This window comes from Mus musculus, chromosome 11 (assembly GCF_000001635.26).
Source record: "Mus musculus strain C57BL/6J chromosome 11, GRCm38.p6 C57BL/6J".
In the NCBI taxonomy this organism is placed as follows: Eukaryota; Metazoa; Chordata; class Mammalia; order Rodentia; family Muridae; genus Mus; species Mus musculus.
The window spans coordinates 31,777,864-31,838,811 of record NC_000077.6 but is presented as its reverse complement, the minus strand read 5'-3'; the positions used below and the strand labels follow the sequence as shown (position 1 = coordinate 31,838,811).

The 60,948-nt window shown below is 46.8% G+C and overlaps 3 long non-coding RNA genes across 8 annotated transcripts; 2 read left to right on the top strand and 1 right to left on the bottom strand.

Moving 5' to 3' along the window:
- Positions 1-597: 597 nt before the first annotated feature.
- Gm12107 lies at positions 598-7,016 on the bottom strand. Of its 3 annotated transcripts, XR_003949654.1 has the most exons (4): positions 6,960-7,016; positions 5,810-6,439; positions 2,477-2,755; positions 598-864 (listed from the first exon to the last, which is right to left on the bottom strand). It is a non-coding gene; the product is annotated as a predicted gene 12107 (long non-coding RNA). The 3 variants fall into 3 exon arrangements; XR_872345.2 differs by lacking the exon at positions 6,960-7,016 and having other exon boundaries at positions 6,334-6,439; XR_003949655.1 differs by lacking the exon at positions 6,960-7,016 and having other exon boundaries at positions 5,981-6,318.
- Positions 1,392-8,347, top strand: Gm39675. Its single transcript, XR_872346.3, has 2 exons — positions 1,392-1,578; positions 5,828-8,347. It is a non-coding gene; the product is annotated as a predicted gene, 39675 (long non-coding RNA).
- A 5,917-nt stretch (positions 8,348-14,264) lies between these two features.
- Positions 14,265-38,124, top strand: D630024D03Rik (RIKEN cDNA D630024D03 gene). 4 transcript variants are annotated; one of them, NR_102312.1, is made up of 5 exons: positions 14,265-14,519; positions 35,831-35,982; positions 36,364-36,480; positions 37,775-37,862; positions 37,999-38,124. It is a non-coding gene; the product is annotated as an RIKEN cDNA D630024D03 gene (long non-coding RNA). The 4 variants fall into 4 exon arrangements; NR_102314.1 differs by lacking the exon at positions 35,831-35,982; NR_102311.1 differs by lacking the exons at positions 35,831-35,982; positions 36,364-36,480; positions 37,775-37,862; positions 37,999-38,124 and adding exons at positions 15,316-15,480; positions 20,210-20,300; positions 20,420-20,828.
- Positions 38,125-60,948: the final 22,824 nt, after the last annotated feature.

The following is a 60,948-nucleotide window of genomic DNA, read 5'->3' as shown; positions in this document are numbered from 1 at the left end:
CTGTTGGCAGAGTGGGGATGAGAACGCTAAGCTCAGAAGGAAGAATTCCTGGCTGCCCTGGAAATTCTCCATTTGGTTCCCTGGATCCTCTCCCTGCCCTTCGCCCTCTCTTTGTTGCAGCTACTGTGTCCTCTGGGCTCCCTGCCAGTTCAGCCAATGGGAGGCCCTGGCACGAGAAGACAGAGGTTGAAGGTTTTCCTCCCTCCTGCCCGGTTGGTGTCACGTGTCTGCCCCTCTCTGTGTCCCTCAGTGGAACAGTGTCTCATAGACTCACTGCCAACTTCACTTCCTTGATACATCCCTCACCCTGCTGCACTCCTTATGTGTTTTCTTTCTGTGAAACATCTGCCGTAAGACCTCTTCCTCTGGAGTCTTGTGAGAGACCATAGGGCTGATCATGTGCTGGGCCTAGGGCGCATGACGTGTCTGCTCACAGCCTATACCATTTCTCCACCCCCTACCCCCACCCCTTCATCCTTAGACTTCATTAGTACTAGTTCAGATCTAGATAAGAAAAAGATAACTTAGAAGAAATCAGACCTTTTCTAGACTCTTCCAAAAGTATGTATTTGCTTCTAATACTTTACTCAAACTTGCCCAGTTAAAATCAATTATTTAGTTTATTTGGTTCCATTTGAAAGACTTTAGTCTCTTGTAGATCCAAAGACAAAGCTGTGTCATATGGCTGTTACAAACACGGGTGCCTGAAAACAACAGAAACGTTCGCTCCCATTTCTGGAGGTCAGAAGCCTCAAGTCAAGGTATCAGCTGGGCCATATTCTTCTCTCAAACTCCAGCAAGTATCTCCTTGCCTCTTGCTGACTTCTGGTGGTGGCTGCCAATCTTTGTGGTTTCTGTGTGAGACTGTGGAGAGTGGTAGGGCTTGAGAAGGTTAGAAAGCCCATCTAAACCAAAGGAAGCTGCCACCACTTAGTACCCACTGACCAGCACAGGATGGCAACGTACTCTTATTTTTCTCCAAATGGACTTAGAAATTGGAATTTTAGGCATAATCTTTCATTATTAACTATGGAACATGAATACTTCTTAAGGTCCAGATCTGTGTCACCATGTTAAGACACAAAACTCCAAAGCATGCTATGTACCTAAAATTTTAAATTTTTTGATTCATTCAAGCATACATTTGGAAAATTTGTGTGGGAATGGATTTTAAGGGTGTGGGATAATTTTGGAAGGAACATAAAACTAAATCAGTACGAACTTGTTGATATAGCCCATTGAGCAGAGATTCCAGTTTGATATTGAAGCTTGTATAGTTAAAATGGTGCCAAGCATTTGATTGGTTGGCTGACAAATTTGTCAAAAGATGGCCTACTGAGAAGGAGCTGGAGATGCCAAATTTTCCTTGGCTTAGTGTTGATGAAGGGAAATTGCAATGCTGGAGTGGATTCACTGTGTAAAACTTAATCCTCCATAATGGGCATGCCCAGAAGACAAGCCCTTCACAAAATGGAAGGAGGAACACCTGCACAGAAGAGTAGTTCTGTGGCCGTTCTCCTCATGTCAGATCTTAGGGTGAGTGATACGGCTGCTTAATTGGGACCCTAATTGGAAGAGGTGAGATTTTTGTTGTTGTTGTTATTGTTTGTTTCTTCAATATAGGAATTCTCGGTGTGTGTGTGTGTATGTGTGTCTGTGTGTGTGTGTGTGTGTGTGTGTGTCTGTGTGTGTGTCTGTGTCTGTGTCTGTGTCTGTGTGTCTGTGTCTGTGTGTCTGTGTGTCTGTGTGTCTGTGTCTGTGTGTCCCTGGCTGTCCTGGAACTCACTCTGTAGACCAGGCTGGCCTTAAGCTCAGAGATCTGCCTGCCTCTACCTCCCTAGTTCTGGGATTAAAGGCATTTGCCACCATCACCAAGTGAGATATTTTTGACTGAACATGGCGTTGAGTTTGAAGACTTGGCAAAGGCTCTAATCTTGCCCTTGTCACTCCAATGCTTCTTCCTTTTGCCATGCTGCCTCTCACTGGCAGGTGTGTCCCCACTGCAAAGAGAAATGTGTCTCTTCTTTCATGAAGGGGATGTTGGCAAAGCTGGAAAGCTAGCTGGACGCTAAAAATAAGGCTAGGTTAAACATGAGCTGCAAGAAAGGGTCTGAGCTTGGGAGGGGCAGGGGAGGAACAGAGGCTCCTTGCCCATACTGCTGAGGCCTTGGGTCTGAAAAACTTCTGAGTTCATGACCAGCTTCTGGAACAAGAGTCAGGTGACAGAATAGGAAATCTTGCTTGTCTTTCCAACCTCATTGCCCACACCTCTACCCAGAGCCCTTACCACTTCAGGAAGAGTTAAGAGGCACCCTCCTCCAGAGCAGTCTTGTACATGAAGGCCATCCACAAGACCCTGCAGACTACCGCACCTTTACAGAGCTGCCCGCCACCTCTCTCTCCAGTGTGATGCCCCCATCTAGTCTGTACAACACTCAGCATGATCTAAAGCCACTTCATCCATTTCTGTGTTCACCTGTTTCTTGGCGTCCTGTCCCTACAGAATGTGAGTCTGAAGGCATGGGGCCCTGTGTCCGCCTTGTCACAGCTGTATCTCCGGAGCCTCCAATGTGTCTGACACCTGTTAGTCCTCAGACACAGTTGTTGGGCACAAATGGAGAAAGGAGGGGACCTCTCCTTCTGTTCTGGATGGCAACACTGCCTCACTCTGTCTCTGTCATTTGGTTTGCTCTTCTTTCCACATGGAGGGGTGTCACCAACTCAGGAAGTACCCTGGTGCACTCTGGGGGAAACCCTGAAAGGTAAAGGTAGTAGAGCCATGGGAGGGTTTTGCACTGAAAACAAAAGAAAACCACGTAAAAAATGGGACTCAAGAATCCAGGGAGTGCTCAGGAGGCCTGACAGATGCGCAGGCCAGAAGGAAGGAAATCATCTAGACTCTCAGAGACAGACAGCCATCAGCAGCTGTCTGTCTGTCTGTCTGTCTGTCTGTCTGTATCTGTTTCTTTCTGACATTGACATCCTTCCACTCTGCTATCATCTGCACTAGATTAGGCAGTTAGGACAATTTTTTAAAATTTAATATTTTGGTTAGTTACCCATGCAATATAAAATTAGCTCACATCCATGTGTCACTTGCAATAATCAATACAAAACTGCACTTATAGAACCAAATACACTGCAGAACTACAATAAGCCAGAGAACTTGTCAAGTAGGATTAGGAAAAAAGGTTGAATTTGCTGAGACAGGAGGGTCGATAGGGTGTAAACAAACTATCCGGTGAGTCTAGCTCTTATCAGAACCATACATGTAGTTTCCTAGCCTCGTAGGAGCCAGAACATGACAGTGCTTGAAATGTAGAGAGAATATGGGGCTGGAACATATACATGCATACATTATTTATATATACCACATAAAGAAGCACATACTAATCTTGCAGGAGAAATTGGAACAAAAAATAGCCCACATATTTAACATCAATAATGCTAGTTATTTTAAGGAAACAAATATACACGTACTCACATTTTGAAGGACTAGAGAGGCTGAAGCAGGAGGATAGTAAGAGTTTGAGATCAGCCTGGGCTACACAATGAGACTCTGTTTTGATATAATGGAAATAAACCAGGTCTTTGATCATAGTTCTCTGCATGGCGAAATGGCAAAAATAATGCTTGCTTTCCTAAGACTCCTAAGTTCTCCAGAACACATAAATACAAATTTATTAGAAAAATCAAATGCGATTTTTCAAAATATTTTATAGTAAAATATTTGTGTAAATTATCATCGTAATGATTCTTAAGAGACATGAAGCAAATTCTAGAATGCAGGATGAAGACCCAGTGCAGGGAACTGAGTGCACTTAAATACAGAAATGACATGAAAGAGCTGATGGATTTTTGTCATCAAAGCAGAAAAGGCTAAGAACCTCGTCACTCACAGTTTAACACTGAAAAACAGTGAGAGAAGAGACAAGATCTAGTGTTTCTATTCAGCTCCTCATGGGTCACAGGTGAAGGCCAAATTAAACCACGTGGCTTTTGATAGGTTCTTCCTATGTAGCTCCAGCTTAAATCCTCCTGCCTCAGCCTTCCAGGCCTTGGGATGGAAGGTGTGAGTCAGTACACCCAGTACAAAGACTTTTTTTTTTAAATAATGATATTTCTCAATGTTGCAAACTGTGTATTTTTCTTCATCACTGTGAGATTTTCTGTGATCCCTTGCTGGCATGTAAAGTTTTCTACACATTAGAGTTTTTATTTTATTTTCTATTCATTTACTGAAATCCAAATAGATTTAAGCAATTGGAAAATTCAAAGTCAGTATTGCCCAGTATGTATTTCAAGTGGCATTCAATATTTCTGACATTGCTGAAACATCACCAACATGTCTCCATGACTCATTTCATGAAACACATTGAAACTATATGTTCCAAAGTGTAGCTACCTCCCTGCCTCACCTTCTGCCTCACTCTGCCTATCATCTCTGTGATTCTGACTACTTCTAAGTACTTTGTTATGGACTTTTATGATATCATATAACGTATGCTTCATGTGTATGGTCAAGTTTTCAAAGAAACCAGCATCAGTTGCATGGCAACCATTTTATTAGAATAATACTGCTCCGTTGACAAAGGGAGTGTGTGGAGAAAGGCAGGCTATACTGTGGATGCAGCAACTGTGTGTGTTCATATTCAGAAGGCTAAATCTATCCAATAGTCCTGAGTGTTAACATCAACTCTTCTCAGTAGGAAAGTGAATTCATTGAGCTACAATTCACTGAGCACACAATCTAAAAGAGTTCAGGCCGATAGACCTGAGACCTGGCATTTCCTCCCAGCAGAGGAGCAGTAGACAGTCACTCTTGCCACACGATCTCAGTAGACACCACTGTGACGAGAGAAAGGGTAACACACTGATGTAATTATGAGTTTGGCAGGCACAGGGGTCGTCTAGGACTCTAAGCCCTCGAGAGAATTGTCCATTTTTATGCTCAGACACAATAAAGGAGAGACAGCAGAATGCCAACATGAATGGGGCTGAGTTAATGCTAACAGACCAAGTGGACAACCCAGCCAAGCCTGGGTTCAGAACCTTCTAAGCCCCTCCCTGTGGAATTTCCTCCTCTCTGGGATAGGGCAGGACTCTCTGGAATGAGGGTCTTGATTGGTTTGATAACCTGCTGTCATGTAGAAAGAAAGAAGGTTAGAATAGTATTTTTAGACTTTCTCAGTGACTTTGGGGAAGGATCTCTGACCCATGGAAGTAGTTCTGGCTCATAAGGCTCTCAGCAGGACAGAGTGACAGACCAAAGAGAGACAGAAGGCCAAAGAACAGCTTGGCTCTGAGGCTTCATTTGGGGTAGTAGTTTCTGAGCCCAGCAGTCCCATCAGGATGGGGTTAGCCAGGTCTCTGCCCTATAGAGATTATGCACCTCTTACCCTGACCCTTGTGACTCAGATCCCAGGGTACAATAGGCCCTTCCTCTCGAAGGTCAGCCCCTTATATGCATGAGTAATGATGAGACCCTTCATGATTCACCCTGAACCGAAAGGAATGGATCTCAAAGATCCCACACTATGATGAACACACACACACACACACACACACACACATTCACATCAGTTTCAGTTGGGAAAAATGATCAATGAATCAAGATGTATAATATGGTGATCATCTGTGGAAGAAAGAGAGAGAGGGATGGAGAGAGGGGGAGGGGAGGGGAATGGAGAGGGAGAGAGAGAGAGAGAGAGAGAGAGAGAGAGAGAGCATAAAGGGTATGCATGCTGCCCTGATGTTTGAGGAGAGCAGGAGATGAATTTCCCAAGTTCCGGATGGCCATCCGCCTTACAATTTCTTCTCTTTCCAGGTTGACCTCTGTCACACCATATTGCCAGCCTCATTGGAAGATACACACTTAAAATGGATAATCTCCTTGAAGAAAACACCCAGAGAACACTTGATGTCTACTCTCACACTTAAGTCTCTACTTGGAGTCCTGGAGTCGGGTTCAGACAGTGACCTTATCAGGTTCCTTCGACAGGTCATTTAGCCCCTCTAGCAAGAAGAGTGCTGACCCCACAAGGCTGCTTGGAGAGCCAATTGAAGTGCTGGATGTTACGTGTCTGGCACATAGTAAGTGCTTAATGGATGGAGTTATAATTATCTCCTAGCTTAGCTTCCAGCCCATCCCTGAACCAGTCACACTGGTCAGGTGATGTCACAGTCTGGCCAGCCAAGCTCGGGTCATAAAGTAACATTCTGAACTGACTGCAGCAAGGACTAAGCGTTGCAGAAAGGCCAGGGTGTGAGTGGGGAAGGCAGAGTTTCAGAGCCTATTTTTGTAGGCATCAAAGCAGGAGAAGATGATGGTACCTTAAAAGAAGGCGGTGATTGTGGTGTCAGGCTCGAGAATCCCATATTGTGCTTCCTGTGAGCTGAAGGAAGTAAAAAGTTCTCAACTGCTCCAACAGCTCCTTCTCTGTGTGGTGAGGAAGGAAGATCACAGGATGAGCAGCATCTATCAGCAGGCCCCCCCCTTTCCTTCACCACATGCTGCATGTTGCCGTGCACCTAGAGCAACTCAGCCTCTCAAAAAGCGCATACTGTTATGTGAGAAACAGGTTCGAGAGTCCCCTGCCAGGTGCACTTACTGCACACCACAGACAGTCCTTGGGGCCCACTAGAGACTCTCGCTACCTTTACACCCATCTTTGATTGCAAACAAGTCCTTAGGTTTCAAAACAGGAAGTAACCCAACTAGGGTTGCTGTTCTTCCTGGTAACCTCCCTTCCACAAAAGACAAGTCACCTGTTCTTCAGAGAGCAAAGAAACTACTCTGAGAAAGGAAGCATCGGCCAGAGGGGAAGGGATGGGACAGGTTTGTTAACTGGCCACGAGGACACTGGAGTAAGAAACCATGGCAATTGTTCCAGCGGTTTTGAGAAATGAGCATTTTGTTTCCCATTTTACACAATCTAAGTTACTACAAAAGCCCAGACTTTCTTGGTCGATCTCCCAGCTCACTCTTCCTTTGCAACAGCCCGTGACTCCAGCTGATTGCCTTTTCTCTGCACTGAGTTTTATGAACCAGTGGGAACGCAATCTGAGACCACCAGCATCCACTGGCAGGAGATAAGAATGGCCTTCTAACCATGTACACACAGGCACATCCACATGCACTTTGCATATTGTAGCTGGTAATGAAAATGTCAGGGCTTATCACTGTGAGCAGGCTCCCATTCATCACAGCCATTCCCCTCTTAAATTAGGACAGTCTAATTTCCTTGAAGTCAGAGGCAACTCTATCGGTTTCATCTTGCTCACCCAAAGCATGGTAAGACACTATTATCTCACACGTGGCAGGTGCTCCTGTAAGGTGCTTTAAATGAAAATGAGATGGGCTGTATGTTTTTATCTGCGCTCCACAGTTCTTTGAAATGTAAAGGACAGTCTCATCAATGTTAAAGAGCTGCAAAGTGGAACAATTCCTTGAAACTCCAAAGGGACAGAAACATTAGTTTGAAAGAGTATGAGGCGGTGGTATTCATGCTCATACACAAGGCATGCATGTGAGGGCTGCACACATGTACACACACACACACACACACACACACACACACACACACACACACACACACACACACACACCTCTGTTCCCACTTTGACTTTGATGAGCACCTGATCAATACCCGAAGGCCTCTCCAGCCTAAACTGAAGCTTCTCTTGCCAGAAAACCAAAGTTCCCATCCATTAATCATTGTCTAGTCCCTACCAGGCCAAAAATAGACCATGTGCCTGCAAAGATGTCTCAGGAAGCTGCCAGGGGCCTCCGGGAATAGCTAGTGTGAGCAGGAAAGACATAAATTATCCTGAGATGGAGAAGAGGCCTAGAAAGTGGGAAGCCACTGCCAGTGCCTTTATCTAAAACAGTCTGATTTGGGGATGGGGGGTGAGGGGACACATAGAAGTCATAGTGAGGACGGTGCCACTTCCTGGTTCACCCTGAGTTGGAATTAGAACAGTGGCTCCCTGTTTTTGTCTTCTCTGGGAGGCAGAGTGTGATCACAAGTGAAGCATGCTGACCAACCCAAAGTCACTGGCTCTCGGTTTGCTGGTGGGTCAGGAATTCTCTGGAACCCCGCTTTTGTTTTGCATTAGTCCTCTGAGAGCTTGGCACTAATCCTTCTGCAAGCATTCAAGCAGAGTGAACTGGAAAAATGTCAGGAAGAACACAGGGCATATAAAGAGCTTAATTAATTTAGTGAGAGCGCCGCCCCCCCTCCCATAACTCAAGCAGACTTTTATTGACCTGTTTCATGGTTGCTGTTTCGTTCTCATACTAACTGATCAGGACCTTATGGGTTATTAAAGAGGACAGTCAGCCTGACAAAGGTGGGTGTGTTCTCTGCTTGTTCAGTGGCATATTAAAGGACCAAATCCTGAATGTCAGCACAATGCTGGTATTGTTACCACAAGATGGTAACCCAGGCTACCACGGCTGCCCACAGTAACCTGGTGATAGAACTTTTAATTTGGTCACTCTTATTTTGTTTTCAGCATGGCACGGGGTCACGTGAACTGAGCTGTGCTCTCTATAAGTAGAAATCTCATCATCCCTCCTTCTTGGGACAATTCCTCAAAAGGACCAGAGGACCTCCTCATGCAAGGGGGAGGAGCAGTCAACATATGGGTGTGTCATGTTTAATTCCAGTCCCCAAGTCGCCTGGGCATCCTCTGTCTTGTGATATGCATCTTGTCATGAAAAGGAGGGCAGTGGTGATGCCCACTATGCTCATGTGGAACCCAGGCTGTGTCTGCACAGAGGTGTCCTACCCCATTCAAGAAACTCCCATGTCTCTTATGACCCATGGAGGAAACCTAGATGTTTTCTCTGATGTTCAGGCCTGTTCCCACTCTGGCCACAAAGCACTTCCCATTCCCTCCCCTTTGTTTACTCCACCCCACTAGACCCCAAGCCCCCTGAGTGGCTTTTGGTGGGTTTTTTAACAAACGCCTATCTCTTTACTTTAGAGCATCATTCCCTGTATGTATTCAAAAGAAAAAAAAAAGTCACTACTTTCCAGTCATTATGAAGTTGAAAATGAGGTAATATATGAAAATAATGCATATTTTCTCAATAGTAATTGACACAAATCATTTTCACTAGATTTTATTGTGTACTTTCTTATATGCTGGCCATTGTTCTAAACATCTTACACACTTTATATTGAACTCTTACAAAAAGCTGTATGAATAAGCCGGTTACTTAGCAAAACCTATTCATAAAGCAACAGTGATGAAATCTCAGGGATTTAAAATGCTCACTTCATGCTCAATGTCCTTTATGATCTGAAGGGGCCTCTAGGCACTGTAAGGCAAGCTGACCTCTAATGTCCAAGGCCTGTGCTGTGTCAGTTAACTTTCCTCTACTGTAACAAAATCCCTGAACCAATCAATTTACAAAGAGGAAAGTTAGCCAGGCAGTGGTGGCGCATGCCTTTAATCCCAGCACTTGGGAGGCAGAGGCAGGCAGATTTCTGAGTTCAAGGCCAGCCTAGTCTACAGAGTGAGTTCCAGAACAGCCAGAGCTACACAGAGAAACCCTGTCTCTTAAAAAACAGAAAACAAAACAAGACAAAAACAGAGGAAAGTTTGTTTTGCCTCAAGGTTTTGGAGGATTCGGGACACTTGCTTTGGTACTGCAGCAAGGCAGTGCACCACGGTGGGAACATCTGTCAGAGGAAATCCACCCACCCTCTGGCTGTCAATGAAGGAGGAGAGACCAGGGGTCACAATAGCTTTGGCGGCACACTCCCTGTGACCTAAGGACTCCTAGCATGCCCTCACAGCTCCCAATATTAGCAAGCTGGGAACCAAGGCTTGACACACAGCCCTTTGTGGAGACTTGAGAACTAAACTATAGCACACATCTAGGAACTCAAGTTCTGTCTGGAAATGACTCATACTAACCCTGCATAGTTCCTGGGCCCAAGGTATCTTGGATATAGGTATGGCGAGTCAGAGTCATACCTATCTAAGTACAAAGGTCAAAAAATGAGAACTAAGTAATTTAAATGTGGCTTTTGTGAAGTAGGGCAGAGGTCATTGACCTGGGTCTATAAAGGGTCTAGAAGTGATGATTTAGAGTTGGAAGCTACAGCTACTTGCTACAGGCAAACAGCCCCAGACAAGGTATAGATAAGCAGGCCTGTGTGTACTCAGGCCACACTGCATGGTAGGTCCTAGTTTGTTAATCCTTACTTGAGCGTTCTTTGCTCTTGACCTCAAGGTCACCTGAAACTTGGAAAATTGAGAACTGAACTAATATGCATGGTAACCCTTCTCTGTTAAATGCCTCCCTGATCAGCCCCCCTTCTGGTCAGGATTAAAGGATTTGCACAGACTCCAATGGGTCACTTCCCTGTCCAGCAGCCAAGGTCAAGGATAACCCGCCTTTCACTGGGGCCTGGCTAATTATTACTGTACAGGTTTAAGAGAGTGAAAGACCTATAATTTTCTTCCTAAAAATGACAACAGGAGCCCTAAGGACTAAACAAGCCACTGCTGACCCCTATCAACTGCATGGCTTCTAATGGCACAGCCACCGAGGGGGCAGTGACAACAGGCCTGTGCTACCCAGCTGGCAAAGTCAGTGGGAAGCTCTGGGCCATCCAACCCAGACCTTGTTTTTCCAGCTGATGCTGCCTGTGTCAGCTAATTCCTGTTTAGAAATGCATTCCAGGGCAGCTGGGTCTTTAAAGTCACACTGCTTGCTCACTGAGTTATTCAAACCCAGATGGCTTTGCGCTAACATGACCAGGAGATTGCTGGCCTGGCTTAGAAATTGCTCGAATGCCATAGAATCTGGATTTCCAACTGAGAACACAAGGCCTGGAGTATATTTGTGGCCTTGTTCCTATGTGACTCCAGTTCTAAGAGGCAAGGCTATGAGTTGGGGTGAGTGTAGGAGAAAATGGAGGCCTTACTGACTGCCACACATCTGAGAGGCACCTTATCCTCACCCATCCCTCATGCAACCTCAGTTTCCATGTGATGAAAACTAAACCAAGGCCAGTGTCATATGGTGTTGCCAGGAGGGTAGCAATGTGTGGGTTTTTGAAAGATCGCACGCGCGCGCGCACACACACACACACACACACACACACACACACACACACACACACACACACTCATGAATGAATGGCAGTCATCATGGAAGCAAGAAGGCCTGAGAATTAATCAAGCTAAAAGTAGCTGGGACCTGGCTCTGGGGAACTGGCAGAATCCAACCTAAACTGGGCTTCCCAGTGCTAACTGGGAATTAAACAGGAGAAACAACCTGAAAGGTGTGAAGAAGCATCTAGGGGAGCCTGCCTGCCTACCGGAGCCTTGCTAAATACTGCTCTCCCTAGGAGCCTGCAGGGGACAGGTCAGTGAGGCAGCTGATTGCACTGGACAAGGAAGCTGGGGCACCCAGGAGAGGCCTGGGGAGACCCATGGCCGGGCATCAGGGCTATGATGTACCGGAAGAGACTTGCATCAACTGACCCATGGATCCTCAGCAGCTGAGTAGCAGTTAGAGAACTGGAAGTTTACAGCCAATCGTTTCAAAAACCATGGGTGGGCACTGTCGACTCCCTGAGGATTTCCATTCTCCTTTTAGATTAGAAAGCTAATCTAGCCCACCTGCTGTGGTTAATGATAAAGTCACTGTCACCTATATCCTCCTTCAAAACCAAGACTGGACACCCCATTTACAGTCACATAACTAAATGTGGGTCACAGTTAAATTGACCATGGTAAAAATGGCAAGGCACACAAAGACCAGAATTAACTCAAACCAAGTGCGTAGTGGGTCTGCGGTGTTTCTGGCGTGGCAACCTCACTGCAGACTTGGTTCTGAGCTCTTTGTACAGCTCATGAGTTCACTCGGCAGGGTGCTGCTGACCGACATCAGAAACACCTCAGCTCACGTCTGAGACCGCTGTGTTCTCGTTCCCATGTTTGTACTGTGCAGACAAAACTTTCTTCTCTCACAAGAACAGAATGGTTTAAGTGAAAAACAAACAAACAAACAAAACAAAACCCCAAAGGCTTCAGATGTACCCTCCCACCACATCTCAGCATGCTCGCAGCCAATCAGAACAGCGTTGGCTTTCACGCAGCCAATCAGAACAGCTCTGGTTTATGCTGTGATACGGAGTTTGATTATAAAGTTTGCTGTTTGGGTTAAATTAACGTCACATTTGAGTTTCATGTTTTAAAAGTATTCAATGAATTTTGTATTGGGATTAGGCCAGAATTCCCAGCAAGCTGTGAAATGGCCCTAAACATTGTTCTGCCTTGTTTTATTACCAACTTATGTGGATTGGCGTTCTCATCATTCACGACTATAAAATCAAAATATTGACCAACTCTGAACAATACTGAAGGTTCTCTGTGTACCTTGACATCAGCACTCCAGCCAAGAAGTAATTTTCTGTGTAAGAATACACAAGCAAATCTTTTTGTTTTTGTTTTTGTTTTTCGAGACATCTTTAAGCAACAGTATAATTATTTGTGTATAACTGGTAAGAATTATTTTAAAATAAATTAAGTTATGATTTACTATCAGTAAATGCTTGATTTTTAACCTAATTTATATACCTAGGGTTTTTCAAGTACAGGGGCTAAAGGGATGGCTCAGTGGTTCAGATCATTTGCTGTTCTTCCAGGGGCCCCAGTTTCAATTCCCAGCAGTCACATGATAATTCAAAGCCATTCATAACTCCAGTTTCAGGATATCTGACTCCTGCTGGCTTCTGAGGACACCAGGCATACAAACAGTATGCATACATGCATACAAAACGCTCATACACATAAAAAAACAAACCTAAAATATGTGTTTATGTGTACATGAGTGTGTGTGTGTGTGTGTGTGTGTGTGTGTGTGTGTGTGTGTGTGTTTTGAAGACTCTCAAGTGCAAAGTCGTAAGTGGTTAGAAAGCTCAGATCTAGACAGCAGGATGGTAGCAGGCCAGAAACAACTGTCTAACCGCTGGCTGCTTTCTCTGACTTCTCGGGGGGCTGAGCATGGGGCTCACTGGTGCGTGTATGCTTAAGAAGTATGAGGTCTCCAGAACCCCAAAGAGGGTAAATAGATACTGCAATTGGAGGGCTGTGGCTATATTTAAACAGAAGGTGGAGGCAATATTCTGAGCTACCTCCGAGGTGGAAATACATTGGTTCCCTCCCATACCCTCCAACTCTAGACCCAGCATCTCTACCAAGAGAGGAAGTTTATCTCCCAAGCCAAAAGACCAAATATAAGCACTGTTTTTGCCTGACTTGCTTGTAAAAAAAATCTCAACTTCTGACCCAGACATCTCCTGGCTGTGTGTCCTTGGGCCCTCTCTGAGCTTGGACTACCATTCCCACTCTCCCAAAACTGAAACCAGGGTAGAATTGGGAATCTTTTTGAAGACTGTGAAGTGATAGATGGGTGTAAGGTTTTAAGCAGAAAAATATTATTTACTTGTTAAGCAGATTAAGACAGAGAACTCCAAATTGATAACAGGTATGTCTCTATTACTCTTCAAAGGACAGAGAGAAATCACCAGCAGACACCATGGGGACCTGGAAGCCCCTGGTTGTTCATAGCTTCACTACTGTTTAGTAGGCATAGGTCAGGTGGGGTCGGAAAGTCTCCTCTGAAATGTGCAGTCAGTTGTGTTCCAGGCAAACTCAACAATCATTAGCCATGTACTCTTGTTTATTCTGCCCCAGCCTGGAATTTGGCCTCTTACAAAACCCCAGCTTCAGGAGAACAGGTTGGGCCAAAGTGTGTCAAGGTGGCCTCCCAGGAAGATGCCGTGTGTTTGCTCAGCAGATGCCAAGTCACGCCCAGCACAGTGAGCCAGATGACCTCTGTAGACACCTATCTGAGAGCTGGGACCGACCCCCGGGACACTCCTTTCAAATCTGGGTGGCTCCACAGCTGTGTTGGATGGCAGGATGCCATGGTAACCACAGCGGTTTTTTGGCTTAGTCATCTGTCATTGGAACATCTCACGCAAACTGAGCAAAATGTGAAAATTGTGAAACTATGAGAATGGAGCAGCCACGTGCCATATTCACCTGCTATGCAGGGCTTCACCCTCTGCCCTCGGGAGATCAGGGGTGGAACACCCAGGCCAGGGATTCAACATAGATTTTGAGGGACACATGTACTGCTTGAGGCATATCTGTGTTCACGAATGGAAAATGCTCAAAACCGTCTCCCTGGCTACCCACAGTCACGTGCCCTGCTCTGATTTTTCCAGGGCAGGGAGTGCGACCTCGCTGCTGAGTTAGCCTGGCTCTTGAGCCGGGCTGATAGAAACTCCCCCAATCCCCACTTGTTTCTGTGTTTAGGGTTTGGCAAACTGGTGTTTTCACTCTCAGGGGCTAGCTCCATTTGTCTGGCCACTTTTCTGACTACAGTGCTGGGTACTGCACCTTTACAACAAGGCTGTGAGGGCTGAGCACTCAGAGGCAGAGGCTGGGGGATCCCTGAGTTCAAGGCTACCCAGGGCTACGCAGTAAGTATCTCAAAAACTCAAATAATAGTAATAATTTTTTTAAAAACTAGAATAAAGTTCTTGGGTTTTAGCAAATGTGGGAGGTGAGAATATTCATATGCTACCCTGGGGGAAATAGCTGAGCCTATTTCCAGTTGGGGTAACAAAACAGGTGTCCGGTTTTCCATCTCTCTTTCAAACTTTCCTACCTTAAGGAAAGGGCATTCAGAAGCCTCATCAAGGCAATTTTGTTGGAAAATTTGGTCTCATTTTCTGAAGCTAAAGCTAGATAATGCTTTGTTCAGCAATACCGTGTTTAGCTGTCCTCATGGGATGGGTGGAAAACAAGGGGGCTTTCTGGACCTGTTTACCTGTAGCATAAAGCCTTAGTATGCTTTGTGCTAGAACCTCCAAGTAGTTGAATTTCAGTTGGGGATTTTGTTGTAATTCTCTTTGCTTTTCCTCCTCCCCACCTTTTACCAAGTATAATCTGCTCTATGACTCTCCCTAGCCGTATCCCAGATTAATTGGGTCAGATGCTGGGGTGAGGCCAGCAGTGTGTGACGAGCCTTGGTGGAGAGAAAGAAGACTGTGGCCTTCAGGCACAAAGGCAGGAATATTGCAACCCCCATTCCGTACAAGCAGCAGCCCCCACTAATGACAATGGGTTCCACGAAAGCCACACTCTGGAAGAGGTACCCAAGTGGGGCTAGCCACAGAGCTGGAAGACTGTCTCAAAACCACACAAGGCCGTATGATTCTAGAATGCAAGTGGTAGCTGTTCGCCCATGTAGTTCGCCCATGTTCGTCCTTGCAGTTCCAACTCATCTTCAGCTCTACTGAAAGCTGACAGCTCAGTCTTGAAAACCCAAAGCTCTGCTCCTGCTATCAGGAGGATTCCTGCATCCATTTATTGTATCCTCCATTCCAGACTGGACTCCTAAACCATGCCACGCCCTATCTGGGCACCAGGGCTAACAAGGTAACTAAGAAATGATTGTCACTTGCAGGAAGCTCATGCAATAGTCACCTTGGGCCTCAGGGAGAGATGCAGTGAGACAGGGTCAGTCTAGATTAGGTGAGCAGAGACCCTTGGAATCCTTGGGAAACAGGTGGGCGGGAACTGCTAGTAGACAGAGGTGAGCTGGGATTTTTCAGGGTTGCAGCATTGTGGTTCAAATGCCTCCTTTCCTCCATTGCTGTTTCTTCATTGTCGGTTTCCATGGAACCCACATTCTCAATATTTGTTTGAATACTACTGTGGTCTCATTTCCTTCGAATCAGCTGAGCTCTGACAGGCACAGGGGGGTGATTCCCTGAGTCATCTCTGAGGGATGATAATGTCAGGACACTTTTGGGGAATGGAAACGGGTGGCATATGATTTTGCAGGGCCTTCTAACCATGGAGCCTCGGGGTCTACTTGGGCCTCTCGCTCCTTGCACAGCTCAGTGTTGGATCCGTTAGGAATGGCTTTGGCTACAGTTAGCTGATGCGTAACCTCATTTATAGCCAGAGTCTAGAGCGGGCAGCTGGTAGCCTTGCTTCCGAGGCTTACAAATGTCAGGCCACTGACTCAAATTCCCTTGGCCTCTTTCCTCATATTTATCTCTCAGAGTCACATGATACCAGCCAGAGCTGCCCAGTGGCATGAGTAACCAAACCATTGCTACTCAGGAGGGTAAGGTTGTGAATAGCATGTTCAAGGTCAACCTGGGCTATAGTGCAAGAGGAGCCAGAGCAGATCGTCGAGGCCCTGTCTCAGAATAAAAAGCAAGAAGTGCTGGACTGGGCATGAGGCTTGTGGGTAGAGTGCTGCCTGGGTTTGTAAGGTTCCTGGCAAACAGCGAAGCCTTCAGTGCCCTCGTAGCACCTGTTCTAGGCAGGTTGAAGGTGGGCGTGTTACCAGAGCAGGGCCCAGTTAGTTTTTAAAATGAGGTAAACAAAAACTTCCCTGGAAGCTCTCGGCACACTTCCTTTTAAGCCCCACTGGTCAAAGCTGTATCACATCACCTTAAGGGATTGCTGGAGGAAATACCAGTGGCAGGCAATTACCTCCAACTCACAGATCCGCCAGCAAACCTGGGTCTGCCGCGGTTGCTAGGGAACAGCAGCTGTGGCAACAGTAGAAAGCCAACTCTGGACATTCCACCCACAAGCACCACCTCTAGTGTTGTCACGAGTTAGCCTACACCTGTGCAGGATGCTGCTGTGCTATTTCCTTGTCCACACAGCAGAATGGTCCCAGGTACTCAGTACCCTAGCTATTCTGTGCCACTCTGACCACAGGAAAAAGGTTGTGAAATCAAACGGCCTGCTTAATAACGCTGGCTCCAAAGTGGGCCAAGAGAGAGGTGGATGGAGGCGGTCTCTTGCTGGGGTCCTGCCATGGTTGCTTCAGGACACTAACACAGAGGGATGGGAGTGTCCAGAAAAGAGTAACCGTGTGACACAGCCCTTGGTGGGCTCTATAGGACACTAACTACCTCAGGGTTCCCAGCAGCCATGTGGTTGCGCCCCACAGCAGTTCAGGACTGGATCTGAGCTTTATTTTTCACAAAGCATGTTCATGAGCAGAGTGGCTTTAACTGACGATGTGGGGGTTGGGGGAGCAGAGGAAGAGGAACCACTCCCCTGTACATGCGCTGCCCACAGTCTTGCTTTCTCCTAAGTCACCCCTTTCCCACCTCTGTTAACTTCCTCCCTCCTTCCCAAGTCCCCAGGGACTTCATATCCTTTCCCCTCTGTGATGCAAACATTGCTATGGTTTAGGTGTGATCAGACTGTACCCCAAGGGTTCTTACATTAAAAGCCCAGTTCCCAGAATGAGGACATTAAGAGGCAGAGGTGGTGGGTGGGGGGGTCGTGTCAGAAGGAAGCAGGGTAATTCTGTGGTGTTTTAATAGTTCTTGTGAGCATGACTTGTCCCTTCCTGTGCTGTCTTCCTGTCTGTCATGTGGGTTTCATGGCTGTCACAAAGATGGGACATAGCCAGAGAGGCTGCTGTCAGAGCCTTGCCATTCAGTCTTTCAGTCTGTACCCTGTGAACTACATGAACCTCTCTTCTTTATAAAGTACCCAAATTCCATCATTTCCTTGTTGTAGGTAAACAGACATGGGTAGCGTACGGTAGCAGCTGGTGTTTAAGACAGATAGAAACCGAGGTGATGATCCTGCTACACTCTTCACATCGTGGACTGCCTGGTCTAGTCTGGTACCCAGATGGGGTCTGCCCAAGGATGCTTGGTGTCATCTGGCTTTGGTGCAGTGTGGCCACCCATTGCTGAACTCCACAGTTCTCAAATCTATTCACACTAGCCTTTCTCAGGCACTCGGTGTCCCACGCTGAAGCCCAAGGAACTGCAGATATCTCTCACGCTGTGCACCATTGCCCTCATTAGCTTCTTCCTCCAGCAAACACTGTACTGTAGTCCCTGCACCATGGTTGTGGGCAGCTGGCACCAGGTTCCCTTTCTGCCCTGCCAGGGCCATGTTCTCAACCCCTCCCTGATGCTTCTGCCATACCCCCTTCCAGAGTCCCCACCCCTAGAGCTGGAAAAGCCAGATCCTGTGTGGCTGGTTGGCCTTGTCATCCCGCTGCCATCTTCTCTGATCAACAGCCATGAAGTGGGGGGTTGGGGCACACAAGAAGAGCAGAGCCTTTTCCCACACCTCCTCTAGTTCAGGACTTCCCCCAGGTTGACCCTCTCCCTCTATCCTGGGGTGAACTTCCACGGATGCTGTGGTTTGAATGTCTCTGTCTGTCCTCCCCTGCCCCCGCTCCACAGTCATGTGGTGGAAGTGTAATGTGCAGCACACATTCATGGTGGCTGGAGGTGTCACCTGTGAGATGACTGAGATTAGGTGAGGTCATGAGGGTGGACCCATGATGGCCAAGTGCAGGAAGACACATCTGGGTTGGCATACATGTCTGATTTCTGTTACCACACCAGGAGGGCTCCCCACATGTTAGGCAGGTGCTGGTGCCAGGCTCCTAGACTTGCAACGCCGTGAGGCATGAGGCAAACAAACTGTTCTTCTTTATAAATGGCCCTGTCTTAGGGATTCTCTCACATCAACAAGAAATGCTTCCTTTTCCCCTCCTGCCTGGCGACTGGGCACTCTCCCCATCAGACAACATATCAAAATAAGTCAAAACTGAACAATGGGGAAGTTCTACTTCAGCCCATTCTGACAAACTACATTAAGTCATAACACCTGGTGTGTGAATCCATTGACAAGAACTTGGCAGAGAGCTGACAAGAGTGCTCATAGCCCTTGAACCAGGCTGGATGACCCGGAAGTAATTCCTGAGGGGCAGAACTGTCAGGTGTATGTTTGTTGTAGTGATGCCTGTGATAGCTCCAAATTGATAGCTGAGAAATCAAATGACAGGGAAGGGTGAGTGAGATCACAACACCTAGAAGCAGGATGATGTCATGCAGCCATTAGGAGTTATGGGAAAATTAGGCAATCGCAAGCATCAGGGGTGCTTGGACTGTGATGCTCAGTCACAAAGGTGGAAAGTACCAACTCTTCTTTCTACAAGTTCTCAAAAAACCCCTCTATTTCTGCCAGCCAGATCCCATCTTCATGATCCAGGCCTGTTCCATCCTCTCAGCTTGCTGGTCTTGTGAGCTAGAGTCTTAGTACACAGCGCTCGTTGGTGGAAATGTCCACATCTGGCTCTGTTCACATCTGTTCCCTGCTGCCTTGTACTTAATAAAGACGTGCTAAATTCGGGAGTCAAGGGAAGGAGTTCAGCTACTGTTCCAAGAACACTAAACAGCTGTACTTGTGACCAGCATAATTCTGCATGTATTATTTTGCATTATTTTATCCTGAAATAATATATGCGATTGATACCATTGCTATTCTGCTCGTATTCATGAAAACTGTAGCTCAGAGGATCTGTCAAGGGTTCAAGTCGGTCTAAGTCTGTGCACTTGTTAAAGGGAAGAGAGAAGATGGGATCTGAATCCAAGTCTGATCGGGTCCAATTGCTTTATTTCAAGCTGACTCTCTCACGTGCTCTCTCTCTCTCTCTCTCTCTCTCTCTCTCTCTCTGTGTGTGTGTGTGTGTGTGTGTGTGTGTGTGTGTGTGCACGCACATACTTGTACACCTATGACAATACTGAGAGGGAGAAAATGTGGCAAAGCAAAGCTTGATATATTTCTCTTGAGCAAGCAGGCAGATTTTCCCCTTTTGTATTTTTGTTTGTTTGTTTGTTTGTTTTTTGTTTTTTGTTTTTTTTTGAGACAGGGTTTCTCTGTATAGCCCTGGCTGTCCTGGAACTCACTTTGTAGACCAGGCTGGCCTCGAACTCAGAAATCAGCCTGCCTCTGCCTCCCAAGTGCTGGGATTAAAGGCGTGTGCCACCACACCCGGCTGTATTTCTTTAAGTGTTAGAGTATGCTGCAAAGAGAAATATCCAGCTAGGTTCCAAGGCTTTGTGGAATTCCCAGTAGCACTAAGTGTCTTAAAGGAAGAGAAGCCATGTTGGTCATTGTGGTTTGAATAGGTTTGGCCCCCATAGACTCATGTGCTTGACTGCTTGGCCATAAGGAGTGGCATTATTAGGAGATGTGGTCTTGTTTGAGTAGGTATGGCCTTGTTGGAGGAAGTTTGTCACTGTGGGGATAGGCTCTGACATCTCCTATGTTCAAGCTCTGCCCAGTGTGGAATCAGAGTCTCCTCCTGGCTGCTTTCAAGATGCAGAACTCTCCGCTCTCTCCAGCACCATGTCTGCTTGCACGCTGCCATGCTTCTCCCCATGGTGATAATGGACTGAACCTCTGAAACTGTAAGCCAGCCTAATTAAATGTTTTCCTTTATACGAGTTACATTGGTCATGGTGTCCCTTCACAGCAATGAAACTGTACCTAAGACAGCCATTTAATCCCCTTTCTGTCTTCTTGTCAGGGCCCAAGAGGACATTCAGTCCCAAGACGTGTTCATGGGCAAAGCTTGCCAATGTTGCAAGAAGCGGCTGCTGTAAGCAGGCAGGCTGCAGACCTTTGCACACGGCACTGCCTCTCATAGGCAGGCAACTTAAGTGCTCACTGCCTATGGGAAGCTGTGCTGTGCTGTCTGGAGCTGGCTGAGGCAAGGCACGTGAGCTTGAGTGGAGCACGTGCAGGGCCACTGTCATTATGGAAATCCTGACTCTGAAGGCTAATTCTGCGTCTAAATGAGTTGAAATGAAATGCAAAGAACACATCCATCACTCCAGTTCACCCTTGTTCAGCCTCGCATCTCATTACTGTGCTACTCTGCCTATGTATTATGAATTAATATATTTAATAAATTCTGTAATTATCTTGTGAACAGTGCACAATTATATTGCTTTGTGCTTTGTTTTCAGTATTGGAAGCAAATATTTGGTAAATGTAAATGTTTATAATTGGATTTAATTTTCCAAAACTTTGCTTAAGCATGCTTTTTTTAAAAAAATAAAAAATTCTTCTTTTAAAAATCCTCAAAACTTGAAGATCCCCAGACTCTTCAGATTTTGAGAAATGGAGACCCAGGATCCAAGCTTGCCCGGGACATGTGGGAAGGATCTTACTCTCTATATAGAAAATCAAATGAAAAGAGGAAATCTGAAAAGAAGATGTAAGATATAAAGCCTTGTTCCAAAGGCAGTGGGGAACTTCTATTTAAAAACCCACTTCTTCCCTAAACCCCACAGAAATGATCATGAGTTGGAAGCGGGGATACATTTATAAAGACAAAGAACATGAAGGTGTGGCTGTGTCAGGAAACCTCTGTAAAGGGAGAAGCAGGTGGCTGAATAGTAATGTGTTTGCCAACTGGAGGAAGCAGTCACCTAAGAGAAAAGCCAGAGTTGTCCAGAATTTGACAGGAGTTAGGAGTGCCAATGGTTGTGTGCCAGGGTGAGGAGTAGGAGACAACAGAAAGGGCAGAGGAACAGGAGGAACCACCAGCAGCAGCAGCAGCAGCAGCACCCACAGTACATCCCAGTCACCACTGCAGTAGCAGCAGCCCCCACAGTACCACCATAGTCACCACTACTGCCAGCTCAGCCATAATGGCTGCAGGTTAGACCCCTAAGACCACCAGTAGCTCTACCACCACTACTACCAGCTCACCACCACCACTGTCACCAAAACCATCATTGCTGCTGGTCCCATCAGTATTACCCCCATCAGTATCAACACCACTCAGACATCACTCCTTCACCCTGACTGGGACTCCAATCACATGTCCCTTCCCTGTCATAATAAGATCCAGGGTGCTCTTCCTTGGGGAAGGTGAATTAGTGGTACTAGGTGCCGTGCTGCATAGGAGCTATAAAGTACAAAGCTGTATTTCACAGGACTATATAGAGTGAAAGTATCCCCACCAGCTGCTAGGGGAATAGACTCCAGGCAGGAACCTGAACAACTCCTTAGTAGGGAAACTAACAAGAACAAACCTAGCTCACCATGTTTTAACCCAGTAGTGAGACTGGTCAACCAACATGCCCACCCAGGAGGCTGTAGACAGCTTCTCCACCTCCAATTAGAAACCTCAGCCAAAGTCAGTAGATAATCACAGCCTCCATCAGCAGCTCCACAACAATGAGGAAGCAGATGCGGAACCCAAAGGTGACACCGAGGATTTGGGGAACAAAAGAAATCTCCCAAGGAAACAGCCACCTAGCTGCCTGGGTCAGGAATGCAGAAGGCTGGCTGTTATATGTGGCCCAGGGTTGCATCTCAATGTTTAGGCCAAAGATATGAAACATTAAAGACAAGTCTTCACCATGTGGGGCTCTGGGCAAGCTGTGTTTTCATGACATCCCTGGATCTAAAAGAAAATGAATGATGTTTTTGTAGTAAGTGGTTGCTGGGGCCCTCTTTCAATTTATAGCAAAGTCATATATCAACTGTGAGTGTGCCTGTGCATAAGTGACAGAATCTCACCACTGCAATGCTCCAGACCGTAAAGCAACAGCGTGCGTGTGTGGGTGAATTGTGGGCTGGGGAGAAATCTCCATGCCGGCTTAGTTGCTGGGGTGGCTCCATGCGTAGGAAGAACTCTTTGCAGAATGGCAAAATTCCTTGGGTTCTGAGCAACAGGGAACTTTAAAACAGAAAAAAGATCCACTATGTACTTGCAAAATGCTAGCTTGACTACTTTCCGTACTCAAACCCTCTGAGGCGGAGTTCAGAGTTAGCTCTAATCTCTTTTAGTTACTCATCTGAGAGACCAACGGATCCTCTTCACTTAGAACCTCAAGAAGACTCTCATTTGCATAATTACAATTTCCATTCTGAGTAACTGGAATGTGCACGGAGAGGAAAGGAAGGCGTGTGTGCTCCTGCCTCCCCTGGGTGCAGGCTCAGGGCGAAGAGAGAGGCTCCTTCCTCTCCTCTCTCGTCCTTAGGGCCACTCTGGTCCTCTAGGTAGTATAGCTGTGGTACACATGATACACATTTGTCCTTTAACCTACATGAAAGGAGAGGCCATGGACGTGTAGGTCAGAGAGGAGATGTGATCTTACAGTTTCAAAGAATCACATTGGTTGTTATTTGGGATATAAATTGTTTAGAGGTGAGTTTAAGTCAAAGACAGGGAAAATACTTATTAGGTACCAGTTATTAGCACAGGTTGGCTATCAGGGCTTAAAACAGTATGGCAGTCCTAGGACTGGATGAATAGATTCGAGGTATGGTGTAAAGGCTGACCAGGCAGGTTTTGTTGGTGTGTTGACTGTGAAATATGAGAGGAATAGAAAATAAAAATGGCACTAGGGTTTTTGTTGAAGCAATGGGAATCTCAGTTGCTAGGTGTGGTGGTCTGAATAGGCTTTGCCCAAGGAATGGCACTATTAGGAAGTGTGGCCATGTTGGAGTGGGCGTGGCCTTGTTGGAAGAAGTGTGTCACTGTGGGGGTGGGCTTTGAGACCCTCCTCCTAGCCATGTGGGAGCCAGTCTTCTCCTGTCTGTCTTTGGATCAAGGTATAGAACTTTCAGCTCCTCCAGCTCCATGTCTGACTGGATACTGTCATGCTCTCGTCTTGATGAAAATGGATTAAACCACTGAACCTGTAAGCCAGCCCCAATTAAATGTCCTTTATAAGAGTTGCTTTGGTCCTGGTGTCTCTTCATAGCAATGGAAACCCTAACTAAGACACTGGGTACAGGCTATTTATTTTGTGTATGCTAGACTCACCTATTGGAATGTTGAGTTAGACATCCTGTGACAGCGTGGAGTAGGAGGACGATATTGAGTCCAGACTGAAGGGATGGCCAGGTGGAGTCGGGACTGTTCTGGATGCATTTGTGGTAGGGGATGCCAGAAGGCTGGCTGGGGTCTCAAGGATGAGTGGGAAGAGAAAGGAGGTCATTGCACCTTGAAGTACAGAGGGCAGGCAGGCAGGGGACAGGCCACAGAGGAGACTGAGGTACTTGGAGGGGAAAAGAAAGTCAAATAAGTGCTGTCCCTGGGGACAGGTGACGGCAGCATCTCAAGGAAGAATGATCAGTTGTGATAGCTGAGGCGTGCTAGGTAACAGGAAGTCACTTCAGGGTTAGAAAAGGAACTTGACTTGGCTGGGACAAGACCAAGCTTACAGGCTTCTTCCTTTTGGAGTAGGAGCCACTGGCTCTTTAAAGCCCCGCTAGCCCCGCTTGCTCTGCTTATTCCAACAGCTGTTAATTTAGCACTGGAGATAACAATAGGGAATATTTCACCTTCATCCTGTGTGTACCATGTGCAATTGTAGGGGTTCCCGTGAGTACCCTACAGGACACTCAACAGCCACCGCAAGAGACAGGAAGACTCGTTCACATTCATGTGGGAATCCAGGATGTAGCACAGGCTTCTCATCCTGGAGGTCTGGATCCGTCCCTCCCTTTCTCCATCATTCCTTCTCCCCCTCCTCTCTCTCTCTCTCTCTCTCTCTCTCTCTCTCTCTCTCTCTGTCTGTCTGTCTGTCTCTTTTATATAAAAGATGGTAAAAATAGCCTCCTCTAATACCTAGTCTGCCATAATGATGGTCTCAAAATGTGGTGTGTTTGCTGGCGTTCCCCATGCAGTGCCCAACCTGCAGACCTTCATCTTGCCACCATCAACCCCCAGGCAGCTCCTCCTCACTCCCTTTGCCCAACTCTGCAGCAGTTGCCACTCCATTTTCTGTCTTCATGAATCTAGTTTAGAGACTTCATTTAAGTTGGAACAATGAGGTTTTATCTTTATTGTTGAGAGGAGGTTCTGAAGCCACACAGCCCAGGCCAGCACAGAACATGCTATGTAGCCCAAGGTGCCCTCGAACTCACTGTTCTCCTGGCCCAGCCCTCCAAGCGCTTGTGTTAGAAGTGCGCACACATACCACGTACCTCTGTACCACTGCTCTTTGTCCCTACACCATTGGCTGATCTCAACATCACATGTTTAAAGCTCAGGTGGCTGGGTCCAAAACACCTTCCCCTTACAAGACTGAATGACATCTTATTGATGACAGTACTCATTCCATGTTTTATTTTCTTGCTGTTGATAGACACTGGCTTACTTCTAGCTTTGAGCTCTTGTAAGCAGTGATACTGTGAACACCTGTGTGTATGTGTCTGTCTTGGTCAGGGTTTCTATTCCCGTACAAACATCATGACCAAGAAACAAGTTGGGGAGGAAAGGGTTTATTCGGCTTACACTTCCATACTGCTGTTCATCACCAAGGCAGTCAGGACTGGAACTCAAGCAGGTCAGGGGGCAGGAGCTAATGCAGAGTCCATGGAGGGATGTTCTTTACTGGCTTGCTTCCCCTGGCTTGCTCAGCCTGCTCTCTTATAGAACCCAAGACTACCAGCCCAGAGATGGTTCCACCCACAAGGGGCCTTTCCCCCTTGATCACTAATTGAGAAAATGCCTTACAGTTGGATCTCATGGAGGCATTTCCTCAACTGAAGCTCCTTTCTCTGTGATAACTCCATCTGTGTCAAGTTGACACAAAACTAGCCAGTACAGTGTCCATCAGGGATCCCTCTTTTAAAGCATTTTTTGTTAGACACCTTGTGTTTTGCCGCATTTATCACATGACCTTATTTTGCTTTTTATTGTTTTCAATTCACTTTCCACCTCTATCCTGTAATCTAAAATGTTTTTAAGTTTTATTTATTTATTTATTTATTTTCTTGCTATTTGTTTTTAGACAGGGTTTCTCTGTGTAGCTCCTACTGTCCTAGAACTCAATCTGTAAACCAGGCCAGCCTGGAACTCAGAGATCCACCTACCTCTGCCTCCCGAGTACTGGGATTAAAGTCACGGGCTACCACACCTGGGTAGATTTTTTTTCTTATTTATGCATATAAGTGTGAACCTGTGTGAATGTATGTGCATCACATGCATGTAGTACCCTCTGAGGCCAGACAGGGGCCTAGGATCTCCAGGAACTGGAGTTACAGGTAGTGCTGAGCCACCTTGTAGGTGCAGGAAATGGAACTCAGGTCCTCTGCAAGAGCAGCAAGGTTCTTACCCATTGAGCCACTGTCTCTCCAGTCCTGCTCTGTGGTCTGGTTGAGTACAGGAACCATGCCTATTTGGTACATAATCATTCTCACAACACTCCAACTGTACACAGTTCCTGTAGTTGCTCAGTAAATATTTTTCAAATGGATGAATGAATGCAGGCCTAGCTGTCACCACCTGTAAACCCAGGATATGTTTTAAACCCTAGAACAGTGATAGACATTATTTGCTGTCATCGCTTTAAATACTTTTTCTTACCAGATTTACTGCAACTCTTAGACTAACAGGTGCTCCATGGTCTGTGGGGATAAAAAGGTAACCATGCAGTCTCGAAGCAACAGGAACCAGAGACTGAGGTCAGAGGTGGGGAGGTCAGAAAAAGACTTCCCTAAAGCCTGTGTGCAGCTTGCCAGATCACGTGATGGTCTGAGTGCCTGAGATAAGGGACCCGGCTCAGCTCCGGAGAAAACAAACCTGCGTTCTTTGCAGGGCCTGACCGCAGGGACTGCTGGGAAGAGAGGCTTCTTAAGGAGATGAGGCAGCTCCCAGACCTGATGAAATGCCTTCGTGCACCTAGGTCCGCACTGCTGATTAGTGCAGTAGGGCCAGCAGCAGAGTTCAGACACTGAGTTCCACTCTGTGCTGCTATCTGTGGTGGGGACAAGGAAGTGCTATTGACCCCTTTGCTGGCCGTTCCTCTTTGCCTCCTACCTTCCCAACTAGTTTCCTAGATATTCTGCTGTGCACGTGTGCCTGTGCATGTGTGCGCGCGTGCATCTGAGTCTGCGTGTGTACGTGTGTGCATGTGTGTGGCGTGTGTCTTCTAGTTTGTTTTTTCTTGTTGTAATTGACCTCTCTATTCAAAATCAGCGTGGGAGAAAGGGCTTACTTGCATTAAGTATCTAGGCCACAACACATCACAAACAAAGGCAAGGCGGGAATTTAAGGCAGGAACTTGAAGCAGAATGATTCTCACTGGCTGATTCCTCTGATTTACAGTCAGCTTTCTTGCACAGCCAAGACCCACCTGCCTTGATGGTACTGCCCATGGTGGGTGGGGTCTCCTATATCAATTAACAAGCAAGACAGTATCTCTCATATATGGTTTCAGGCAACACTTCAGTTGAATAAGTGGAAAGTGTCACACTCGATGGCAGAGGACACTACATTGTTGGTCAGCAGGAATCAGGACTGACTCTGAGTGGCAGCTGCCTGCTACCCCTCAACCCCAGAAAGAATCCTTGGGTTCATCACTAGCCTAGGATATAAGGAATATTCGAAGTCAAAGACAATTTTTATGGACTTTTCATGTTGGCTCCATTTTAACATTTAAAAAAAAAATCATAGGCTTTGATAAGTTGGTCTCGGCCAGGTAAATAAATTACAAACTTCCCATTAATGGATTGGGAGATGAAGCAGATTAATGCGTTTAAGCATCCCACATGGTGCCTGGAAGATAGTAAATGCCAGCAAATGTGGCCACCACTTGTATCCTCTATACGGTATCACACAAAGTCCTCATGGAGAGTCTGGCTGCAAATCTCCTCGCTGGCTAAATAATCTATGCTCTGCTTATTCAGCTAAGGGATGTTCAAGGAGGAGATGGTAGATGAAGGAATGGCAAAGGTTACTGCTCAGTGAGCCCTTGGGACATCATTTCTACTCTCAGTATTGTATGCCTGTCTTCTTGCTGGCTCTTCACTGTGGTCTTGTGATGCTGATTTTGTGATGCCCAGCTTAGAGGTGAGAAGCCCAAATCTCTGAGAACAGCAAGCCACACACCAGGCACAGAGCAGAACTCTTTTGACTTGGAGCCCAGGACATTCGACTCCACTCTAACACCATAGAAGGCCTGAGATAGCTGAGGAGGGAAGAAGCTGCACAGTCACAGGGGACCAAACACCCTGGAAAAGAAAGAGGAGGATGTGAGATTTGAAAGCACATACTCTCAGGGAAAAGGGGGAGGTTGAGGACCAAAGCTGAAAAGACAATCATGGAGCCATTCACACGGGGCCTGAGAAACTGAGTGGAGAAGCTTGGGTTTTAAATAGGAAAGCAAGGTGGTCAGATCTGAGCCCATGTGAGCCCTTTTTGTGCATCCAAGAAGCATAAGCCTAGAGTTACCAAGGAAAATTCCAGAAGGATTAGCTATGGCCTGGTCTGGGAAGCCTTCTGAGAGGACACCCAAAGAAGCTTTACTGGGAGTAGTCTGTCCCCTCACACTGTCCACAGCCTTATCTGGGGGGCATGTGACACACACACAGGGTTCCTGAGGGTGGAGCTTCAGGGTCTCCTTGGGAGAGAGGTGGGGGTAGTGTAATCACTAGGAGCACCCGTGGGCATCAGAAAGAGCTGCGTGGGCTTCCTCCATTCTGTGTGTATTCTAGCCTTCTAGAAGGTTCTCAGTACAGGCTGCTTCTCCTGGGTCCAGGAAAGAGAAAAAGCCATGTTTTTTTCATGCCATGCGACAGAGAGAGGTTTCCTAGGACTGCGAATGTGTTTAGCTCAGCCTAGCTGTGAAGGTGACTCTGACCAGCAGGGACCCCCAGGGACCTGGCGTTCAACAGTGCAGCTGAGGGAAGCAGTGGAGTGCAGATGCTTTCAGGGGTAGATGCCAGACAGCTTTATTGTCTTGAAGAAGGCCCTCCCCACCTCTCCCTCAGGGAGGGGCATGCCTGGGCCACATCAGCAGGAATGTCACTCAGGGTCACATTTCTTTTGATCTCCAGGAAATGAAGTAAACATAATGTGGCATCGCTGGGACACGATTGAGTGTCTACACACATTGAGTGTGTAGAGTGGATTTGTAACCAAGTGTTTCTTAGTTGGTCTTATATCTCAGGTCTCTATGTAATGTTTGCTACAATAGCTTAAAACTCAGAAAAGGTCACATGGCAAAACAGCAAAGTACCTCAGGTGGCAAGAAGGTGCCAGACTTCAGGGAAGACAAAGGCCACTCTTTTAATTCTTTGGGGCCCCAAACTGTTTTTTTCCAGTTCCCTCTGCAGACTATACCACATCATAGCCCCTCCCCTCCAGCAGGCAGGCAGCCTGGAGTCCAGTATTTCAGGACTCAGGCCCCTCCACCCTCCAGCACCACCTCCCCTGGAGGAAGCACAGCAAAGGACAAGGACCAGGCTCATCCCATCACCTAACCTGTCACTGCACTGAGTAGGTACATGTCCTTATCGCTAAGCCACCCAGGTTGCGGACTTCAAACTGACATGAATGATGGATGGAGGTCCTGCCAGAGCCCAAGCCCACGTTAGCTTCCCTTCTAGCTTACATTCATCTGTGTGTCAGCTCTAGGAAACCTCTCTGAGCCTGTGGTGTGTAGCATTTCCACCAGCAATACGCAGCACAGTCTCTTTCTGGGAGCTGGCGGGCACCACGTGTAAGCATGGGTCTGTCTCATAGATAATAGAGTATTCTAATTTTTATTCCTTTTTTTTTTTTTTTTCCTTGAAGAACTGAGTTGTAGCACACCCAGCTTCAGGAGACAGGTCCTCATAATGCTGTTTTGTCTACACTTGAGCATCAATCAGACCTGACAGCTCAGACTGACGTGAGTCAGGCTGGAGTGAGGAGCACACAGGAGAGTAGGGGTCAGCAAAAGCAAGTGCTCATATGCCCTTGTCACCGGGGGCTGTCGCTGTCTAATTGCTCTGGTCTCCTGGTTTAAATTCTTCAAAGAATTCATCTCACTGGCTGTGGAGTATGTTCCTCTGGGATCTGGAAGCTTCCAGAATCAGGTGGGCTAGAGGAAGGCTGTTATGAAACAAACAGGACTACCCAAGCTCACCATGGGACTGCTGAGAGAGTGGAGGTGACAACCAAGATGGTAGGAGGCCTGTGCTGGATCGGCTGTCCAGAACAACCAGGAAGAGAATTCTAGATGCCAGAACTGGAGAGGCAACTTTAGACATTTAGAGAAACACGGTGGCCTACACAGGTCAGGTCATCGGTGAGCACAAGTGGGGTTACTTTCTCTCACACACACCCCCGCCACCCCACCGTGTGCTACCCAAAGGGATAGGGGGCCTGCTGGGTGGGGAGAGGCACCCTTGACACACTTGCTCTTCCACCTTCCAGGCCTTTCCTACAGACCTCTGACATACCTCACCCTGTAAACACTCTGGAATCCCAGGCTGCAGGAAGCACTGGCCTCCTGGCCTTTCCCACCCACCCAGCCACCTGTGCAAGCAGGCTGTGCCCACTCTTTCTAGCCCAGCCGGTCTGCTGGCCACAGGAATTCCTCCTCCTTACCCTTCGACTGAAGCAATCTTGACCCACCTGGGGCCTTTCACCCTCCCCTCCCTAAAGCCCTTCCCATCTCCCATAATCTGCTTCTTTCAGAGTTCCCCATAGGACAGGCCAGATGAAGATCATGAAATGTGGTTTACAAGATGGAAATCTGAGTCAGGGAGGCAAGTGACTGGACTAAGGCCACTGGGCAGATGGAGAGACTCCTCTCTCAACAGCTACTTCCTTCTCTGTTGTGCAGGGGACATCAGTCTGAGTCAGCCCTGGGCTCCCAACACGCCCACTTTTGTATGGCTGCCCAGCCTTTGCTCAGCCAAACTGCCCCTGCCTGAATGCCCATGTAGGCCGGAGCTCTCTTTACTCAGCCCCACCCAGCTCTCGCCTTCTCTCAAAATTCCCCATTACCTTCATTTTTTTCTGCAATCTGAACAGGTCACCCGAAGACTCTTCCTATATCACACGTATGCCTTTCGCAATAAAAACATAAGAGCCTGCTATGGTGACGGCAACTTTGGACAGAATGAAAGTCAAAATGAAAGTGAATAAGTGACTACATCTGTCTGTCTGCCTTCAGTGTGGCTGACAGGATTCATCTGGGTGAGAAGGTGCACAGAGGACCCAGCACAAAGCTAGGCTGGTGGCCCCAAGTGCTCAGTGACCGGAGGAACATGTAGCAATGTTGTCTTCCATACCACCTGCTAGCATAGCTGGTCTCTAGGCCAAATACCTTCACAAAGGCCCCAGTGGCCTGATGCCAGGAGACTGCCCATTGGCCTCTAAAAAGAGCAAAGTCTGCCTCCCTACTGATCTGCCAGCTCAGCAGCATCTGTACCACCCACCCAGACTCCCAAGCCTGCAGTGTAAGGAAGAAAAGGAGGGAAATCAGGTCAAACCAGATGGCAAAGCAGTTCTCGTGGTCAGCACTGGGAGAGGGAGGACTGACTGCTGCCAAGCAAGGCAGAGGGGCTGCTGCTGCCAAGCAAGGCAGAGGGGTTGCTGGGTAAGGCACAGCCCTGACTTGGGGATTCCAGCCCTGGCCTGTGTGTTGTGACTGGCCAGGGAGGCTCTGAGGCGAGGCTTGGCCACAAACCAGGGCAATTAATCAGCAGACAGCAGCTAGTCCTCCATCACTGTGTTGAGAGTGAACTTGTTTCTGTTGTATATAACATATATGTGTGTAAGTTTGGCCTTTGTTTCACTGTGGGCTCAACCAACCACAGACTGAAATGCTGTGAAATCCAAGAGCTGAATCTACATTTAACACAGACAGACTTTTTCTCTGCCTCTCTCCTTAGATAATCCTCTACAACCATTTGCCTGGCATTTGCCTTGCATCCCCATGATAAGTGACATGGCTATGTCTGTCAATATATATGAGAATGGGCCTCACAAGTTCTATGCAAACCCAAGGCCACTTTATAGAAGGGACTTGACCGTCTTCAGATGCTGGTACCCATAGAGGGATTTCCATTCATGGTGGATACAGTGGGACTCAGTAACTAGTTGTTAACAGAATACAAAAATGAATAGATTAGTTGCTTGACAAAAAGAGAGTGGTCTTCTTCCTCTTCTGAACTGGGACATTGGAAGAAAATGTAGGTAAAGCATGGACAGCATCAAGGCCCACTTGGGAGAGTCACTGAGTAGTTACAATTACACTGTCCCTCCCCTTCTGCCCTCCCTCCTTCCCCCTCCCTGTGGGGAGCCGCCCTCACATTCGCCGTTGCAAGATGGCGCTGACATCCTGTGTTCTAAGTGGTAAACAAATAATCTGCGCATGTGCCAAGGGTAGTTCTCCACTCCATGTGCTCTGCCTTCCCCGTGACGACAACTCGGCCAATGGGCTGCAGCCAATCAGGGAGTGACACGTCCTAGGCGGAGGATAATTCTCCTTAAAAAGGGACGGGGTTTCGCCATTCTCTCTCTTGCTCTTGCGCTCTGGCTCCTAAAGATGTAAGCAATAGAGCTCTTGCTCTCTTGCTCTCTGGCTCCTAAAGATATAAGCAATAGAGCTCTTGCGCTCTTGCGCTCTTGCGCTCTGGCTCCTAAAGATGTAAGCAATAGAGCTCTTGCTCTCTGGCTCCTGAAGATGTAAGCAATAAAGCTTTGCCGCAGAAGATTCCGGTTTGTTGCGTTCTTCCTGGCCGGTCGCGAACGCGTGTAAGACCTCCCCTCCTTAGGACTGTCTGTCCTCTCCAGGGTTGTCTCTGAGCCCTGAAAGACTCATAGCTTCTCATCAGGCTTTCCCTATGCTTAGTCAAGAATCAGCTGCCTCCTGAACTTCCCTAATTTGCTCATTTTTCTTTTAGGATATCAGTGAGAGACCTGGCCTACCTGGGGGACAGGGGAGTCTTGCTAGGCAGGCCTAGTCAGGGTTTGCTTGCTTTTATGATCCCGGGTCACAGACAGAAGAAATCTCAGTCACAGACACGTTGTTTAGTGAAGTCCAGATATTCCGTTCTGAGGATCATTATGATGGGGGTGGCCTGGGAACCAAGGCCAGTTAGTGGCTGAAACCCACTGGCCATGACCAGACTCAGCAGCTTGGGTCTAAGCTTCAAAGTAGTTTCCAGATGTGAAGCCCAGAAAGGACTGGACACATACTTCAGAATGCATTTGAAGTAGTGAAACCCACCTGCTTGCTGTCCCTGGACTCACCACTCAGCACTGTCAGGGGTACAGAGTCTTAGAGATGAAGGGATGTGGCCAGTGTGTGAACTCTAAGTCCCGGGGCTTCAAGGATCTAATTCTGATGCTAAGTTTTCCTCTTGGGCTTCTCCAGTGTAGGCCTCAGCCAAGAGATGCCCTGGGAGCAGGCCCTGGTCAAGGGTAGCTTCTTTGAGGAATGTGCATAGAGCTGGGTTTGGTGTGCAGCTCTTTCCTGGTGCCACAGTGTAGGTTCCGGGGAAAGAAAAAGTCTTCTGGCGTGGCACCCAGAGAGCTGAGTAGCCCCACCCAGGCTCTGTGTCTTCAGGATGCTCTGTGGAGGAGCTAAGACAAGTGATGTCTTCCATTGTACACTTGGCTACTGCCATTGGTACAGTAGCTTATGTTCTCGCTGCAGCCTGGGAGCCACATATGGCCGCAGCACAGGCAGTGGAAAGAGGGGACCTTTTGGGTCTGACATTTGGGGTGAGCATACCATCTCATAGCACAGCTGTGCTCACTCTAGACCTGGGGCCACCAGACTTTTATAAAGAATGATATATTTATTTTTAGTGTGTGTTTACCTACAACTAGTCAGTGTGTGTTCATGGTGCCCGAGGAGGCCAGCAGGTGTCAGATAATCTGGAACTGAAGTTATAGATGGTTGTGAGCCTCCATCTGGGTGCTGGGAACTGATCCCAGGTCCTTTGCAAGAGCAGCAAGCACCCTTAACCTCTTAGCCATCTCTTCATCCCCAGGCCACATCACTTTTGAAGCTGACAATGTAATCCCAGCACTTGGGAGGCAGAGGCAGGCAGATTTCTGAGTTCGAGGCCAGCCTGGTCTACATCATGAGTTCTAGAACAGCCAGGGCTATACAGAGAAAGCCTGTCTTGAAAAACCAAAAAAAAAAAAAAGAAAGGAAGGAAGGAAGGAAGGAAGGAAGGAAGGAAGGAAGGAAGGAAGGAAGAAAGAAAGAAAGAAAGAAAGAAAGAAAGAAAGAAAGAAAGAAAGAAAGAAAGAAAGAAAGAAAGAAAGAAAGAAAGAAAGAAAGAAAGAAAGAAAGAAAACTCTGATAAACCCAGCTAGGAATCTATGAAAAAAATGGCTTTCACTTTCCTCCTGATAAAGTTTGAAGTGTCAAATGAAGGAGGAAAAGAAAGGTGTTTTGAACCTTTGGGTAGGCATGGAAGGAATGTTTGGTATCTGTAGCTTTCCTCGGTGAACGGACTTCAACCACTTCGCCACATAGCTTGGGTACGTGGAGGCTCTGCGTCTTTCCAGCTGACTCCTGCTACAGTCCAAGAATCTACCACCATCTTAGCTTCTCAGAAGAGACCTTGATTTAACAGTCATGAAATATGTTCACGTTATGATTCTTTCCTAGAAAGTCAGGCTCTTTTTACTTCTTTCAGGAGGCCGGAGTCCTCCTAGAGTCTGTCTCAGAGGGAAGGGGAGTCTCATTCAGTACACTCCATTTTGGAAAAGAAGAGGTGATTCAGAGGGCTCTCTCATACCTCAGCATTCCTTTTGGGACTTGTAAACAGTGGTCTTGTCGCTACCCCAGCTTCCTCTCCCCACACCCCAGTCTCCACCTAGCCCTTTTGCACAGCGCCTTCTGCCAAAACTGCTCTGTTCCTTTTTTTCTGTCAGCTCTTTCCAGTGAGGCTGCCCAGTCTTGGCTTGTCTAGTTTCTGTGTTCATTTCTACGATGTCTCTTGCTTTCTCCTGCAAAGGATTCTGCCTTTCCTTCTGTTCTTCAGCCAGTGTGCGGTTCAGACCATCAGAGCTCAGAATTATCCAGGAAAAGCCTGCTGTGGGCAGAGTCTCCTCTCATAGCAGAGCCTTCAATCATGACCATCTTCGTTCTCCTCCAACTTCCAGCGCTGCTTCTGCAGGTGGGGAGACATGTTGAGCATGGTCAGGAGGGATTCTGCTGACACCTTAGGCTCAGCCTCTTGGGTTGCTAGTCTCTGGAGCCTGACTGGGGTCTGTACCAGGCTGTCCTGGTCTTTCCCTGACAGCATGGGAACAGGGGGAGGCAGCAACACAGCTGGCTGAAAGCCCCATCCAAAGAGCAAGCTGGCCTTTGATTTTTCATCAGCAGTCACCAGACTTTGCCCTGGGCAGAGAAGGCCTAGGCAAAGGAAAGACTGCAGAGAGAGTAGAGAGCCTCTATGGGGCCTGGCAGAGACCAGGGCAAGCGGTATTTCTAAGCAGAAGCTGCTCAGCCCCAGAGACACGGAAGACTGGGAAGCTTGTTGCAAAAACAAGCATTTCTGCTGAGTCATGTTCATGTGGCATAAGGAGCCTCAGCTGGGGCTGCAGCTCAGGGTGCCTGCTTGGAGCTCACTGCTCTGACCTCCCAGCATTCCCCACCAGAGGCCCATCATTTGCAGGACACACCTGAAGTTCTTATTTGCCCAGCACCCCACCCTGGGTTTGAGTGACACACCCATATTCCCTAGAGAGCCCTTTCCCCTAGTCACAGCCCATTTGTGCTTAGGGTAAGGTGGCCTTTCCTTCCCTCTGCCCTGGCTTCCAGGTTAGATGGTCACATGACCCAGGCTTAGCCAGAGCCCTTAATGGCCTCTAGAATTCGAACATTCTGGAAATAAGTTTCCTGACTGTCAGGAAAGCTGATAAAGACACTTATTTTTTTCGTTTCTACAAAGAAATCCACTAGGCCTAGGTGTCTGGGCCAAGGTAGCTGTGTGTGGTGACTAACTGAGGGAGAGAGCACCCCACGGGCAGGCCAGAAGACACAGCCACGAGCCTCTGACCTCTCCAGGTATGGGGCTGATACCTTCTCTGTCTAAACACATTTCAAGCTGAGTTTCTCTCAAACGTAAGATTTTTGTCTATATTGCCAGTGTCCCTCCCTCTCTGTATTTTCCCATTATCTGAGGCTTACTGCTGCCTGAATGTCACCTACCTTGCCTTATTTTACAGACCCAGATCGTGGCTCCTAACAGCACAGAACAGAGAGTAGTGGACTAACTGCCATGTGCATATGATCTGTAGCCTTTACAGTGGCCTTGAAAGTTGCTAATCCCCATTACTGATGAAGAGACTGAAGGTCATGGGACACAAACTTCAGCTTGGTTAGTAAGCAACAGAGCTAAAGTGCCACTCAGACCTTTGGGCTCTTTTAGGGCTTCTCTGAGAGCTACCACCCACTAGGCTTGCTAGTGTTGGTGTCACATAGCCTGGGCTTCATGGGGACATTTTATGTCTGACTCTGGCTCATTATTTTTCTCCTTGTCTTTTCCTGTCCATGCTCACGGCTAACATGGCAGCTGTGCTCTCGATACTCAGGCTCGGCCACTAGTCATGGCTGAGCCTCTCTAGGGCAGGGCAGCCATCAGATCAGGTTGCCTTGGGTCAGCGGACCTGTCTGATATCTTGGTTAGTCCACTCCAACTAGATGGATGGGCAGGAGCAGGGCAGTGATAACCCAATGGAAACCACAATTCTGTTTCCAGGAAGGGCACCTGGTTCCCCAGCATCCCAGACAACAGTCCCCTGTGTGGCTCCTGGTGTGATGTGCACTAGGCCCAGAAGGACATGGAGAGAATGTGCACAGCCTTGTCCCGGCGCTGGTGAGTCCCTGATATACCTCCAGAATGCACAGGACTCTGCATAGCCAGAGAAACAGAGCACTCTGGGAGCACTTGGCTTTCCATAACTGGGCTCCAAAGAGTATGTCAATTTCTATAGGACAAGACAGTGGGATCATCACCTCTGGCCGGGGGGGGGGGGCGGGGGGGGGGGGGAGGGTGCTGCAGGGTGCAGGGAGGGGGCATGTGTGTGGGGAAGAGAGTACGGCTTAGTAAAGATGCAAGGTAGGAATGGAAGGGAAGACTGGGCTGAAAGGAGAAAAAAAACTAGAAAAGCAATATTCATGAGCTTTCAACTAAGTGTTTCTGGCTAGCTGGGGGTGGGTGGGGGGTGGGGGTGGAGGCGGTGTTACTGCTTCTTGGCCCAAGGCTATCCTTGGAAGCTGAAGGAAGGATTAATTCAGAACAAGTTGAAGAAATGCTTGTGGGGAGGGGAGGAGCTCAGGGTGGGAGGTGGGCAGGGACAGAATGTGCAAGGTAGACAAGGCTGTTAAGGCAGGAGCAGCTAACTAAGGAGCAGGTCAGCAGCCAAACCAATAAAACCAAGTCTTGCCTCACACTGAACCTTGGAGTTCAGAGATCTAGCTGGCTCCAGCCCAGGGACTTGAAGTTACTTCCTGGAAGAGGTGACACTACAACTAGGCTTTAGGGGACGGGTAAGAGTTTGCTATGTAGAGATGGAGATGAGATGCACTCAAAGCCATCCCCCCTTTCACGAAGCCTGAGCGCACTGTGACAGCTCGCCAGGGACTGTGTGTGTTCATCCCGGCGCCTGGGGTCTCATTTGTCTTATTAGGTCATCAGGACCCTGTCCCTACATCCATGAAAAAAATCCCAGAGACAAACAAACGCTAAGTTTCAAATAGCCTGCGTGGTAGCACCATTGTTACAGCGATTCTGCTTTGTTATTAGATGTCGCTTCATTGCAAGTCTGTCAGGGGTGGCCTTGTTACTGCCTGCAGATTCATCCAACAGGGTCTTAGGATTTATCTTCATGGAAAGAGGGGGATGCTGTGCCTCAAGAGTGTCAGGCTTAGAGTTTGTCCTAATGCATATGAGAGGACTCAGTACCAGGCTCATTGGAGGGCACCATGGCGAAAATGCTGACTGAGTTGCTGGGTACAAGCCAGGGCCCAAGAATAACCTGGAGTGCCCTCTGAGTGGTCTGGATGTTTATTATTGATAAATTATTGATGATATTATTGATAAATATTTATCAAGCTCTTACTATGCGTGAAGGGGACTCTTTTCTCCCCTGGTGTCTGCTTCTCTGCAGGAAAACAGAAGCTAACCTGTAAGCAACTAGAGGATGTTTTCAGCTCGTGAGGAAGACTTAGCTTTTAAAAAGTAAAAAGCAGGAACAGGTAAGAGGCGTGGGCATGGGTGGCATGGGGGGAGGGGTCTATCGAGGTGAGAGCTGACCAGATAAGCATGGGATCCGGGAACACAGAGTCTGACTCTAAGCAGCTGGAGTGTCAGACTCTACTGTGTCTTACACAGGACACCAGAGAAGTACCGGCTGCTTCCAGGGCTGGGAGTTGATTCCTGTTAATGCCAAGAAACTAGGATGCCTCCATTTCCTTGTTCTCCTTACCACTTTAATAAAGAAAAAGAATCACGTGTTTCATACTGCTTTAAAAGTACATATCTATAGTTAGCAGTAGCATACTGTGTATTTCAAAATAGCTGGTGGAGAGAGAGGGTTTCAAATGTTCTCATCACAAATGATAAATGTTTGAGGTGATGGATAAGCTAAGTATTCAGAGAGGATGATGCCCTGTTTACACGTGTATGGGAACATCCCACAGTGCCACATAAACAAGGAGAGTAAAGCTAGTGAGACCCCTGAAGATGATGCCTTCCTGACACACAAATGTCTCCATCCAGGAGAGTTAGGTATCCCAATGCTCGCAAACATGCTGTTTGTGAATGAGCTTCCCCAGAGGTGGGAAGTGGGAGAAGAGCTGCTATGGTCTGACTGTGTCTTCTTCCACAGTGCTGTTCCTATAGAACCAATGTTGTTCTAGGGTTCCTTTGCTTGCTTTCCTTTGAGTGTGTTTGTTTGAGGCAGAATCTTGTTATGTAGCTCAGGAAAGCCTCTGCCTCCCAAATGCTGTAGACCGGTTTTGTCCTCCATGGAGAAGTGTGTTAGAAATTGCATCTTTCCCTCATGTGTTTGTTTGTTTGTTTTTTGTTTGTTTGTTTTTTCCCTCTTATGCATGAGTTTGCTTCCCATGATGCCTTCGGTAGATGATCACATGATCAATAAGCTTGAAGCCAAGGAGAGGCCAGCACCATTATCTCAGACTTCCCAGGCTTCAGAATGTCAAATAGAATGCTTTCAGCTTTTGTGTGGGTGGAAGTGCACTTGTGTGTGCACGTGTGCGTTCATGCATGCATGCGTGTGCTTGTGTGTCTCTGTGTGTGTATGATATCATGTATGCACATGTAAAGGCCACACAAAGACACTGGTTGTCCTGCCCCATCACTCCCTACCTTCTCCCCTTGAGACACTCCTTTCACTGATCCTGGAGCTCACCACTTGTCCATGGGGCTGCTGGGCAGCCATTTCTAGGCATTTCCTGTGTCTGCTCACTGTTTCCCCTCCTTGGTCACAGGTGGACACATAGTCAAGCCCAGCATGTTGTGCAGGTATTAGTGTTTCTAAGTCAGGTCCTTAAGCCCTCTTAGATGCTGTGCCATCTCTCTGTCCTAATCTCTATACTGTATAAGTTTGGGCTATTCTAGCATAGAGGTAGACTGAGTTAAAGCCACATCTCAGATGATTTGGGGATCAGTTGGCACACAAAATGATGAATATGGTAGTAATGGGTATTCAAAGCTAGAAATGGCCATGTAAGAATACCTCCTCTCCTATAAAGAAAGGTAGAACAATTTAAGAGTAAGCATTAGGCTTCCTGGATTTCATCTCATGAGAGATTTGGGACAAGACTGAAGACACCCTTTGGTTAATAATTACTCTGGGACAGTGGTGAAGGTAGATTTGTAGAGAGGAGGCTAGAAGCAAGAACATTGGGAAGCTGATCAACATGATCCTGAGACAGACAGTGTCATAGTGAGCTTCAGGTGTCCTACTTTTCTAGTGCTATGAAAAGACTCCATGACTAAGGCAACTTATAGAAGAAAGAGTTCATAGGGGACTTGTGGTCTGAGAAAATTAGAGTCCATGACCAACATGGCAGGAACCATGGTGGCAATCTGATATGGTGCTGAAAGAGTAGCTATAGCTCACGTCTTGGTAAACAAAAGACAGAGAGAGAAAACTAACTAGAACTTGTGGGGGCTACGAAATCTCAAAGCCCACTCCAGTGACACATCTCCTCCAATAAGGCCACACCTTCTAATTCTTCCCAAACAGTTCCACCAACTGGGAATTAAGAATTCTGCTCTATGGGCCTATTGAAGCCTTTCTCACTCAAACCATCAAAGTTAGCAACTTAACCCACTTGGGAAGACAGAACTTCAATTGAGAAATTGCCTTCATCAGATTGGCCTGTGGGCACAGCCCACTGTGGGCAGTGCCATCCCTAGGCAGGCAGTCTTTGACTGTGTAAGAAAAGTGGCTAAAATTGTACACGGGTGTAAGTCAATAAGGTTGCTCTGTAATCTCTGCTTCAATTTCTGCCTCTGGGTTTCTGCCTTGGGGTCCTGCCTTGGAGATAAACTGTAAACTAAAAGTCAAATAAGTCTCCTGCCTCTAAGTCAGTGTTTTTATCACAGCAACAGAAATCAAACTAGGGCATTCGGCAAGCTCTTTGTAGGGCCAGTGATGGAGATAGGAGGTGGGCAGCTTGGAGAGTTATCACTAATGATGAAAGAATGAGAAATCAGTGCAGAATGGCAGGAGGGGTCTGCTGGGATGTGGGCCCTGAAAACAGCTGCCAGAACTGGTACACCAGGCCCTCTGAAGCTGCTACTAGGTGACCTCAGGATGACTTCAAGGTTTTCTGGGTGCTAAGACATTCCAGCAGCCTGTCTGCAATTCCTGTTGATGATGCCCTCACCACAGACTCCTCACACTGAGTACTGGGTAGTCATCTGTACCTTGTGGCCCACTGGGGTTTGATGTGGTTTGTCCTCCGGGGTTTCATGTCTTGGGGATTTGGTTCATAAGCTGAGTGGTGGGACCCTGTGGGAGGTCTGTAGGGACAGAACATTCTAGAAGGGGTTGAAGTAGATCTTGTGTGAGCAGGTTGATTCACAAAAGAACCTGTAGGGCTTCGTGTCTTGCTCTTCCATATACGAATTCCTGCAGCTGTGACACCATGTGCCACAAGGCAAAGAAGGTAGCAGGGTGGGGGGTAGGGATAGGGGTGTGCTCACCAGAGCTGGTGATGTGCCATTGGGCTTTCAGCCTCTCAAACAACTCACAATATGGACATCCTCTTTTTATTTATAGTTTACCCAGGCTCAGGTATTGTATCATAGCAACAGAACACTGACGAATACCAGAGCCACTGAAAATGTATTAAAGACAAAAAGACACAGTCTCTGATCTATGGAGAGTTTGGGAGAGAGCAGTCAAAGCCACGTCAGCCTCGGGCTCTGACCACTGAGTATTTGTGACTTGTAGTGGCTAATGGAAGCCCTGCTTGGGTTTGGTATAAATTACTGTAAACAAAGCAGGGTTATGACTGTAACTCAGCAAGGAAAGGAAGTTGATTTGCTCCAGAAAGTCTTCCTTGACATAGATTGCGAATGTGTATTTATTTATGGGTGTTGTTTGTTTGTTTGTTTGTTTTGAGACAAGGTCTCACGAGACAGGCCAGCTTGCAGTAACTACCTGTATAAGTCTGATGACCCTGACCTTCCTGCCTCCGATTTCCAAGCACCGGGATCAGAGATGTGAGCCACTGTGCCTGGCATGCATTATTTTTGCGTATGTTGTTGATTAGGCTGATTTCAGTTAACCCAGTGTTCCACCTTTAGGGGAGCCAGGCACTACCCTGAGTGCTAGAGAACAAAACAGACCCAAATCCCTCCCCTTACACAATTCATATTTTGGTAGGCAGAGACATTCAAATTCAAAGAGGGACCGTGGCAGTACAGTCATAGCAGGTCAACTGTCCCATGTGGTTTTCTCATGTCAAGCAGGCTTTAAGGAACACTTTACAGCTAAGTGTGCAGCTCTAACCCACTAACAAGTTACACTTCTTATTCCTTTATGAGAAGTGACACCAGTGGCTTGGTCTACACCTGTGCCAGGCAGCCAGAAGCATGCAAACGTTGGAGCATCTTAAAGTTGAAGTGATAGACAAAAGGCCCAAGTGCCCTACTCCCTGGCTGAGATGGTTCATGCTGTCACACCCACTGCAAGACTGTTTGTCACAGGTACTATGAGCATCTCATGGCAAAGATTCCACTAAGTATAGGGTCTTAGTGGAGCAAAAGCACACTGGTTTCTTTGCTCCATGCTTGACATGCTGGAAGGGTTATGAGTAAAGTTACAGGACATTCAACTAGATTTTAATGCAGTATTTGTGACATACTTATAATAAAAACAAAGACAAAAACAAACAAACAAATTTGTCTGAAATTCTGAGCTGCCATGGTATTCTTTGTTTCATCTGGTAGCCCTAACTCTGCAAGCTTCGGAGGTAGATGATAAGCGTTCCCACACAGGATTGGGGGGCTCTACAAGTTCCCTTCCCCATCTTCCTGGTCCACAGGGCGGTGTGATTCTTGGATCTCACCTTCAGAGTGCAGAGCATATGTTCTCTGGGGAGAAAGCAGCCTGTGCAAATGGGCTGTCCGGTGGGGAGCTGGGCCAGGAGAGCTCTGCCGCTTCCTTGCCATTAGCGCCCAGCAGAGGAGCCTAGAAGTGCAGGAAGCCATCTGGAGCTGTGTGCTGAGTCACAGGCCCTGGAGGGAAATAAGAACATTGTGACTCTGGGGCAGCTGAGTGGCATTTCCCTGGAGATGACAGTGGGCACCAGAAATAGAAACCGCTCCTCTGCCATACACTGAGAGGTTGGAGTCTCTAATAATCCTCAATCTAGTGACCACAGGGCCTCACTTCAATGCTTAAAGGCTCGGACAGGATTGGTGACAAGGTGAAACCACCTCCTTTTATGCAAAGGAGAACTATTACTGTTTATTATTACTCGGCAGATCGCAACACCCTTAACTCTAGTTCCAGGGCATCTGACACCTCTGTTCTCTGCTCAAACCTCCACTCATGAGCATATCCCCCACAAAACCCCCCACATAATATAATTTAAAATAAAAATAAGACTTAAAACAAGTAAAGATAGCATAAGGGATTAAATCAGTCCTGCAGAAAAGCCTCTTGCTCCTGCAGATCTGGCACACACAATGAGTGGTGGGTCTCAGCAGCCTAGGGATTCCAGGACATCTCCCTGGTAGGCTGGTGTGGTCATTACATGGGACCATTCATCCTTTTTCTGGAGTCAGCATTAAACAAAGCTCCCAGGGAGGTCTGAAGCTGGTGCTGGGAGCAATCTAATTGTTGAGGCTACACTCATACACACACACACACACACACACACACACACACACACACACACACACACACACACACACACACACAAGGATGTTAACAAAACAGCCATTTTCCTATGCCACAAACACACTAAACCTGGCCCACTCTCTGCTTGAATGACAGAACAAAGTTAAGACCAGTGCTCCAAAACCATTATTTTATTGCTTTTCTGTGTTTTAATTATAATTTTTAATTTTTGAGATTATATCATTTCCCTCCTCCCCTCCTTCTAACCTCTCCTATGCACCCCCTGCATTTGAATTCATAGCCTTTTTTCTTTAATTGTTGCTAATTTTAAATACATGTATACATAATTATATATGTACACATAGATAATATTAGGAATTGCCAGATCTGTTGTTACTCCTGGGTAGATCCCTGGGGAGTGAATGGGGACTTACAAAGCAGAGTCTTGCTGGAATAGGCAGGTTACTTTACCATGACGTAAGCCATAATATAAACTGTTATGTTGTACTTTGCCTTCCAATACGGTAAACCAAAACCATGAATAACGTAAGTCTTCCTTCCCCCGCCCGAATGCTTCCTCCTCCAGATTGTCTGTTTGGGTATTCTCAGGAGAAAGGCAACTACCACGCCCCTACTCTACCCTCTGCTTTGATGGGATCGAACTTTTTAGTTTCACCACACAGCGTATATATGTAGTGAATTATCATACTATGTCCACAAAACATGTAATAAGTTTATGTCAATTTAAGTTGAACTTTAGATATCAACGTTAAAATTAAACTCACCAGACAGCAGTGCCCAACAAACAAAGAAACCAAAACAAACAGAATAAAAATAAAAAGCAGCTCCACTTCTAAGGGGCTTCAGATCAGTTCGGCTTCTCACTGCACAATCTCCTCCAAATTTTACTAGAACCCCATAAGCTCAGCCACGCAACCTAGGAGTGCTCAACTGCATAGCTAAAGAAACTGAGTTTGGCAAAAGTAGAGGTTTAAGCAAAAAGAAGGTCTAGACTAGATGTTCTACAGACCCAGCCTGAGCTCAGGGCTCAACAGAAGCCCTTAAAGCTGTGGGGTGACCTTCCCACTTGGGCAAGGACAGAGCTGGGCCTGTAGCTCCCAGCTGCAGCTAACTGAAGGAAGGATGGTGTGTGTGCCTGGCACAGAAGATGCACAGTTCCTATCTGCTCAAGGCATAGAGGCATTTGCCTTTGGGGAATGTGACTTGGAAGGTGGTTCAGCTGATCTGACAGCTTAGTAGCTGTGAGTTCTTTGTACGACAGAGTTAGAGTCTGTGCTCTATCATTACATATCATGTGTTGACTGAGTGTGGGCTTTGAGATCAGAATGGAAGCTCTGGGATCCACACTATTACTTATGGCTGAAGCCTACTGAATTAGCTTCTCTAGAGAAACTGATAGGTTGAATCTATAATATACACACATGTGGGGCAATAGGCTATGCACAGACAGCTTGGTCTCCAGTTGAGCTGAGGTGTGGAACGCTGGTGAAACCTGGTGTTGATAATTTTTACCTACATGGGACAGAAGGCATTCCCTCATGTCCCCTGGACCTCTGGCTCCTGTAGAAGATACTGCCCCCACGGCCCCCACAGGAGAAGCATGTGGCTAACAATCACATACACCATGTCCCAAGCTTCTGACCTTCAGGCTAGACTCTTCCCAGTTACCTAGCAACAGCAAGATAACAAGCCCACTATAAGAGGGGCTACTTGGCCCCACCTTGTTCTCTCCCTCTTACTCTAGCCTTTCTTCTCTCTCTCCTTTTCCCCTTGTCTCCTCTTGGCCATGGCCAGTCTCTCTTTCTACCTTTTCTCTTTTCCCCTGCCTTTCTACAATAAAGCTCTAAAACCATAGACTATCTCTATCAAGGCTGTGCTTGGACGATGGGATAGGCTTTCTTCTAACGAGCTGCGTCTAACTTCCCGATGAAAGGCCTTCCGTCCCATGTAAGTGAAAATTTTCACCACCGGGTTTTACTGGGGTTCCACACCTCAGCTCAACTGGAGACCAAGCTGTCTGTGCATAGCCCATTGCTCCCCCCCCTCCCAGGATTTGTTAGAGTGGCTTCTGGGTTATGCTCATACTTTTCCAATAATGGCAGTTTCCCAAAGGAAAGTCCAAGAACTCAATAGTTGTTCAGACCACAAGGCTGGTCATCTTGACTGTTTGGCAATATACACCAGAATTTCAAAGAAGTAGGCTCTAATACTGGTGAAGAAATGGACTTGCCAGCAAAACCTTCCTTCTATGTCCTCTTTATAGGACGCCACCCAAAGGTGTGGTCCCAACTCAAGGTGGATTCTCCCACCTCAACTATTCAGATTTAGGGTAGGTCTTCCACTTCAAATACTTCAAGCAAGAAAAACCCTTCACAGCCTCTTGGTGTTTAGTTCATTCCAATTGTAGTCAAGTTGACAACCAAGAACAGCCATCACACCCACACATTCCTCTTTCTACCTCAGTTTTCTAATCTATAAAATGGGAGTGATGATACTTGCCCCCTGTGATGGTTCTCAAGAATAAAGGGATGAAGAAGTGGTTTGAAGAAGTCTTCTGTGTGGTCCTTAAATGTCAGGCTTTGCTTGTGTTGGCTTTTCAGGTTGAAATCTAAAATTCAAAATACTCCAAAATCTAAAGGTTTTTTTTTTTTTTTTGAGCACTGTCGTGATGTAACGAGTGAAAAACCCCATGCCTGACCTCTCCTGGTGAAGTGTACACAAACTTAGTTTCATGCATAAAAATACCTTTACATACTTGTGTAAAGTTATCCTAAGGCTATGTTTTTTTTCTCTTTTCCTTTTGTTTTGGTAAAATATTCTGACAAATATCCACTTAAGGGAGAAAGGTTTACTTTCACAGTTTAAGATACAGTCCATCATTGTGGGGAAGGCAAGGCAGGAGGAGCTTGAGCTAATGGTCAGGTAGCACCCACAATCAAGAAGCAGAGGGCAACAAATGCATGTGGCTGCTCAGCTCCCTTTCTCTACTTACAGGATCCTAGGGAATGGTGCCGCCTATAGTGAGCAGGTCTTCCCACTTCAATGAATGCAATCAAAATAACTGCCCAGGCATACTCTGAGGCCTGTCTCCCAGAAAACATTGTCTCTGTGAAGTTGGTGGTTAACACTACTCACCATAGGCTATGTGCACAAAGTATACAGGAACAAACATACACAAATTTAATCTTTGAACTAGGTCCCATCCTCAAGTTATTGCAGCAGTATATGACAATAGCAAACCTGAAACAGTGGTGTGGGTAAGGGCTGTTGAGAATGTGAAGGCTGTTGAAAGGGGTTTAGATAGAAGCACAGAAGTGTGTGAGAAACTCAGCGTGGGAGACTCAATGAACAATACTTGTCATCATTAGCCTCCCACTAGCATCACCAGCATCTGCAGCATCACTATCACCATCATCACCATCACTGCAGCTGCACTAGCTGCTCACAGGAAGCAGATGCAAATGCACTGGGGCCACATTTTATTTAGAAAAGAGACGTCTGGACCCAAGAGAAGGTTCCTTTGCCAAGTTCAACACTAGATCTGTTCTTTACTATGTTAGGAGGTTACTGTCTGCTCAAGGTCATGTGAAGAGTCTCCTAGCCTTCTCCAGCGTTCATCCCTGACTTATCTAATGAGCCATCTTTTCTGTTTCAGCCTTGACATCTACCCCAGTGAGTGTTGCTTAAGCTGATGTCCCTCAGATTTCTAATTCTCTTTTCAAACTTCAGTTGTTCAAAGCCGTAGATGATTTTTCCATAGCTGTAAACCTAGACCTTGGTTTATTATTTTCCTTTGGCTTCTCTCACATCAGAAACTTAAAATACATTTCTTCAAAAGGGAAAGTTACTCACCACCATGAATAGAAAGCCAGTACCCCTACTGTAGACAGAAGCTGCCCATAAAAAGAAATCGCATGACATTAAAGCAATGTTATTACATTTTGGAGAACTAGGCCTACCCATCAAAGACTCTGGGCTTAGGGCCTGGACCTGTTTGATTCCCATTTAAGAAAGAAATTTGGAGAGGTACTGTGTTTTTCAAAAATGTTAAAAATGTGTCAGAACCAAAGAAAAAAATTTCCTCTTGGTAAACGGGATTTGAAAGAAAATATAAACAAACAAACAAAAAGGCCGTCTTAACACTAAATTCATAGTTTTTTTTTTACTTCATTGTCTTTTTCTTTCTAGAAACTTCAATTCTCCAATCTATCTAGTTTTTTTTTTTTTTTTACTGAGAAGAACTAGGGAGAAGGTCAGCAATGCTGCTTGCTCTTTTTATCATCTCAGGAGGACCACACCGTGCCTTGAAGTGGGAGGGCCCAATTAAGAAGCATTCTGCCCTGAGCAGCTCCAGGCCCGGAATGACTATGGGCTTTCATCTGAAGACATGTTCTTTACAGCCTAGGTCCCTTTGGGCTGCTGTTGCAGAGCCCTGTGATTGGGTGAGGGTTTGTTTTGACAAGTTGCTCTCTCAAAGTTCAAGAGCTGAAGACCACCATATGGGCAGGCTTGCTGTCAAGAGGACTCACTTTTGCTGTTCAGACACACCCTTTCTGCCTTTCCTTTTTAATTTTTAAAAAAACATTTATTTATTATTATATCTAAGTACACTGTAGCTGTCTTCAGACACTCCAGAAGAAGATGTCAGATCTCATTACAGATGGTTGTGAGCCACCATGTGGTTGCTGAGATTTGAACTCAGGACCTTCGGAAGAGCAATCAGTGCTCTTAACCACTGATCCATCTCTCCAACCCTTCTTTTTAATTTTTTTTTTGAGACAAGTTCTCACCTTATAGCCTTAACTTTCCTCTAACTTTCCATGTAGAGCAGGCAGGCTTTGAACTCACAGAGATCTGTGTGCCTTGTCTCCCAAGTACCAAGTATTAGGATTCAAAGTATATGCCACCAGGCCTGGGTCCATAGATGCCTTTCCTTGGCAAGGTCCTCACAAGGGGCAAAGCTTTGGGAAGCACACTGGGTCTTTTTCATAAAGACATCAATCCCACTGCTGAGGCTCCTCATCATGAATGTTATAATGCCCTTCCTTTCCCAATAACATCACCTAGGAGTTAGGCTTTAGTGCAAGAGTTTGGGGGAAGGAGATTAGGCATAAATATTCTCTCTGCTTATGAAATTATCTTGCTTTTACTTTCCCAATGCTGTGGATGGAACCAGAACCTTGCAAGAGCTGGGCCGACACTACTATGAAGCTATCTCCTCAGCTTTTGTTTGTGTTTGAGATGGTCTAGCCCTGATCTCACTATACTGAAGCTAGCCCTGATCTCACCTTGGAGCACAGGTTGGCCTTGAATTTACTCTGTAGTCCAGTCTGACCATGAACTCACTAACCTTCAGCTTCTACTTCCTGAGTTACAGGAATATGCCACCACACCTTGCTGGGAGCAGGGATAACACGCCCAAAGAAAAGGGATGAGCCGGGTCACTGATCCTCACAAGGCCTGAAGAAGAGGTGGGACTCATCACGAGGCCACAAAGAAATACACATTTTTTTTCTGGAGGTGGATTTTCTGTTTGCTGAACAGAGCAGATGGCTGTGCTTGAGAGGGGAAAGGAAATTGCTAACCCTGTCCCCTGGCATAGAAGAAAAAATTGACGAAGTCACCAGGCTGGGCTCCAGCCCCTCTTCTGCAGCCTCAGCAGATTTCTCTGCTGACACTCTGCCATCAGAGAGTCTTTGAGGAGCACTGCCCCTGCTTCCCTTCTCCTAAATTGACAGGGCTGTGCCTCACCTGTGCACTGCACCCAGATTCCTCAGCTCCCTTCCTGAGCCCCTTCAAATCTGTTCTGAGCTGCAAGCCTACAGCATCTGGGCTGCAGGATTTCTTTCCTTGATTTCTTTCATTTTGCCCCATAGGTTACCTGGCACATAGTAGGTGGAAAGACATGTTTTCAGTTTGCTGAATGTATACATGCATACATGTATACATACATACATACATACATACATTTATTTCTAGAGTGGCTGAAGTGAATGATGCTTGAGTCTTTCCTATATGACACACATTAACAAAATGGCATTGTCCTGATTGGTCTGTGATTTTTCCCGGCTTCAGCCTCAGTAAAATGGCATCACTGGGTAGCATGCGGAAGAGTCCATATGTTCATCCTTATGGGTCCTTCACATCACGGAAGAGGATGACACTTAACAAATGACTCCATGAGCAAGCGAGCACCTTGCCTTCTGGATTAGTGGGCTCTGCATCCACTGACTTGACCAACATGTGACCAAAATGTTCAATAGAAACTGCATTTGTACTTAAAATGCAAACTCTTCCCTCTCTGGCTTTGCTCCCTAAAACCACAGACAGTGTAACATCTGTGGTTTGTCTTCATTGGATGTGGGGGATATACATAGGTTGCCAGAAGTGCTATTAAATCAACATAAGGTCTTGGAGCATCCTGGAGGAGGGATGATATATTCTGAATGAGGGAAGGGCCACTCCACAGGCAGGGTGTTGGACTCAATAAAAAGGGGGAAAGGAGAAAGCCAGGTGAGTGCCAGCATCTGTCTCTTCCTATGTCCTTATCTGCCCAGATTTCAGCGAGCTCCCAATGTGACCATGATAGACTTCATCCTCTGAGCCAGGAGCCACAATAAACTTCATCTCTGAAGTGCTGTTCAATTTTGTCTCAGCTGTGAAAGAGTAACTGATACAGCTAGTCTAGCTATAGTGAACCCAGATGAGAAGCCAGCACAGGGAGCAAGCAACACTTTGGTGAAGAGGGACAGAGCTTCTCCATCACAAAGTGTTGACCACAGTGGACTGGAGGCCAACAGCCTCTTGTCCCTGACCACATGGCACCGCTTACATTTTAACTGGCATCTCAGGCACCAGAAGCTGTCTCTAATGGGTTAAATAAAAGCCTGTTGGAAAGGCATTAGAAGGAAAAGTTGAAAAACCAGGTCTTGACACAGAGAGAAACGCTTGTTTCTTAGGAAGTTGGAGATGGTTAAGATCAAGGCCAGAAGCAAAGAGCTTACTTCATTCTGTTTTTGTAAACATTGGATGCAGCCACTCAGTGCCCTTGGGTTTCTCTGCCCAAATTTCTTTGTGAGTTTGGTTGAAGATTTTAAAAACAGGGTCTCATGGTCCATGCTAGTCTCAACCCTAAATGTATCAGGAGGATGGCCCTGAGCATCTATCTGCCTCTACCTCCTGGGTGCTGGGATAACAGAGGTATGTTGTCACACCTGCCCTCTGCCTAATGTATTACAGGAAGAAAGAGTTTGGTACAAAAGCCTGGGTCCCATGCCAGCTCCTTAGCAAGGCTAGAGAGGCACAGTCATCAGAAATCCTAAGGGTACTTGTAGATTGGCTTAGATCTCTGACCTCTTCAGAAAAGTGTTTTTTTTCCCAGTGGACTATGGGGACACAGAAACACACAATGGGTTAACATGAGGAGACTAAGTCACTGTGGGGTGCTCAGCCACAAATAGGGTACCTGTGCCACACCCTTTTCCTTCAGCCAGGGGAGCATCTCAGCAAAGGGAGAGAAAGACTTTAAGAGGCAGAGTCTGGAAGGAGCACAGAGAACAGTCTTCTGCTTATGACAGGACCACTGGGCCATGGCTCCCTGCAGGAGTCCTGAACAGGACCAAGCCTCTCAACTCAGCCATGGTGTGGGAGGGGTTCATGATTCCTGTGCCTGAGGGGCTATGGGCAGCTGATGGCTGTTGGAGAAGGGAGGGTCAGTTTCCATTAAGGGTGTAACTCCTGGGAGGCTGGCCGTGCTCCAGTACAAGGCCTCCCACACAGGAGTAGAAGGGTGTCACACATTGGAGTTGATGGGTTGTTAAATTAAAAAAAAAAAAAGGACACGGTTTGGGGATAGAGAGGGGAACAGATGTGAGAGGAGTTAGGGGAAAAGACAAAGTAAATATGACCAAGGTGCACTGTGTGGAATGCTCAAAGGATAAAGAAATGAGGAGGAGGAGGAGGAGGAGGAAGGGGAAGGATGGAGGGAGAAAGGGGGGAAAGGAAGGAGGAAGGAGAGAAGGGGAAGGAGGAAGGGAGGAGGGGGAGGGGAGGATGTAGGAGAGGAGGGGGAGCGAGGGAGAAATGAAGGAAGGGAGGGAGGGGAGGGAGGGAAGAAGGGAGGAAGGGAGAGAGAAAGAGAGATCCCAAGACCCAGCAGCAGGATGACTCATGGGCTCTTAGCCTGAGCAACAGAGGGAAAGGTGCTGAGATGGAAGCTTCAGCTACCTCCTACTTCCTCTTCCTCTCAAAAGCAGTCCAGGACCTTCTCTAGGTCTGCCCCAGGGTCCCTGACTTCAGAGTGTCTCTCCACTAGCTTTGTGTCTGGAGTACTCTATTACCACAGATAGCCCCATCCAGAAAGCTTCCTTCCTGGGCATGCGTTGGATCCATCCAGAACATAGTCTTTCCTGCTCTTGTGCTCTTGTTTTGTTTTGTTTGTTTTGTTTTGTTTTGTTTTGTTTTGTTGTTTTTTCAAGACAGGGTTTCTCTATATAGCTCTGGCTGTCCTGGGACTCAGTTTGTAGACCAGGCTGGCCTCGAACTCAGAAATCCGCCTGCCTCTGCCTCCCGAGTGCTGGGATTAAAGGCTTGCGCCACCATGCCCAGCATCTTGTGCTCTTGACTGGTCTCTTAGTGACTTGGTTGTCTCCTTCATGTGTGAGGCCTGCTCTCCTAGTGAGATGTAGCTGGCTTTCCCCTCCAGGAGAATGCCTGAGCACGTGAGGAAATGGCTATATGTGGCTGTCACAAGAGAGCAGGGAGTGCTACTGTCAGGGGAAACACTGCTAAACATCAGTCATGCACAGGACAGATCAGACCTGATCAGACCCCAAATATCTACAGAGCTGAACTGAGAACCCTCCGTCTCAGCTCAGACCCCTCACCTCCCCCTAGGAGGCCTTCCTCAATGATCCACTCAGATCTCTCCCTCACACCCTTGACTGCCTTTTCCTCTGGGTTCTTTACTGTCACCCCAATTGATAGCATTTGTTTGCTAGCTGCTTGGAACCTCTGCCTGGACTGGAAGAGGGGACCTATGACATAGGCCTCACTCATGGCCAGCTTCCCTGTCACACAGTGTATGACAGAGTGAACAGATACTGCTCAGCTAGTGTTGCTAAAGGAGTGGCTAAGCTCCTCAGAGGCCAGGGGTCAGAGAGCCACAGGAAACCCTCCCCTTCTTGGTCTGACCATGCTTACACGAGACAGACTCAGCCTCTGTGGATGGTTAATGTCATCAGCGTCCTGAGCCTGAGCTTCTGCACCTGAATGAACAGTGAGGCTGGTCCTTTCATCAGAATCTGTAGCACAGAGCAAATAATCCATTGGCTTGAGAAAATGCCTGACTCTGAGGAGCCTTGGCCAAGACCATGTGTCCTCAGCGTCATTGTCAGGATCTGCTGGGACAGGCAATGGGGATGAGTGAAGGGTACCTGAGCTACTACCCAGAGATTAGGGATGAATGCACCTTGCAAGGCCACAGCTGCCTGCATTGGGTTTGGCCAGCTCTTGGTCCAGCCATGATATGAGCGGGATGATGCCTTTCCTGATCTGGTCAGAGAGCATGGATCGAGGGTGGCAGATGGCACTGTCCTTGAATTACAAAAGCAGTGGGGGGAAGCTGAAGGGCTCCATTGCAACAGATATGGGCCATGAGAGGGAAGGGGCAGGCTTGGCCAGAGAGGAAGCATATGCCTTTTCCACTGGCTGCTCCTGAGGGCACCTGCAGCTCTAGAGTAGTATTCTCTTATGGCTCTAAGTAACTGGGGGGGGGGGTGTCGTTCTTCATCTCATATATAAGTAAAGAAAGTGAACCAAAGTTTCTGCGGAACAACCTGAGACCTTGATTCTTTGAATAGTATTATTTCTTCACTGACCAGGACAAGGCCAGAGACAAACCCTGTCCCGTGACATCCTGGCTACAGGCACCTCTGGTCTTCAGAAGATACCTGCAAACAGATCCCATCATCTAGAATGAATTCAGGGTTGGGCACAGAACATCCAGGTACTTCCCCATACTCGCCTGCCTATGAGGCAGTGAGGCAGAGTACGAACTGTCTAATGCACTGGCCAGGAACCACAAAATCTCTCACCAAGCCAAATTTTCCTTCACTATAAAACTTGAGAAATAACAGTGTCTGCCTCCCAATTATGCACACACACAGCCTACATAGGCATAGCTTCTCATCCTTGCCATGACACATAGTAAGTAGTTAAAGAAATCTTAGTATTGTGACCAGAATCAGCTTTAACACCAACCTTCCTTTGGGGCTTTCAAGCCCTAAGGACAGTTCCTGTACATGGATTTGTCCTTTGTTCTTGGCATGGCACCTGACACCTGCCAGAGCCTCGGTAAATTGTATTGACTAGTGGCTGGAGACTGGAACCTTTAGGGACACCCACTTCTTAGTCAGGACCATGTGACACCACAGAATGCTACCAATAATGCGTGTGAATCTTTTTCACTACTTTGGACTTTAATCCTAAATGGATAACGCAACCCTCCTGTCCAATCGTGAAGTGGCCCCGGGATGTTTTCCCAGCCTTTCTCTGAAGCAAGAAGCCTTTCCCCAATCACACCATCGTCAATTTGCATTTAAATTGGTTTTTGCTTATTACAGAACTCTCGTAGGTCAGCTGGCATTCTCATTCTCCAGAGGCAGTTTGGACTCTCCATTTCCCACTTGAGGGTCACCTCACACTGCCTCCCTCTCTCCCTAACACCAGGATGGAGTCACAGAGTCTCATGATAGAGACTGGATAACATAAAGATGTTTCTCAATTCTCACCTACACTTAAGGAAGTGAGGAGGAAGAGAGCAGAGGATCCTGGATTTAAGAGCTCAGGTCTCAATTCTTTCAGTGCTGTCACCAAAGTTCAATGCTGAGTGCTGGGCTTGCTGAAATAAGTTCTTGTAAGCCTAAAACCCAGGCTGGGTCTGGAAACTTATGCCTGGTCATGACACTGCAGTAGACAATGAGCAAGTGCAATGCGGATGCACCCATCTAATTTCAACCAAATTTAACCACTTGAAGGGGTTGCAGCGCTCAGAAATCCTGTTACACAAATAGATGTCTGAGTCACATCAGACAACATGAATATGCTCATCCACAGAGGCATGGCCATCAGAGGGTAGGACGAGAAACGTGAGGAGACAAATGCTCCCCGTGTTTACTCTGCCCACTTCAAACTAGGACTTGTAGGAGCCTTGTCCCTTTTCTTCTGCAGAGTGTCACATGGGGCAGAGCCCAGAAGTCCAAATGCCCTGTGTGTCAGTTAAGCCTCTCATTGTTGTGACATCATACAGGCCAAAAGCAAAGTAAGGAAGGGTTTATGCTGACTTGCAGGTTGTGGGTACAGACTGTATGAGAGCAAGGGAATGACAAGCAGAAGCAAACAGCTGCCGACAGCTGCCCACATGGTCTGTGGCCCAAACCAAAGAGATAGGCTGATCATCAGTATGTGTTCTTTTTATTCAGTTCAGGAGCCCAGCCCATGGTGCTACCCACCTTTGAGGTCAATCCCCCCTGCTCAGGTAAAGCTTTCTGGAAGCATCCTCACAGAGACATGCCGAGATAGATGTATTTCCTTGGAAGTCCTGGATCTCATCAAGGTTTGTCATGAAGATCAACTGTCAAACCATGAGAGTCATGCTTGGGGATGGGAGTCCAGAACACACTAGGAGTGCAAGGCAGGGATACCACAGGGAGCTAAGATAATCTAGGGGGCAGAGCAGTGACCAAAGGTGTTTCATACAGAGGGACCAGTATCTTCAAAATCACGAGGGACTGGAGGAGGAAAGATCACTTAGAAAGAGAACAGGTACTGGGTGAACCTGCACCAGCCAGGCAGCCTGAGGCACTCTGAGGTAGAGGTCACCCCATTCTTAGCTCTTCTATGCAAGGAGAACAGCCTTTGAGTTCTCGATGAGACAAAGTGCTTGCCAAGAGCATGGTAATGCCAAGAACACTCTGCCAGTGCTGCATTTTGAAGTAGCAAAAGCAAAAGATAGCACAATTATTTTATCCTGTTGGCCATGCATCCTGTCCTTCACTGTACAATCCATCCTGCCTGGTCCACACCATCCATCATACACTGCATTGCCAAAGACCAACCTTGGCTTGGAGAAGGGTTCTAAGGATGGGGTGTTTGGGAGCAGCAGAAAGAATAACTCGAAATTAGTCATGGAGTACAATCTGACAGCCTTGTGTTTTGCTTGAGACAGCTCTGCAGAGATCTCCAGACAGTTCGGCTCTTACAGACCAAAGCCCAGTCTTTTATTTACATATCAATTCAGTTGTACACTCCAGGTTTCCTTTTGCAAATCCCACCAATCAACATCTTTTTACCTTAGCCCCTTGATTCTTAGAAAAGGACAGCAAGTACATTTTAAAAAACAAACAAACAAAAAACATGGCAATAAATTTAGAAATCTGTCTGCCTTTGTAAGCACAGACAATAAGCTAGCTGGGTAGGATCCAGTGCTGAGGTCACCATTCCCACCATGCCTGAGCCTAAACTAGCTCTATCCCAGGCTGACCTTAAACTCAGAAATCTGCCTGCCTTTGTAAACACAAACAATAAACTTAGCTGGGTGAGATCTTGCCCTGTGATCACCACTCCCTAAATTGCCTTCCTTAATATCTGACAAGCTGGCTAGTGGTGCAGCTTTGGTTCTTTTAGGTCCATGAAGACCCTCATATAATTCATATTGCATCCTTATATTTTGCATAGTTGAGAAATTATATATTCTTAAAATCATGTTTCAGAATTCTTTCTCACAGCCTTAAGGGCTGTCCTGCAGGTCACAGTGTTTACCATTTTTGCTGAGAAACATACACACACCCTTGACTCCTGAACTCATGTTGTTTCTAATTATCATGGAGTCATTAACCTTGTCAGGGAGAATATTTCCTGAGTATCATGAAGATATATATATATATATATATATATATATATATATATATATATATATATCCAGCAACATCACCACTCGTGGAAGACAAAGTACTGGTGGCTCTGTTCCAGGGGCAGGAAATCATATCACACTGTCCCTTCCAAAGCCATTCAGGACTCAGCACTGCACTGTCCATCCTACACTGCACCACCCATCCCGCATTGCATCATCCATCCATCCTGTACTTCACCAGTCATCTGACCCTACTCTGCACTATCCATTCTTCCCAAACTGCACCCAGCCATCTATCCTGCCCTGCTATGCACCATCTATCTTGCCCACATTCCATCCATCCATCCATCCATCCATCCTACCTGCCTGTCTGTCTGCACAGGCAGAACTTAAGAGTACTTGTACTCGTAGGAAGTTTTAAAGGGGGCGGCATCACCCCTGTGTATAGCATAAACATTGCCAGTTACCATTCTGGAGCCTCACACTGGCTAGTGATCCGCTTAATGCCTTGTGGAGCCTGTGTTGCTTATCCTGGGGGAATCTGAAGCTCAGAATGTTCAGGCATTAGCTCAGGACTGTGCCTGGAGGAAAGAAAAGAGCTAAATGTCTCCCCAGAGTCTTTTTCTTTTGCTCCCCCCAGCCATGACATCATATAACTAAGAGACTTCATAGATTCCTGAGAACATTCCCATTACCGTATCTGCACTTCCTCACAGAGTAAGCTCTGATAATTGAAATGTGTTCCCCAATTTTACGCAGCTTTTGAAGGAGCAGAAGGAGCTTTGAGCCAAGGTCTTATATTGCAAAATAAAAACTCTTTCTTGTTTTTCTGGGGTCCCAAGTCCACAAAAAGAACACAAACAGCATTAACATTGCATATAAGGGTCTTCAAAAATCAACTTATGCTCTTTTAATCTCTGAATTGGCAGGTATTCGTCAAGTAATCAAAATACAAATACCTAGGTGAGCAGAGCATGCCAGGCACAGCAAGTGACATCATAAGGAACAGGTTGTGCCAAGTCAAAATGTAATTTCCTCCAACAAAGTGGCAGGCTAGGAGATAAGGCTAAAGCAACTGACGTCCCTGACACTGAAGGACAAGTCAGATCAGCTTCACAGGAAGAACTGGGTGTAGGGAGGGGGGGACAGGTGACACAACACAGTCCCACAGACGCAAACACAAGGACATTTGCTGACGCACAGAGACACAGTAAGACGCACACAGAGAATCAAAACAAAGGAAACATATGCACACAGACCCGAATGATTCCAACACAGGTACAGACCTACAGATACACAGACATACAGATCTACAGAGATCGTGTATACATGGTTGTACATGCAAATCCTCAGGCATACACACCACACACACACACACACACACATACACACACACACACATACACACACTTATAGACACAGAGATGTACAAATAACCATAGACATACACACAGACACCCAGCTGCCTCCCCATCATGTGAAGACATACCTGGAGATACATACACACACTAACACATCCTCAGCAGTAAACAGGCAAACCCACCGCCCCTTGCTGCCAGAGGGTACCGAGTATTCCTCTAGCTTTTCCTATATACACAACAAATTGTATCCTAACTGGAGACTCTGGTGAGATTTCCTCTAGGCACACATGGTCTTCTTTTAACCCCACCCAGACAGTATCGGGAACAGCCTTGACAGAGGGGTGTGGTGAGGAAGTATGAAGACTGCAGAATCAAGCTGACCAGATGAGTCTATGCTGTGTGCTGGCTGTGGGGCCTGGACAGGTCTCTCAACTGTTCTTAGCTTCTGGGTCGAGTTCTTATCTGTAGAATGAGCTGGTAGTTTTGCGATGAGCCCTATGGCCTAGAAACCTTGAGGGTAAGGAATTGTCTATGCTACTTTCCCTTAGTTTTCGATTGTCTCTCTGGGACCTTGCCTAAGTGAGAACATGGCACGATGTCTAGCAGCACATAGTAGGTGGCCAACAAATATATGTGGCATGAATGAATCAGAGTATATCATCAGTGTGCAGCATAGGGCTTTTAATAAAGTAACCTCACATAAACTTTACTGAGAAGTTCAGACTCCATGTCAACGTATCTGGTACTGCATCTCATCTTTTCCATACCGTGAACAGGACATATGTTTGAAGATGACAGATGGTATTTGAAGGAGTCAAAGATTTCCTAAGGTTATGAGCTTCTTGGCAGTAGTCGAACCTAGGCCTCTAGTTGATGAATTCACACCCAATGGCATGACCACCCTGGGCTCTGTGAAAATTCCATGTGTTGGCCAGATTTTGCCAACGTGACACAAACCTAGACATCCCTAGGTAGAGGAAACCTCAATTGAGGTACTTCTTTCATCAGATTGGATTGCCAATCAATGTAGGATAGCCAAGCCTACTGTGGGCAGAACCATCCCTAGGCAGGTGAGCCTGGGCTTTATAAGAAAGGTAGCTGGGAGCACACAGTGAACAGTGTGCCACCTTGGTCTCTGCTTCTGTTCCTGCCTCCAGCTCCTGTCTTGAGTTCCTGCCCTGGCTTCCCTCAGTGATGGTCAGAGATGTAGGCTGAAATAAACCCTTTCTTGCTCTGGTTGCTTTTGCTCATGGTGTCTGTCACAGCAGCATAAACTAAGACACTCCACCAAGTAAATACTTTCCTAAGTAACAGAACCTAATGAATGACTTCTAAGTTGGCTGCCTTATCCAGATAGGAGAAAATTCCTTTTCCATGTGGAATTGCCATGTGGTCTCCAGTATCAGGTGATGTCACATCCTGGAGCTCCACTAGGGGCTGCATTTCATACTCCACAAGCTCCTCAGACTGCTCTCTCTCAGCTGATAAAACTTACATTTATGATAAATAACAAATGTGCTATATGCTATTATGAATAACATGTTGTATATTGTGAAAGATTACACATTTTGTATATTGAAATATCCTCTATAACTTATCTATCATACCTACCTACCATCTACCTATCTATCTACCTATGGTAGATATCTATATTTATATATACATGTAAACACTGACATATATATGGAAGATATCTATAAATGTAAAAGCTCATATACACAAAGGGCAGATATCTATCTATATGCAAGTACATGCTGATATATGTGGTAAATATCTATCTATATGCATGTGTATGCTCACACACACATATATGGCAGATATCTCTCTATACACATATATATGCTGACTTCTGTCTGGGGTCATTTTGTCCTGTTTTTTTTTTTTTTTTTTTTTTTTTTTCCTGGTTGTATAAACCATACAGCCCCACCCATAGTCAGTCAGGTCTATTTTTCTTTGCTACAGTACAATTCCTGGTTTTAAAGTTCAACCAAACTGTAGGCCAATTGAACTGTTTTGCATAACAGCTGCACCTGATGGAGCCAGGCTCAGGGTGCTGAAGCCCTCCCTCTGCAGATCTCAGGAGGAACTTCTGCTGCCATCATCACTCCTGCCTGCTTCAGGCCTGACAGAGAGGTATTGAGAGCCTGCCTCTGCCTGAGGCACACAGAGAAAGCAGGGCACAATCCTTTCTCACAACAGAAATGAATGCATCTAAATATAGTGGCCACCTGGTAAGCCGGGGCGAGGGCAGGCCACTGGGACCTGTGGATATGAGATGGGGCTGGGTTCTGTACTCGCCCATGGCCTCACTGGTCTCTGAAGCAGAGGAGAGGTAACTAGGTGGTTGCAGGTTCCATTTCTGATGGTCTGCACTCAGGGGTGAAGCTGGTAGCTTTCATAGACTTTTCTCATGAACGGTTCTCTTACTTTCCAGTGTGTGACCTCTGTAAACGGTCCCATGTGCAGGGTAAATTGAAGGAGCCGGGGGAGGAGGGGGAGAGAGGGAAAGTAGTCACCTGACAATCCATTTCCCTAGCCTTGCCACCTCAAGCCTACACCCTGCCAGCAACATGGGCTTGAAATTCTGCCATTAGCAACCATGGGGCTGGAGCTGCTGTTCTCAGGGGCTGTCCTTAGGTTACCTTTACCTGGAGTAAGCTAGGACTGGACAGGTGTTCACTGTATAATGACGAGAGCTTCCAGCTCACAATAGCATTCCAGGGAACACCTGATACTCTCCATTTCAGGGGGGTGCTGAAGGGACATCACAGGGGCAGGAAGTGAAGGAGGTCACACACAGTCACCCATGTGTCCTGAGGGATTTGGCCGCATCTCCTTGTTGTCTTGGGAACTTTCTCAATCCTCCTGAAACATTGCCAGACCATTCTTTTCACACAGGTGACAGCTAAAGGTCACCTCAGGTACCAGTGGGGTTACGCTGGAGGCGGGGAACCCCGAAAAGCACAAGGTTCATGTTGATGGAATATTTATCCATGTCCTGAGCCTTGGAGCATGGCTGGATACAATAGCAAAAGGATCAAAAAGCTTACAGCTAAGGGTGAGGGTGGCAGGGCAGAAAAAAAGGAACTGGGCCCTGAGCTAGGCTACCTATGCACTGGGAACACTGTCCACTGAGTGTTTTAATTGTTCATACTTCTTAACAACTGTTGGCAAACTCAGAAGCCCTAGGCTTTTGAGGTTGCTCCCTCCCTCCCCTCCCTCCCCTCCCTCCCTCTCCTCTCTCTCTCCCTCTCTCTCCCTCCCTCTCTCTCCAGCTCTCTCCCTCTCTCCCTCTGTGTGTGTGTGTGTATACATGCACACAGGTGGATATATATATATGTAATATGCATATATTATATATATATGTATATATATACATATATATATAATATGCATGTAGGTATGTGTACAGGGGTGAAATTAAGTGCCCTTGTCTACTGCTCTCTGCTTATTTTTGGAGTCAGAATCCCTTAGCAAACTCAGAGCTCACCAGCTTGCTGGACTAGTTGGCCCCTGAGTCCCTGGGAACCTTCCCAACGCTGGGACTACAGGCATGCCTTGCTGCGCTGGGCTTTTTTTGTGGGTACGTGGATCAGAGCTCCAGCGATACGAGCTTTTCTTCTCTAGCACCTTTAGGTGAGGTTGAGAATTGCAAAACCAAGACATGC